The 65,414-nt window shown below is 35.3% G+C and overlaps 23 protein-coding genes and 2 pseudogenes across 23 annotated transcripts in view; all 25 read right to left on the bottom strand.

Annotated features, from left to right (window-relative positions):
* LOC110944200 (lipase 1) overlaps positions 1–2,229 on the bottom strand; it is a gene marked incomplete at its 5' end in the record, with an annotated part of 2,366 nt that extends 137 nt beyond the window's left edge. The window contains 3 exons of the mRNA XM_035990085.1: positions 1–104; positions 520–607; positions 1,806–2,229. The exon at positions 1–104 is cut by the window's left edge and continues 137 nt beyond it. Coding sequence (XP_035845978.1) covers positions 1–104; positions 520–607; positions 1,806–2,229 — 616 coding nt within the window. The remainder of the gene's footprint in view (positions 105–519; positions 608–1,805) is intronic.
* An 861-nt stretch (positions 2,230–3,090) lies between these two features.
* LOC110944201 lies at positions 3,091–3,587 on the bottom strand (the record flags this gene model as incomplete). The annotated part of the gene is made up of 1 exon (XM_022185911.2): positions 3,091–3,587. A coding segment is annotated over one exon (435 nt), but the record flags the coding sequence as incomplete, so codon positions are not given.
* Positions 3,588–4,470: 883 nt separating this feature from the next.
* LOC110944202 lies at positions 4,471–4,967 on the bottom strand (the record flags this gene model as incomplete). The annotated part of the gene is made up of 1 exon (XM_022185913.2): positions 4,471–4,967. A coding segment is annotated over one exon (435 nt), but the record flags the coding sequence as incomplete, so codon positions are not given.
* Positions 4,968–6,286: 1,319 nt separating this feature from the next.
* LOC110944203 lies at positions 6,287–6,783 on the bottom strand (the record flags this gene model as incomplete). The annotated part of the gene is made up of 1 exon (XM_022185914.2): positions 6,287–6,783. A coding segment is annotated over one exon (435 nt), but the record flags the coding sequence as incomplete, so codon positions are not given.
* Positions 6,784–8,102: 1,319 nt separating this feature from the next.
* On the bottom strand, positions 8,103–8,599 carry LOC110944204 (the record flags this gene model as incomplete). The annotated part of the gene is made up of 1 exon (XM_022185915.2): positions 8,103–8,599. A coding segment is annotated over one exon (435 nt), but the record flags the coding sequence as incomplete, so codon positions are not given.
* Positions 8,600–9,918: 1,319 nt separating this feature from the next.
* On the bottom strand, positions 9,919–10,415 carry LOC118492222 (the record flags this gene model as incomplete). Its single annotated transcript, XM_035990084.1, has 1 exon — positions 9,919–10,415. A coding segment is annotated over one exon (435 nt), but the record flags the coding sequence as incomplete, so codon positions are not given.
* A 1,315-nt stretch (positions 10,416–11,730) lies between these two features.
* On the bottom strand, positions 11,731–13,922 carry LOC118492221. The gene is made up of 2 exons (XM_035990083.1): positions 13,625–13,922; positions 11,731–12,232 (listed from the first exon to the last, which is right to left on the bottom strand). Exons 1-2 carry the CDS (start codon positions 13,920–13,922, stop codon positions 11,793–11,795), a joined length of 738 nt encoding a protein of 245 aa, XP_035845976.1. The 3' UTR covers positions 11,731–11,792.
* Positions 13,923–14,910: 988 nt separating this feature from the next.
* Positions 14,911–15,646, bottom strand: LOC118492220. Its single transcript, XM_035990082.1, has 2 exons — positions 15,440–15,646; positions 14,911–15,096 (listed from the first exon to the last, which is right to left on the bottom strand). Exons 1-2 carry the CDS (start codon positions 15,644–15,646, stop codon positions 14,911–14,913), a joined length of 393 nt encoding a protein of 130 aa, XP_035845975.1.
* A 1,529-nt stretch (positions 15,647–17,175) lies between these two features.
* Positions 17,176–19,371, bottom strand: LOC118492219. The gene is made up of 2 exons (XM_035990081.1): positions 19,077–19,371; positions 17,176–17,677 (listed from the first exon to the last, which is right to left on the bottom strand). Exons 1-2 carry the CDS (start codon positions 19,369–19,371, stop codon positions 17,238–17,240), a joined length of 735 nt encoding a protein of 244 aa, XP_035845974.1. The 3' UTR covers positions 17,176–17,237.
* A 988-nt stretch (positions 19,372–20,359) lies between these two features.
* LOC118492218 lies at positions 20,360–21,186 on the bottom strand. Its single transcript, XM_035990080.1, has 2 exons — positions 20,890–21,186; positions 20,360–20,530 (listed from the first exon to the last, which is right to left on the bottom strand). Exons 1-2 carry the CDS (start codon positions 21,184–21,186, stop codon positions 20,360–20,362), a joined length of 468 nt encoding a protein of 155 aa, XP_035845973.1.
* A 5,078-nt stretch (positions 21,187–26,264) lies between these two features.
* On the bottom strand, positions 26,265–26,761 carry LOC118492217 (the record flags this gene model as incomplete). The annotated part of the gene is made up of 1 exon (XM_035990079.1): positions 26,265–26,761. A coding segment is annotated over one exon (435 nt), but the record flags the coding sequence as incomplete, so codon positions are not given.
* A 3,110-nt stretch (positions 26,762–29,871) lies between these two features.
* Positions 29,872–31,626, bottom strand: LOC118492216 (annotated as a pseudogene).
* A 124-nt stretch (positions 31,627–31,750) lies between these two features.
* LOC118492215 lies at positions 31,751–32,189 on the bottom strand (the record flags this gene model as incomplete). Its single annotated transcript, XM_035990078.1, has 1 exon — positions 31,751–32,189. A coding segment is annotated over one exon (435 nt), but the record flags the coding sequence as incomplete, so codon positions are not given.
* Positions 32,190–33,508: 1,319 nt separating this feature from the next.
* Positions 33,509–34,005, bottom strand: LOC110944205 (the record flags this gene model as incomplete). Its single annotated transcript, XM_022185916.2, has 1 exon — positions 33,509–34,005. A coding segment is annotated over one exon (435 nt), but the record flags the coding sequence as incomplete, so codon positions are not given.
* A 1,317-nt stretch (positions 34,006–35,322) lies between these two features.
* Positions 35,323–35,819, bottom strand: LOC118492214 (the record flags this gene model as incomplete). Its single annotated transcript, XM_035990077.1, has 1 exon — positions 35,323–35,819. A coding segment is annotated over one exon (435 nt), but the record flags the coding sequence as incomplete, so codon positions are not given.
* Positions 35,820–37,139: 1,320 nt separating this feature from the next.
* On the bottom strand, positions 37,140–37,636 carry LOC110944206 (the record flags this gene model as incomplete). Its single annotated transcript, XM_022185918.2, has 1 exon — positions 37,140–37,636. A coding segment is annotated over one exon (435 nt), but the record flags the coding sequence as incomplete, so codon positions are not given.
* Positions 37,637–38,950: 1,314 nt separating this feature from the next.
* LOC110944207 lies at positions 38,951–39,451 on the bottom strand (the record flags this gene model as incomplete). The annotated part of the gene is given in 2 exon segments (XM_022185919.2): positions 38,951–39,283; positions 39,286–39,451. Coding segments are annotated over 2 exon segments (432 nt in total), but the record flags the coding sequence as incomplete, so codon positions are not given.
* A 1,314-nt stretch (positions 39,452–40,765) lies between these two features.
* LOC110944208 lies at positions 40,766–41,266 on the bottom strand (the record flags this gene model as incomplete). The annotated part of the gene is given in 2 exon segments (XM_022185920.2): positions 40,766–41,044; positions 41,047–41,266. Coding segments are annotated over 2 exon segments (432 nt in total), but the record flags the coding sequence as incomplete, so codon positions are not given.
* Positions 41,267–42,580: 1,314 nt separating this feature from the next.
* On the bottom strand, positions 42,581–44,331 carry LOC110944209 (annotated as a pseudogene).
* Positions 44,332–44,398: 67 nt separating this feature from the next.
* LOC110944210 lies at positions 44,399–44,895 on the bottom strand (the record flags this gene model as incomplete). The annotated part of the gene is made up of 1 exon (XM_022185921.2): positions 44,399–44,895. A coding segment is annotated over one exon (435 nt), but the record flags the coding sequence as incomplete, so codon positions are not given.
* Positions 44,896–46,214: 1,319 nt separating this feature from the next.
* LOC110944211 lies at positions 46,215–46,711 on the bottom strand (the record flags this gene model as incomplete). The annotated part of the gene is made up of 1 exon (XM_022185922.2): positions 46,215–46,711. A coding segment is annotated over one exon (435 nt), but the record flags the coding sequence as incomplete, so codon positions are not given.
* A 1,320-nt stretch (positions 46,712–48,031) lies between these two features.
* On the bottom strand, positions 48,032–48,528 carry LOC110944212 (the record flags this gene model as incomplete). The annotated part of the gene is made up of 1 exon (XM_022185924.2): positions 48,032–48,528. A coding segment is annotated over one exon (435 nt), but the record flags the coding sequence as incomplete, so codon positions are not given.
* Positions 48,529–49,847: 1,319 nt separating this feature from the next.
* Positions 49,848–50,344, bottom strand: LOC110944213 (the record flags this gene model as incomplete). Its single annotated transcript, XM_022185925.2, has 1 exon — positions 49,848–50,344. A coding segment is annotated over one exon (435 nt), but the record flags the coding sequence as incomplete, so codon positions are not given.
* Positions 50,345–51,662: 1,318 nt separating this feature from the next.
* LOC110944214 lies at positions 51,663–52,159 on the bottom strand (the record flags this gene model as incomplete). Its single annotated transcript, XM_022185926.2, has 1 exon — positions 51,663–52,159. A coding segment is annotated over one exon (435 nt), but the record flags the coding sequence as incomplete, so codon positions are not given.
* A 1,334-nt stretch (positions 52,160–53,493) lies between these two features.
* Positions 53,494–54,256, bottom strand: LOC110942363 (pimeloyl-[acyl-carrier protein] methyl ester esterase). Its single transcript, XM_022184119.2, has one exon. The coding sequence runs from the start codon at positions 54,183–54,185 to the stop codon at positions 53,541–53,543; it is 645 nt and encodes a 214-aa protein (XP_022039811.1). The 5' UTR covers positions 54,186–54,256; the 3' UTR covers positions 53,494–53,540.
* Positions 54,257–65,414: the final 11,158 nt, after the last annotated feature.

Raw genomic sequence — 65,414 nt, 5'->3', positions numbered from 1 at the left:
GTAAAAAGGACTTAAGGTGTTTGTAGAATTCCTTTGGTTTTTCTGCAATATAAGCATGCCCCATATCTTTAAGCACCACCATGTCTGCATTGTCACCCAAATGCCTGCATATTTAATAATTTAAATTCGAGTAAATTACTTTTTGAGTCCTTGTGTTTTAGTGGTTTTAATCATTTGAGTCCAAAATCAAAGTGTTTAACGTCCTGAGTCCCTAGACGATTTTTTATAACCTTTTGAGTCCTTTTGGGTCCATTTTATAACGTTTTGAGTAAACTGGACTCAAAGGTTAAAAAAATGAACAAAATTGGACTCAAAACGGTTATAAAATGAGCAGTCAGGGACTCAGGGTGTTAAACTTTTTGATTTTGAACTCAAGTGGTTAAAACCACTAAAACACATAGACTCAAAAAGTAATTTACTCTTTAAATTCACATTCTTCAATCATTGACTCATTTTTATCTCGTTGACTTCAAAAGTCAACACACACTATAAAAGTCTTATTGTTAACTAAAGTCAAACCTTTTTAATCTGTAACCCAATTCAAGTGGGAAAACTTGATCTTTATCACCCCATATTATCTTTGTTGGCTGCAATTTAAAATGATGAACTGAAACGAGTCAATATTTAAAGTAGAGTACACAGATGGTTCCTGTGGTTAATCATAATTTTGGATTTATTCCATAGTTTTTCAAAAGTACATGGATGGTCCCTGTGGTTTGCACTTTGTAACATATTTAGTCCCTAACTTTTGCCAAAAGTACATGGATGGTCCCTATGGTATGGTTTGCACTTTATAACGTATTTAGTCTCTAACTTTTGCCAAAAGTACATGGATGGTCCCTATGGTATGCACTTTGTAGCGCATTTTTTTTTTCGATTAAATTGCTGTACTAAAAACGCATCAGAAAAATTAATTTTCCATAAATTGGCTCATTTCGAAGACAGTAATTCGTAGACAATTCAGACAGTTCATAGTGACACATTTTTTAGGTGTTTTCAGTCCATTGCGTTTTAGAATGAGTCATTTTTAAGTGTTTTCTGGCCATTGCGTTTTACATATAAGACATTTCTTTGTGTTTTTGGTGCATTGCGTTTTAGGTAAAACACATTTTTATGTGTTTTCTGGCCATTGCGTTTTACAAATAAGACATTTCTGTGTGTTTTCTGGCCATTGCGTTTTACAAATAAGTCATTTCTTTGTGTTTTTGGTGCATTGCGTTTTAGGTAGAACACATTTTTATGTGTTTTCTGGCCATTGCGTTTTACAAATAAGACATTTCTGTGTGTTTTCTGGCCATTGCGTTTTACAAATAAGTCATTTCTTTGTGTTTTTGGTGCATTGCGTTTTAGAAAAATGTCATTTTTTAGGTTTTTTTTTTCATTGCGTTTTACGTAACTGGTGGTTTTTCTATTGCGTTTTACGCAACTGGGTTTTAATTTTTTTTTTTAAAATATAGCAATAGTATACTCGTTTTAAAGAAGTATAACATCAAATTCCATGTAATATTAATAACTCTACATAAAAAAACTCTAGTGACTTTATACGTTCACAAAGATCAAATTCTTTTAATATGAAGTATAACATCAAATTCCATGTAATAAATCAAAAGAAATTACCAATTAACCATACTTCTTCATAAAAGATAGGTAAATTGGATACATACAATGATCCATCGGTCGATAATAATTTATGTAATTTTACTCTAACGAAAAATTAACTTGTATCTAACTAGCATTTTGAAACGGAACAAACGACGTTAGTTCTCCGTTACATTGGGATTCTCTTAATTTACGTGTCATTGGTCAAATTACCAGTATTACCTGTATGAAGTCTACAAGTATACAATTCGGAGTCTTCACGGGCGGCTTGACAAACGTAAACCGCATCAATTCCTTCATCTTCTCCGGCGTTTGCGGGAGCAATATCTCCGCCGCCTCCTCCAAACTCTTCACCGGAAACAACCCATCCTCCAAATCCTTCTCCTCCAAACACACCCCGGCGCAACATATCACCACCCTCTCCACCATTTCCTTAAACTGCGCCGCTAAACTATACGCCACAAACCCCCCATAACTCAACCCCACCACCCTCATTCTCTTCACTGAGTTCACCTCCATGACTCGGTACACACACTGAGCCTGGAACGAGTCTGACCGATCCGACCGAGTCGTGAACGAGTCACCAAAAAACACCAAATCCGGCACGTAGACATTGAAGTGGTGAACTAGTTTAGTACAACAATTTAATCGAAAAAAAAAAAATTTCATGTACTTTTGGCTCATTTCGAAGACAGTAATTCGTAGACAATTCAGACAGTTCATAGTGACACATTTTTTAGGTGTTTTCAGTCCATTGCGTTTTAGAATGAGTCATTTTTAAGTGTTTTCTGGCCATTGCGTTTTACATATAAGACATTTCTTTGTGTTTTTGGTGCATTGCGTTTTAGGTAAAACACATTTTTATGTGTTTTCTGGCCATTGCGTTTTACAAATAAGACATTTCTGTGTGTTTTCTGGCCATTGCGTTTTACAAATAAGTCATTTCTTTGTGTTTTTGGTGCATTGCGTTTTAGGTAGAACACATTTTTATGTGTTTTCTGGCCATTGCGTTTTACAAATAAGACATTTCTGTGTGTTTTCTGGCCATTGCGTTTTACAAATAAGTCATTTCTTTGTGTTTTTGGTGCATTGCGTTTTAGAAAAATGTCATTTTTTAGGTTTTTTTTTTCATTGCGTTTTACGTAACTGGTGGTTTTTATATTGCGTTTTACGCAACTGGGTTTTAATTTTTTTTTTTAAAATATAGCAATAGTATACTCGTTTTAAAGAAGTATAACATCAAATTCCATGTAATATTAATAACTCTACATAAAAAAACTCTAGTGACTTTATACGTTCACAAAGATCAAATTCTTTTAATATGAAGTATAACATCAAATTCCATGTAATAAATCAAAAGAAATTACCAATTAACCATACTTCTTCATAAAAGATAGGTAAATTGGATACATACAATGATCCATCGGTCGATAATAATTTATGTAATTTTACTCTAACGAAAAATTAACTTGTATCTAACTAGCATTTTGAAACGGAACAAACGACGTTAGTTCTCCGTTACATTGGGATTCTCTTAATTTACGTGTCATTGGTCAAATTACCAGTATTACCTGTATGAAGTCTACAAGTATACAATTCGGAGTCTTCACGGGCGGCTTGACAAACGTAAACCGCATCAATTCCTTCATCTTCTCCGGCGTTTGCGGGAGCAATATCTCCGCCGCCTCCTCCAAACTCTTCACCGGAAACAACCCATCCTCCAAATCCTTCTCCTCCAAACACACCCCGGCGCAACATATCACCACCCTCTCCACCATTTCCTTAAACTGCGCCGCTAAACTATACGCCACAAACCCCCCATAACTCAACCCCACCACCCTCATTCTCTTCACTGAGTTCACCTCCATGACTCGGTACACACACTGAGCCTGGAACGAGTCTGACCGATCCGACCGAGTCGTGAACGAGTCACCAAAAAACACCAAATCCGGCACGTAGACATTGAAGTGGTGAACTAGTTTAGGGAGGAAATTTTTTTTTTTTCGATTAAATTGCTGTACTAAAAACGCATCAGAAAAATTAATTTTCCATAAATTGGCTCATTTCGAAGACAGTAATTCGTAGACAATTCAGACAGTTCATAGTGACACATTTTTTAGGTGTTTTCAGTCCATTGCGTTTTAGAATGAGTCATTTTTAAGTGTTTTCTGGCCATTGCGTTTTACATATAAGACATTTCTTTGTGTTTTTGGTGCATTGCGTTTTAGGTAAAACACATTTTTATGTGTTTTCTGGCCATTGCGTTTTACAAATAAGACATTTCTGTGTGTTTTCTGGCCATTGCGTTTTACAAATAAGTCATTTCTTTGTGTTTTTGGTGCATTGCGTTTTAGGTAGAACACATTTTTATGTGTTTTCTGGCCATTGCGTTTTACAAATAAGACATTTCTGTGTGTTTTCTGGCCATTGCGTTTTACAAATAAGTCATTTCTTTGTGTTTTTGGTGCATTGCGTTTTAGAAAAATGTCATTTTTTAGGTTTTTTTTTTCATTGCGTTTTACGTAACTGGTGGTTTTTCTATTGCGTTTTACGCAACTGGGTTTTAATTTTTTTTTTTAAAATATAGCAATAGTATACTCGTTTTAAAGAAGTATAACATCAAATTCCATGTAATATTAATAACTCTACATAAAAAAACTCTAGTGACTTTATACGTTCACAAAGATCAAATTCTTTTAATATGAAGTATAACATCAAATTCCATGTAATAAATCAAAAGAAATTACCAATTAACCATACTTCTTCATAAAAGATAGGTAAATTGGATACATACAATGATCCATCGGTCGATAATAATTTATGTAATTTTACTCTAACGAAAAATTAACTTGTATCTAACTAGCATTTTGAAACGGAACAAACGACGTTAGTTCTCCGTTACATTGGGATTCTCTTAATTTACGTGTCATTGGTCAAATTACCAGTATTACCTGTATGAAGTCTACAAGTATACAATTCGGAGTCTTCACGGGCGGCTTGACAAACGTAAACCGCATCAATTCCTTCATCTTCTCCGGCGTTTGCGGGAGCAATATCTCCGCCGCCTCCTCCAAACTCTTCACCGGAAACAACCCATCCTCCAAATCCTTCTCCTCCAAACACACCCCGGCGCAACATATCACCACCCTCTCCACCATTTCCTTAAACTGCGCCGCTAAACTATACGCCACAAACCCCCCATAACTCAACCCCACCACCCTCATTCTCTTCACTGAGTTCACCTCCATGACTCGGTACACACACTGAGCCTGGAACGAGTCTGACCGATCCGACCGAGTCGTGAACGAGTCACCAAAAAACACCAAATCCGGCACGTAGACATTGAAGTGGTGAACTAGTTTAGGGAGGAAATTTTTTTTTTTCGATTAAATTGCTGTACTAAAAACGCATCAGAAAAATTAATTTTCCATAAATTGGCTCATTTCGAAGACAGTAATTCGTAGACAATTCAGACAGTTCACAGTGACACATTTTTTAGGTGTTTTCAGTCCATTGCGTTTTAGAATGAGTCATTTTTAAGTGTTTTCTGGCCATTGCGTTTTACATATAAGACATTTCTTTGTGTTTTTGGTGCATTGCGTTTTAGGTAAAACACATTTTTATGTGTTTTCTGGCCATTGCGTTTTACAAATAAGACATTTCTGTGTGTTTTCTGGCCATTGCGTTTTACAAATAAGTCATTTCTTTGTGTTTTTGGTGCATTGCGTTTTAGGTAGAACACATTTTTATGTGTTTTCTGGCCATTGCGTTTTACAAATAAGACATTTCTGTGTGTTTTCTGGCCATTGCGTTTTACAAATAAGTCATTTCTTTGTGTTTTTGGTGCATTGCGTTTTAGAAAAATGTCATTTTTTAGGTTTTTTTTTTCATTGCGTTTTACGTAACTGGTGGTTTTTCTATTGCGTTTTACGCAACTGGGTTTTAATTTTTTTTTTTTAAAATATAGCAATAGTATACTCGTTTTAAAGAAAAAAAACGCTCATTTTTTTGGTGCAATTTTTATAAAAAAATAATGTCGTATGAAAGAGTTATTAACGTTTAAAAAATGGGGGGGAATTGGAGGAGAGAGAAACTATTGGCTTGGATTGACTAGAATGCCCTTGAACAAACTCACGCGCCTCTTTTATTCTTTTCAATTTCCCTGATTTAATCTTAGCCCTTGATTAACTTAATGAATGGTCAAGATCACTTCCTATCCTTCCTAGCCAAATAAACTTCCTATTGTATCTCCACCCTTGGAATTATATGTCTCTTATTAAAATGAGTAAATGTTATCACCTTTGGATAAAATGTAAGCCTAAATACGTCATCCTTATTGTCATAAATGAAGCATTCAGAAACCGGTAAGATTTTTCCCCATTTGTCAATACGTGGAATTTCGTCCTTTTCTATTTTTATATTATACTTTATATTATCATGTACAATTTAATTATTAATAACTCTACATAAAAAACTCTAGTGACTTTATACGTTCACAAAGATCAAATTCTTTTAATATGAAGTATAACATCAAATTCCATGTAATAAATCAAAAGAAATTACCAATTAACCATACTTCTTCATAAAAGATAGGTAAATTGGATACATACAATGATCCATCGGTCGATAATAATTTATGTAATTTTACTCTAACGAAAAATTAACTTGTATCTAACTAGCATTTTGAAACGGAACAAACGACGTTAGTTCTCCGTTACATTGGGATTCTCTTAATTTACGTGTCATTGGTCAAATTACCAGTATTACCTGTATGAAGTCTACAAGTATACAATTCGGAGTCTTCACGGGCGGCTTGACAAACGTAAACCGCATCAATTCCTTCATCTTCTCCGGCGTTTGCGGGAGCAATATCTCCGCCGCCTCCTCCAAACTCTTCACCGGAAACAACCCATCCTCCAAATCCTTCTCCTCCAAACACACCCCGGCGCAACATATCACCACCCTCTCCACCATTTCCTTAAACTGCGCCGCTAAACTATACGCCACAAACCCCCCATAACTCAACCCCACCACCCTCATTCTCTTCACTGAGTTCACCTCCATGACTCGGTACACACACTGAGCCTGGAACGAGTCTGACCGATCCGACCGAGTCGTGAACGAGTCACCAAAAAACACCAAATCCGGCACGTAGACATTGAAGTGGTGAACTAGTTTAGGGAGGAAATTTTTTTTTTTCGATTAAATTGCTGTACTAAAAACGCATCAGAAAAATTAATTTTCCATAAATTGGCTCATTTCGAAGACAGTAATTCGTAGACAATTCAGACAGTTCACAGTGACACATTTTTTAGGTGTTTTCAGTCCATTGCGTTTTAGAATGAGTCATTTTTAAGTGTTTTCTGGCCATTGCGTTTTACATATAAGACATTTCTTTGTGTTTTTGGTGCATTGCGTTTTAGGTAAAACACATTTTTATGTGTTTTCTGGCCATTGCGTTTTACAAATAAGACATTTCTGTGTGTTTTCTGGCCATTGCGTTTTACAAATAAGTCATTTCTTTGTGTTTTTGGTGCATTGCGTTTTAGGTAGAACACATTTTTATGTGTTTTCTGGCCATTGCGTTTTACAAATAAGACATTTCTGTGTGTTTTCTGGCCATTGCGTTTTACAAATAAGTCATTTCTTTGTGTTTTTGGTGCATTGCGTTTTAGAAAAATGTCATTTTTTAGGTTTTTTTTTTCATTGCGTTTTACGTAACTGGTGGTTTTTCTATTGCGTTTTACGCAACTGGGTTTTAATTTTTTTTTTTAAAATATAGCAATAGTATACTCGTTTTAAAGAAAAAAAACGCTCATTTTTTTGGTGCAATTTTTATAAAAAAATAATGTCGTATGAAAGAGTTATTAACGTTTAAAAAATGGGGGGGAATTGGAGGAGAGAGAAACTATTGGCTTGGATTGACTAGAATGCCCTTGAACAAACTCACGCGCCTCTTTTATTCTTTTCAATTTCCCTGATTTAATCTTAGCCCTTGATTAACTTAATGAATGGTCAAGATCACTTCCTATCCTTCCTAGCCAAATAAACTTCCTATTGTATCTCCACCCTTGGAATTATATGTCTCTTATTAAAATGAGTAAATGTTATCACCTTTGGATAAAATGTAAGCCTAAATACGTCATCCTTATTGTCATAAATGAAGCATTCAGAAACCGGTAAGATTTTTCCCCATTTGTCAATACGTGGAATTTCGTCCTTTTCTATTTTTATATTATACTTTATATTATCATGTACAATTTAATTATTAATAACTCTACATAAAAAAACTCTAGTGACTTTATACGTTCACAAAGATCAAATTCTTTTAATATGAAGTATAACATCAAATTCCATGTAATAAATCAAAAGAAATTACCAATTAACCATACTTCTTCATAAAAGATAGGTAAATTGGATACATACAATGATCCATCGGTCGATAATAATTTATGTAATTTTACTCTAACGAAAAATTAACTTGTATCTAACTAGCATTTTGAAACGGAACAAACGACGTTAGTTCTCCGTTACATTGGGATTCTCTTAATTTACGTGTCATTGGTCAAATTACCAGTATTACCTGTATGAAGTCTACAAGTATACAATTCGGAGTCTTCACGGGCGGCTTGACAAACGTAAACCGCATCAATTCCTTCATCTTCTCCGGCGTTTGCGGGAGCAATATCTCCGCCGCCTCCTCCAAACTCTTCACCGGAAACAACCCATCCTCCAAATCCTTCTCCTCCAAACACACCCCGGCGCAACATATCACCACCCTCTCCACCATTTCCTTAAACTGCGCCGCTAAACTATACGCCACAAACCCCCCATAACTCAACCCCACCACCCTCATTCTCTTCACTGAGTTCACCTCCATGACTCGGTACACACACTGAGCCTGGAACGAGTCTGACCGATCCGACCGAGTCGTGAACGAGTCACCAAAAAACACCAAATCCGGCACGTAGACATTGAAGTGGTGAACTAGTTTAGGGAGGAAATTTTTTTTTTTCGATTAAATTGCTGTACTAAAAACGCATCAGAAAAATTAATTTTCCATAAATTGGCTCATTTCGAAGACAGTAATTCGTAGACAATTCAGACAGTTCACAGTGACACATTTTTTAGGTGTTTTCAGTCCATTGCGTTTTAGAATGAGTCATTTTTAAGTGTTTTCTGGCCATTGCGTTTTACATATAAGACATTTCTTTGTGTTTTTGGTGCATTGCGTTTTAGGTAAAACACATTTTTATGTGTTTTCTGGCCATTGCGTTTTACAAATAAGACATTTCTGTGTGTTTTCTGGCCATTGCGTTTTACAAATAAGTCATTTCTTTGTGTTTTTGGTGCATTGCGTTTTAGGTAGAACACATTTTTATGTGTTTTCTGGCCATTGCGTTTTACAAATAAGACATTTCTGTGTGTTTTCTGGCCATTGCGTTTTACAAATAAGTCATTTCTTTGTGTTTTTGGTGCATTGCGTTTTAGAAAAATGTCATTTTTTAGGTTTTTTTTTTCATTGCGTTTTACGTAACTGGTGGTTTTTCTATTGCGTTTTACGCAACTGGGTTTTAATTTTTTTTTTTAAAATATAGCAATAGTATACTCGTTTTAAAGAAAAAAAACGCTCATTTTTTTGGTGCAATTTTTATAAAAAAATAATGTCGTATGAAAGAGTTATTAACGTTTAAAAAATGGGGGGGAATTGGAGGAGAGAGAAACTATTGGCTTGGATTGACTAGAATGCCCTTGAACAAACTCACGCGCCTCTTTTATTCTTTTCAATTTCCCTGATTTAATCTTAGCCCTTGATTAACTTAATGAATGGTCAAGATCACTTCCTATCCTTCCTAGCCAAATAAACTTCCTATTGTATCTCCACCCTTGGAATTATATGTCTCTTATTAAAATGAGTAAATGTTATCACCTTTGGATAAAATGTAAGCCTAAATACGTCATCCTTATTGTCATAAATGAAGCATTCAGAAACCGGTAAGATTTTTCCCCATTTGTCAATACGTGGAATTTCGTCCTTTTCTATTTTTATATTATACTTTATATTATCATGTACAATTTAATTATTAATAACTCTACATAAAAAAACTCTAGTGACTTTATACGTTCACAAAGATCAAATTCTTTTAATATGAAGTATAACATCAAATTCCATGTAATAAATCAAAAGAAATTACCAATTAACCATACTTCTTCATAAAAGATAGGTAAATTGGATACATACAATGATCCATCGGTCGATAATAATTTATGTAATTTTACTCTAACGAAAAATTAACTTGTATCTAACTAGCATTTTGAAACGGAACAAACGACGTTAGTTCTCCGTTACATTGGGATTCTCTTAATTTACGTGTCATTGGTCAAATTACCAGTATTACCTGTATGAAGTCTACAAGTATACAATTCGGAGTCTTCACGGGCGGCTTGACAAACGTAAACCGCATCAATTCCTTCATCTTCTCCGGCGTTTGCGGGAGCAATATCTCCGCCGCCTCCTCCAAACTCTTCACCGGAAACAACCCATCCTCCAAATCCTTCTCCTCCAAACACACCCCGGCGCAACATATCACCACCCTCTCCACCATTTCCTTAAACTGCGCCGCTAAACTATACGCCACAAACCCCCCATAACTCAACCCCACCACCCTCATTCTCTTCACTGAGTTCACCTCCATGACTCGGTACACACACTGAGCCTGGAACGAGTCTGACCGATCCGACCGAGTCGTGAACGAGTCACCAAAAAACACCAAATCCGGCACGTAGACATTGAAGTGGTGAACTAGTTTAGGGAGGAAATTTTTTTTTTTCGATTAAATTGCTGTACTAAAAACGCATCAGAAAAATTAATTTTCCATAAATTGGCTCATTTCGAAGACAGTAATTCGTAGACAATTCAGACAGTTCACAGTGACACATTTTTTAGGTGTTTTCAGTCCATTGCGTTTTAGAATGAGTCATTTTTAAGTGTTTTCTGGCCATTGCGTTTTACATATAAGACATTTCTTTGTGTTTTTGGTGCATTGCGTTTTAGGTAAAACACATTTTTATGTGTTTTCTGGCCATTGCGTTTTACAAATAAGACATTTCTGTGTGTTTTCTGGCCATTGCGTTTTACAAATAAGTCATTTCTTTGTGTTTTTGGTGCATTGCGTTTTAGGTAGAACACATTTTTATGTGTTTTCTGGCCATTGCGTTTTACAAATAAGACATTTCTGTGTGTTTTCTGGCCATTGCGTTTTACAAATAAGTCATTTCTTTGTGTTTTTGGTGCATTGCGTTTTAGAAAAATGTCATTTTTTAGGTTTTTTTTTTCATTGCGTTTTACGTAACTGGTGGTTTTTCTATTGCGTTTTACGCAACTGGGTTTTAATTTTTTTTTTAAAATATAGCAATAGTATACTCGTTTTAAAGAAAAAAAACGCTCATTTTTTTGGTGCAATTTTTATAAAAAATAATGTCGTATGAAAGAGTTATTAACGTTTAAAAAATGGGGGGGAATTGGAGGAGAGAGAAACTATTGGCTTGGATTGACTAGAATGCCCTTGAACAAACTCACGCGCCTCTTTTATTCTTTTCAATTTCCCTGATTTAATCTTAGCCCTTGATTAACTTAATGAATGGTCAAGATCACTTCCTATCCTTCCTAGCCAAATAAACTTCCTATTGTATCTCCACCCTTGGAATTATATGTCTCTTATTAAAATGAGTAAATGTTATCACCTTTGGATAAAATGTAAGCCTAAATACGTCATCCTTATTGTCATAAATGAAGCATTCAGAAACCGGTAAGATTTTTCCCCATTTGTCAATACGTGGAATTTCGTCCTTTTCTATTTTATATTATACTTTATATTATCATGTACAATTTAATTATTAATAACTCTACATAAAAAACTCTAGTGACTTTATACGTTCACAAAGATCAAATTCTTTTAATATGAAGTATAACATCAAATTCCATGTAATAAATCAAAAGAAATTACCAATTAACCATACTTCTTCATAAAAGATAGGTAAATTGGATACATACAATGATCCATCGGTCGATAATAATTTATGTAATTTTACTCTAACGAAAAATTAACTTGTATCTAACTAGCATTTTGAAACGGAACAAACGACGTTAGTTCTCCGTTACATTGGGATTCTCTTAATTTACGTGTCATTGGTCAAATTACCAGTATTACCTGTATGAAGTCTACAAGTATACAATTCGGAGTCTTCACGGGCGGCTTGACAAACGTAAACCGCATCAATTCCTTCATCTTCTCCGGCGTTTGCGGGAGCAATATCTCCGCCGCCTCCTCCAAACTCTTCACCGGAAACAACCCATCCTCCAAATCCTTCTCCTCCAAACACACCCCGGCGCAACATATCACCACCCTCTCCACCATTTCCTTAAACTGCGCCGCTAAACTATACGCCACAAACCCCCCATAACTCAACCCCACCACCCTCATTCTCTTCACTGAGTTCACCTCCATGACTCGGTACACACACTGAGCCTGGAACGAGTCTGACCGATCCGACCGAGTCGTGAACGAGTCACCAAAAAACACCAAATCCGGCACGTAGACATTGAAGTGGTGAACTAGTTTAGGGAGGAAATTTTTTTTTTTTCGATTAAATTGCTGTACTAAAAACGCATCAGAAAAATTAATTTTCCATAAATTGGCTCATTTCGAAGACAGTAATTCGTAGACAATTCAGACAGTTCACAGTGACACATTTTTTAGGTGTTTTCAGTCCATTGCGTTTTAGAATGAGTCATTTTTAAGTGTTTTCTGGCCATTGCGTTTTACATATAAGACATTTCTTTGTGTTTTTGGTGCATTGCGTTTTAGGTAAAACACATTTTTATGTGTTTTCTGGCCATTGCGTTTTACAAATAAGACATTTCTGTGTGTTTTCTGGCCATTGCGTTTTACAAATAAGTCATTTCTTTGTGTTTTTGGTGCATTGCGTTTTAGGTAGAACACATTTTTATGTGTTTTCTGGCCATTGCGTTTTACAAATAAGACATTTCTGTGTGTTTTCTGGCCATTGCGTTTTACAAATAAGTCATTTCTTTGTGTTTTTGGTGCATTGCGTTTTAGAAAAATGTCATTTTTTAGGTTTTTTTTTTCATTGCGTTTTACGTAACTGGTGGTTTTTCTATTGCGTTTTACGCAACTGGGTTTTAATTTTTTTTTTAAAATATAGCAATAGTATACTCGTTTTAAAGAAAAAAACGCTCATTTTTTTGGTGCAATTTTTATAAAAAAATAATGTCGTATGAAAGAGTTATTAACGTTTAAAAAATGGGGGGGAATTGGAGGAGAGAGAAACTATTGGCTTGGATTGACTAGAATGCCCTTGAACAAACTCACGCGCCTCTTTTATTCTTTTCAATTTCCCTGATTTAATCTTAGCCCTTGATTAACTTAATGAATGGTCAAGATCACTTCCTATCCTTCCTAGCCAAATAAACTTCCTATTGTATCTCCACCCTTGGAATTATATGTCTCTTATTAAAATGAGTAAATGTTATCACCTTTGGATAAAATGTAAGCCTAAATACGTCATCCTTATTGTCATAAATGAAGCATTCAGAAACCGGTAAGATTTTCCCCATTTGTCAATACGTGGAATTTCGTCCTTTTCTATTTTTATATTATACTTTATATTATCATGTACAATTTAATTATTAATAACTCTACATAAAAAAACTCTAGTGACTTTATACGTTCACAAAGATCAAATTCTTTTAATATGAAGTATAACATCAAATTCCATGTAATAAATCAAAAGAAATTACCAATTAACCATACTTCTTCATAAAAGATAGGTAAATTGGATACATACAATGATCCATCGGTCGATAATAATTTATGTAATTTTACTCTAACGAAAAATTAACTTGTATCTAACTAGCATTTTGAAACGGAACAAACGACGTTAGTTCTCCGTTACATTGGGATTCTCTTAATTTACGTGTCATTGGTCAAATTACCAGTATTACCTGTATGAAGTCTACAAGTATACAATTCGGAGTCTTCACGGGCGGCTTGACAAACGTAAACCGCATCAATTCCTTCATCTTCTCCGGCGTTTGCGGGAGCAATATCTCCGCCGTCTCCTCCAAACTCTTCACCGGGAAACAACCCATCCTCCAAATCCTTCTCCTCCAAACACACCCCGGCGCAACATATCACCACCCTCTCCACCATTTCCTTAAACTGCGCCGCTAAACTATACGCCACAAACCCCCCATAACTCAACCCCACCACCCTCATTCTCTTCACTGAGTTCACCTCCATGACTCGGTACACACACTGAGCCTGGAACGAGTCTGACCGATCCGACCGAGTCGTGAACGAGTCACCAAAAAACACCAAATCCGGCACGTAGACATTGAAGTGGTGAACTAGTTTAGGGAGGAAATTTTTTTTTTTCGATTAAATTGCTGTACTAAAAACGCATCAGAAAAATTAATTTTCCATAAATTGGCTCATTTCGAAGACAGTAATTCGTAGACAATTCAGACAGTTCACAGTGACACATTTTTTAGGTGTTTTCAGTCCATTGCGTTTTAGAATGAGTCATTTTTAAGTGTTTTCTGGCCATTGCGTTTTACATATAAGACATTTCTTTGTGTTTTTGGTGCATTGCGTTTTAGGTAAAACACATTTTTATGTGTTTTCTGGCCATTGCGTTTTACAAATAAGACATTTCTGTGTGTTTCTGGCCATTGCGTTTTACAAATAAGTCATTTCTTTGTGTTTTTGGTGCATTGCGTTTTAGGTAGAACACATTTTTATGTGTTTTCTGGCCATTGCGTTTTACAAATAAGACATTTCTGTGTGTTTTCTGGCCATTGCGTTTTACAAATAAGTCATTTCTTTGTGTTTTTGGTGCATTGCGTTTTAGAAAAATGTCATTTTTTAGGTTTTTTTTTTCATTGCGTTTTACGTAACTGGTGGTTTTTCTATTGCGTTTTACGCAACTGGGTTTTAATTTTTTTTTTTAAAATATAGCAATAGTATACTCGTTTTAAAGAAAAAAAACGCTCATTTTTTGGTGCAATTTTTATAAAAAAATAATGTCGTATGAAAGAGTTATTAACGTTTAAAAAATGGGGGGGAATTGGAGGAGAGAGAAACTATTGGCTTGGATTGACTAGAATGCCCTTGAACAAACTCACGCGCCTCTTTTATTCTTTTCAATTTCCCTGATTTAATCTTAGCCCTTGATTAACTTAATGAATGGTCAAGATCACTTCCTATCCTTCCTAGCCAAATAAACTTCCTATTGTATCTCCACCCTTGGAATTATATGTCTCTTATTAAAATGAGTAAATGTTATCACCTTTGGATAAAATGTAAGCCTAAATACGTCATCCTTATTGTCATAAATGAAGCATTCAGAAACCGGTAAGATTTTTCCCCATTTGTCAATACGTGGAATTTCGTCCTTTTCTATTTTTATATTATACTTTATATTATCATGTACAATTTAATTATTAATAACTCTACATAAAAAAACTCTAGTGACTTTATACGTTCACAAAGATCAAATTCTTTTAATATGAAGTATAACATCAAATTCCATGTAATAAATCAAAAGAAATTACCAATTAACCATACTTCTTCATAAAAGATAGGTAAATTGGATACATACAATGATCCATCGGTCGATAATAATTTATGTAATTTTACTCTAACGAAAAATTAACTTGTATCTAACTAGCATTTTGAAACGGAACAAACGACGTTAGTTCTCCGTTACATTGGGATTCTCTTAATTTACGTGTCATTGGTCAAATTACCAGTATTACCTGTATGAAGTCTACAAGTATACAATTCGGAGTCTTCACGGGCGGCTTGACAAACGTAAACCGCATCAATTCCTTCATCTTCTCCGGCGTTTGCGGGAGCAATATCTCCGCCGCCTCCTCCAAACTCTTCACCGGAAACAACCCATCCTCCAAATCCTTCTCCTCCAAACACACCCCGGCGCAACATATCACCACCCTCTCCACCATTTCCTTAAACTGCGCCGCTAAACTATACGCCACAAACCCCCATAACTCAACCCCACCACCCTCATTCTCTTCACTGAGTTCACCTCCATGACTCGGTACACACACTGAGCCTGGAACGAGTCTGACCGATCCGACCGAGTCGTGAACGAGTCACCAAAAAACACCAAATCCGGCACGTAGACATTGAAGTGGTGAACTAGTTTAGGGAGGAAATTTTTTTTTTTCGATTAAATTGCTGTACTAAAAACGCATCAGAAAATTAATTTTCCATAAATTGGCTCATTTCGAAGACAGTAATTCGTAGACAATTCAGACAGTTCACAGTGACACATTTTTTAGGTGTTTTCAGTCCATTGCGTTTTAGAATGAGTCATTTTTAAGTGTTTTCTGGCCATTGCGTTTTACATATAAGACATTTCTTTGTGTTTTTGGTGCATTGCGTTTTAGGTAAAACACATTTTTATGTGTTTTCTGGCCATTGCGTTTTACAAATAAGACATTTCTGTGTGTTTTCTGGCCATTGCGTTTTACAAATAAGTCATTTCTTTGTGTTTTTGGTGCATTGCGTTTTAGGTAGAACACATTTTTATGTGTTTTCTGGCCATTGCGTTTTACAAATAAGACATTTCTGTGTGTTTTCTGGCCATTGCGTTTTACAAATAAGTCATTTCTTTGTGTTTTTGGTGCATTGCGTTTTAGAAAAATTGTCATTTTTTAGGTTTTTTTTTTCATTGCGTTTTACGTAAACTGGTGGTTTTTCTATTGCGTTTTACGCAACTGGGTTTTAATTTTTTTTTTTAAAATATAGCAATAGTATACTCGTTTTAAAGAAAAAAAACGCTCATTTTTTTGGTGCAATTTTTATAAAAAAATAATGTCGTATGAAAGAGTTATTAACGTTTAAAAAATGGGGGGGAATTGGAGGAGAGAGAAACTATTGGCTTGGATTGACTAGAATGCCCTTGAACAAACTCACGCGCCTCTTTTATTCTTTTCAATTTCCCTGATTTAATCTTAGCCCTTGATTAACTTAATGAATGGTCAAGATCACTTCCTATCCTTCCTAGCCAAATAAACTTCCTATTGTATCTCCACCCTTGGAATTATATGTCTCTATTAAAATGAGTAAATGTTATCACCTTTGGATAAAATGTAAGCCTAAATACGTCATCCTTATTGTCATAAATGAAGCATTCAGAAACCGGTAAGATTTTTCCCCATTTGTCAATACGTGGAATTTCGTCCTTTTCTATTTTTATATTATACTTTATATTATCATGTACAATTTAATTATTAATAACTCTACATAAAAAAAACTCTAGTGACTTTATACGTTCACAAAGATCAAATTCTTTTAATATGAAGTATAACATCAAATTCCATGTAATAAATCAAAAGAAATTACCAATTAACCATACTTCTTCATAAAAGATAGGTAAATTGGATACATACAATGATCCATCGGTCGATAATAATTTATGTAATTTTACTCTAACGAAAAATTAACTTGTATCTAACTAGCATTTTGAAACGGAACAAACGACGTTAGTTCTCCGTTACATTGGGATTCTCTTAATTTACGTGTCATTGGTCAAATTACCAGTATTACCTGTATGAAGTCTACAAGTATACAATTCGGAGTCTTCACGGGCGGCTTGACAAACGTAAACCGCATCAATTCCTTCATCTTCTCCGGCGTTTGCGGGAGCAATATCTCCGCCGCCTCCTCCAAACTCTTCACCGGAAACAACCCATCCTCCAAATCCTTCTCCTCCAAACACACCCCGGCGCAACATATCACCACCCTCTCCACCATTTCCTTAAACTGCGCCGCTAAACTATACGCCACAAACCCCCCATAACTCAACCCCACCACCCTCATTCTCTTCACTGAGTTCACCTCCATGACTCGGTACACACACTGAGCCTGGAACGAGTCTGACCGATCCGACCGAGTCGTGAACGAGTCACCAAAAAACACCAAATCCGGCACGTAGACATTGAAGTGGTGAACTAGTTTAGGGAGGAAATTTTTTTTTTTCGATTAAATTGCTTGTACTAAAAACGCATCAGAAAAATTAATTTTCCATAAATTGGCTCATTTCGAAGACAGTAATTCGTAGACAATTCAGACAGTTCACAGTGACACATTTTTTAGGTGTTTTCAGTCCATTGCGTTTTAGAATGAGTCATTTTTAAGTGTTTTCTGGCCATTGCGTTTTACATATAAGACATTTCTTTGTGTTTTGGTGCATTGCGTTTTAGGTAAAACACATTTTTATGTGTTTTCTGGCCATTGCCGTTTTACAAATAAGACATTTCTGTGTGTTTTCTGGCCATTGCGTTTTACAAATAAGTCATTTCTTTGTGTTTTTGGTGCATTGCGTTTTAGGTAGAACACATTTTTATGTGTTTTCTGGCCATTGCGTTTTACAAATAAGACATTTCTGTGTGTTTTCTGGCCATTGCGTTTTACAAATAAGTCATTTCTTTGTGTTTTTGGTGCATTGCGTTTTAGAAAAATGTCATTTTTTAGGTTTTTTTTTTCATTGCGTTTTACGTAACTGGTGGTTTTTCTATTGCGTTTTTACGCAACTGGGTTTTAATTTTTTTTTTTAAAATATAGCAATAGTATACTCGTTTTAAAGAAAAAAAACGCTCATTTTTTTGGTTGCAATTTTTATAAAAAAATAATGTCGTATGAAAGAGTTATTAACGTTTAAAAAATGGGGGGGGAATTGGAGGAGAGAGAAACTATTGGCTTGGATTGACTAGAATGCCCTTGAACAAACTCACGCGCCTCTTTTATTCTTTTCAATTTCCCTGATTTAATCTTAGCCCTTGATTAACTTAATGAATGGTCAAGATCACTTCCTATCCTTCCTAGCCAAATAAACTTCCTATTGTATCTCCACCCTTGGAATTATATGTCTCTTATTAAAATGAGTAAATGTTATCACCTTTGGATAAAATGTAAGCCTAAATACGTCATCCTTATTGTCATAAATGAAGCATTCAGAAACCGGTAAGATTTTTCCCCATTGTCAATACGTGGAATTTCGTCCTTTTCTATTTTTATATTATACTTTATATTATCATGTACAATTTAATTATTAATAACTCTACATAAAAAAAACTCTAGTGACTTTATACGTTCACAAAGATCAAATTCTTTTAATATGAAGTATAACATCAAATTCCATGTAATAAATCAAAAGAAATTACCAATTAACCATACTTCTTCATAAAAGATAGGTAAATTGGATACATACAATGATCACTCGGTCGATAATAATTTATGTAATTTTACTCTAACGAAAAATTTAACTTGTATCTAACTAGCATTTTTGAAACGGAACAAACGACGTTAGTTCTCGTTACATTGGGATTCTCTTAATTTACGTGTCATTGGTCAAATTACCAGTATTACCTGTATGAAGTCTACAAGTATACAATTCGGAGTCTTCACGGGCGGCTTGACAAACGTAAACCGCATCATTCTTCATCTTCTCCGGCGTTTGCGGGAGCATATCTCCGCCGTCTCCTCCAAACTCTTCACCGGAAACAAACCCATCCTCCAAATCCTTCTCCTCCAAACACACCCCGGCGCAACATATCACCACCCTCTCCACCATTTCCTTAAACTGCGCCGCTAAACTATACGCCACAAACCCCCCATAACTCAACCCCACCACCCTCATTCTCTTCACTGAGTTCACCTCCATGACTCGGTACACACACTGAGCCTGGAACGAGTCTGACCGATCCGACCGAGTCGTGAACGAGTCACCAAAAAACACCAAATCCGGCACGTAGACATTGAAGTGGTGAACTAGTTTAGGGAGGAAATTTTTTTTTTTTTCGATTAAATTGCTGTACTAAAAACGCATCAGAAAAAATTAATTTTCCATAAATTGGCTCATTTCGAAGACAGTAATTCGTAGACAATTCAGACAGTTCACAGTGACACATTTTTTAGGTGTTTTCAGTCCATTGCGTTTTAGAATGAGTCATTTTTAAGTGTTTTCTGGCCATTGCGTTTTACATATAAGACATTTCTTTGTGTTTTTGGTGCATTGCGTTTTAGGTAAAACACATTTTTATGTGTTTTCTGGCCATTGCGTTTTACAAATAAACATTTCTGTGTGTTTTCTGGCCATTGCGTTTTACAAATAAGTCATTTCTTTGTGTTTTTGGTGCATTGCGTTTTAGGTAGAACACATTTTATGTGTTTTCTGGCCATTGCGTTTTACAAATAAGACATTTCTGTGTGTTTTCTGGCCATTGCGTTTTACAAATAAGTCATTTCTTTGTGTTTTTGGTGCATTGCGTTTTTAGAAAAATGTCATTTTTTAGGTTTTTTTTTTCATTGCGTTTTACGTAACTGTGGTTTTTCTATTGCGTTTTACGCAACTGGGTTTTAATTTTTTTTTTAAAATATAGCAATAGTATACTCGTTTTAAAGAAAAAAAACGCTCATTTTTTGGTGCAATTTTTATAAAAAAATAATGTCGTATGAAAGAGTTATTAACGTTTAAAAAATGGGGGGGAATTGGAGGAGAGAGAAACTATTGGCTTGGATTGACTAGAATGCCCTTGAACAAACTCACGCGCCTCTTTTATTCTTTTCAATTTCCCTGATTTAATCTTAGCCCTTGATTAACTTAATGAATGGTCAAGATCACTTCCTATCCTTCCTAGCCAATAAACTTCCTATTGTATCTCCACCCTTGGAATTATATGTCTCTTATTAAAATGAGTAAATGTTATCACCTTTGGATAAAATGTAAGCCTAAATACGTCATCCTTATTGTCATAAATGAAGCATTCAGAAACCGGTAAGATTTTTCCCCATTTGTCAATACGTGGAATTTCGTTCCTTTTCTATTTTTATATTATACTTTATATTATCATGTACAATTTAATTATTAATAACTCTACATAAAAAAACTCTAGTGACTTTATACGTTCACAAAGATCAAATTCTTTTAATATGAAGTATAACATCAAATTCCATGTAATAAATCAAAAGAAATTACCAATTAACCATACTTCTTCATAAAAGATAGGTAAATTGGATACATACAATGATCCATCGGTCGATAATAATTTATGTAATTTTACTCTAACGAAAAATTAACTTTGTATCTAACTAGCATTTTGAACGGAACAAACGACGTTAGTTCTCCGTTACATTGGGATTCTCTTAATTTACGTGTCATTGGTCAAATTACCAGTATTACCTGTATGAAGTCTACAAGTATACAATTCGGAGTCTTCACGGGCGGCTTGACAAACGTAAACCGCATCAATTCCTTCATCTTCTCCGGCGTTTGCGGGAGCAATATCTCCGCCGCCTCCTCCAAACTCTTCACCGGAAACAACCCATCCTCCAAATCCTTCTCCTCCAAACACACCCCGGCGCAACATATCACCACCCTCTCCACCATTTCCTTAAACTGCGCCGCTAAACTATACGCCACAAACCCCCCATAACTCAACCCCACCACCCTCATTCTCTTCACTGAGTTCACCTCCATGACTCGGTACACACACTGAGCCTGGAACGAGTCTGACCGATCCGACCGAGTCTGTGAACGAGTCACCAAAAAACACCAAATCCGGCACGTAGACATTGAAGTGGTGAACTAGTTTAGGGAGGAAATTTTTTTTTTTTCGATTAAATTGCCTGTACTAAAAACGCATCAGAAAAATTAATTTTCCATAAATTGGCTTCATTTCGAAGACAGTAATTCGTAGACAATTCAGACAGTTCACAGTGACACATTTTTTAGGTGTTTTCAGTCCATTGCGTTTTAGAATGAGTCATTTTTAAGTGTTTTCTGGCCATTGCGTTTTACATATAAGACATTTCTTTGTGTTTTTGGTGCATTGCGTTTTAGGTAAAACACATTTTTATGTGTTTTCTGGCCATTGCGTTTTACAAATAAGACATTTCTGTGTGTTTTTCTGGCCATTGCGTTTTACAAATAAGTCATTTCTTTGTGTTTTTGGTGCATTGCGTTTTAGGTAGAACACATTTTTATGTGTTTCTGGCCATTGCGTTTTACAAATAAGACATTTCTGTGTGTTTTCTGGCCATTGCGTTTTACAAATAAGTCATTTCTTTGTGTTTTTGGTGCATTGCGTTTTAGAAAAATGTCATTTTTTAGGTTTTTTTTTTTCATTGCGTTTTACGTAAACTGGTGGTTTTTCTATTGCGTTTTACGCAACTGGGTTTTTAATTTTTTTTTTAAAATATAGCAATAGTATACTCGTTTTTAAAGAAAAAAAAACGCTCATTTTTTTGGTGCAATTTTTATAAAAAATAATGTCGTATGAAAGAGTTATTAACGTTTAAAAAATGGGGGGGAATTGGAGGAGAGAGAAACTATTGGCTTGGATTGACTAGAATGCCCTTGAACAAACTCACGCGCCTCTTTTATTCTTTTTCAATTTCCCTGATTTAATCTTAGCCCTTGATTAACTTAATGAATGGTCAAGATCACTTCCTATCCTTCCTAGCCAAATAAACTTCCTATTGTATCTCCACCCTTGGAATTATATGTCTCTTATTAAAATGAGTAAATGTTATCACCTTTGGATAAAATGTAAGCCTAAATACGTCATCCTTATTGTCATAAATGAAGCATTCAGAAACCGGTAAGATTTTTCCCCATTTGTCAATACGTGGAATTTCGTCCTTTTCTATTTTTATATTATACTTTATATTATCATGTACAATTTAATTATTAATAACTCTACATAAAAAAACTCTAGTGACTTTATACGTTCACAAAGATCAAATTCTTTTAATATGAAGTATAACATCAATTCCATGTAATAAATCAAAAGAAATTACCAATTAACCATACTTCTTCATAAAAGATAGGTAAATTGGATACATACAATGATCCATCGGTCGATTAATAATTTATGTAATTTTACCTCTAACGAAAAATTAACTTGTATCTAACTAGCATTTTGAAACGGAACAAACGACTTAGTTCTCCGTTACATTGGGATTCTCTTAATTTACGTGTCATTGGTCAAATTACCAGTATTACCTGTATGAAGTCTACAAGTATACAATTCGGAGTCTTCACGGGGCGGCTTGACAAACGTAAACCGCATTCAATTCCTTCATCTTCTCCGGCGTTTGCGGAGCAATATCTCCGCCGCCTCCTCCAAACTCTTCACCGGAAACAACCCATCCTCCAAATCCTTCTCCTCCAAACACACCCCGGCGCAACATATCACCACCCTCTCCACCATTTCCTTAAACTGCGCCGCTAAACTATACGCCACAAACCCCCATAACTCAACCCCACCACCCTCATTCTCTTCACTGAGTTCACCTCCATGACTCGGTACACACACTGAGCCTGGAACGAGTCTGACCGATCCCGACCGAGTCGTGAACGAGTCACCAAAAACACCAAATCCGGCACGTAGACATTGAAGTGGTGAACTAGTTTAGGGAGGAAATTTTTTTTTTTTCGATTAAATTGCTGTACTAAACGCATCAGAAAAATTAATTTTCCATAAATTGGCTCATTTCGAAGACAGTAATTCGTAGACAATTCAGACAGTTCACAGTGACACATTTTTTAGGTGTTTTCAGTCCATTGCGTTTTAGAATGAGTCATTTTTAAGTGTTTTCTGGCCATTGCGTTTTACATATAAGACATTTCTTTGTGTTTTTGGTGCATTGCGTTTTAGGTAAAACACATTTTTATGTGTTTTCTGGCCATTGCGTTTTACAAATAAGACATTTCTGTGTGTTTTCTGGCCATTGCGTTTTACAAATAAGTCATTTCTTTGTGTTTTGGTGCATTGCGTTTAGGGTAGAACACATTTTTATGTGTTTTCTGGCCATTGCGTTTTACAAATAAGACATTCTGTGTGTTTTCTGGCCATTGCGTTTTACAAATAAGTCATTTCTTTGTGTTTTTGGTGCATTGCGTTTTAGAAAAATGTCATTTTTTAGGTTTTTTTTTTCATTGCGTTTTACGTAACTGGTGGTTTTTCTATTGCGTTTTACGCAACTGGGTTTTAATTTTTTTTTTTTAAAATATAGCAATAGTATACTCTTTTAAAGAAAAAAACGCTCATTTTTTTGGTGCAATTTTTATAAAAAAATAATGTCGTATGAAAGAGTTATTAACGTTTAAAAAATGGGGGGGGAATTGGAGGAGAGAGAAACTATTGGCTTGGATTGACTAGAATGCCCTTGAACAAACTCACGCGCCTCTTTTATTCTTTTCAATTTCCCTGATTTAATCTTAGCCCTTGATTAACTTAATGAATGGTCAAGATCACTTCCTATCCTTCCTAGCCAAATAAACTTCCTATTGTATCTCCACCCTTGGAATTATATGTCTCTTATTAAAATGAGTAAATGTTATCACCTTTGGATAAAATGTAAGCCTAAATACGTCATTCCTTATTGTCAATAAATGAAGCATTCAGAAACCGGTAAGATTTTCCCCCATTTGTCAATACGTGGAATTTCGTCCTTTTCTATTTTTTATATTATACTTTATATTATCATGTACAATTTAATATTAATAACTCTACATAAAAAAACTCTAGTGACTTTATACGTTCACAAAGATCAAATTCTTTTAATATGAAGTATAACATCAAATTCCATGTAATAAATCAAAAGAAATTACCAATTAACCATACTTCTTCATAAAAGATAGTAAATTGGATACATACAATGATCCATCGGTCGATAATAATTTATGGTAATTTTACTCTAAGAAAAATTAACTTGTATCTAACTAGCATTTTGAAACGGAACAAACGACGTTTAGTTCTCCGTTACATTGGGATTCTCTTAATTTACGTGTCATTGGTCAAATTACCAGTATTACCTGTATGAAGTCTACAAGTATACAATTCGGAGTCTTCACGGGCGGCTTGACAACGTAAACCGCATCAATTCCTCATCTTCTCGGCGTTTGCGGGAGCAATACTCTCCGCCGCCTCCTCCAAACCTTCACCGGAAACAACCCATCCTCCAAATCCTTCTCCTCCAAACACACCCCGGCGCAACATATCACCACCCTCTCCACCATTTCCTTAAACTGCGCCGCTAAACTATACGCCACAAACCCCCATAACTCAACCCCACCACCCTCATTCTCTTCACTGAGTCACCTCCATGACTCGGTACACACACTGAGCCTGGAACGAGTCTGACCGATCCGACCGAGTCGTGAACGAGTCACCAAAAAACACCAAATCCGGCACGTAGACATTGAAGTGGTGAACTAGTTTAGGGAGGAAATTTTTTTTTTTTCGATTAAATTGCTGTACTAAAAAACGCATCCAGAAAAATTAATTTTCCATAAATTGGCTCATTTCGAAGACAGTAATTCGTAGACAATTCAGACAGTTTCACAGTGACACATTTTTTAGGTGTTTTCAGTCCATTGCGTTTTAGAATGAGTCATTTTTAAGTGTTTTTCTGGCCATTGCGTTTTACATATAAGACATTTCTTGTGTTTTTGGGTGCATTGCGTTTTAGGTAAAACACATTTTTATGTGTTTTCTGGCCATTGCGTTTTACAAATAAGACATTTCTGTGTGTTTTCTGGCCATTGCGTTTTACAAATAAGTCATTTCTTTGTGTTTTTGGTGCATTGCGTTTTAGGTAGAACACATTTTTATGTGTTTTCTGGCCATTGCGTTTTACAAATAAGACATTTCTGTGTGTTTTCTGGCCATTGCGTTTTACAAATAAGTCATTTCTTTGTGTTTTTGGTGCATTGCGTTTTAGAAAAATGTCATTTTTTAGGTTTTTTTTTTCATTGCGTTTTACGTAACTGGTGGTTTTTCTATTGCGTTTTACGCAACTGGGTTTTAATTTTTTTTTTTAAAATATAGCAATAGTATACTCGTTTTAAAGAAAAAAAACGCTCATTTTTTTGGTGCAATTTTTATAAAAAAATAATGTCGTATGAAAGAGTTATTAACGTTTAAAAAATGGGGGGGAATTGGAGGAGAGAGAAACTATTGGCTTGGATTGACTAGAATGCCCTTGAACAAACTCACGCGCCTCTTTTATTCTTTTCAATTTCCCTGATTTAATCTTAGCCCTTGATTAACTTAATGAATGGTCAAGATCACTTCCTATCCTTCCTAGCCAAATAAACTTCCTATTGTATCTCCACCCTTGGAATTATATGTCTCTTATTAAAATGAGTAAATGTTATCACCTTTGGATAAAATGTAAGCCTAAATACGTCATCCTTATTGTCATAAATGAAGCATTCAGAAACCGGTAAGATTTTTCCCCATTTGTCAATACGTGGAATTTCGTCCTTTTCTATTTTTATATTATACTTTATATTATCATGTACAATTTAATTATTAATAACTCTACATAAAAAAACTCTAGTGACTTTATACGTTCACAAAGATCAAATTCTTTTAATATGAAGTATAACATCAAATTCCATGTAATAAATCAAAAGAAATTACCAATTAACCATACTTCTTCATAAAAGATAGGTAAATTGGATACATACAATGATCCATCGGTCGATAATAATTTATGTAATTTTACTCTAACGAAAAATTAACTTGTATCTAACTAGCATTTTGAAACGGAACAAACGACGTTAGTTCTCCGTTACATTGGGATTCTCTTAATTTACGTGTCATTGGTCAAATTACCAGTATTACCTGTATGAAGTCTACAAGTATACAATTCGGAGTCTTCACGGGCGGCTTGACAAACGTAAACCGCATCAATTCCTTCATCTTCTCCGGCGTTTGCGGGAGCAATATCTCCGCCGCCTCCTCCAAACTCTTCACCGGAAACAACCCATCCTCCAAATCCTTCTCCTCCAAACACACCCCGGCGCAACATATCACCACCCTCTCCACCATTTCCTTAAACTGCGCCGCTAAACTATACGCCACAAACCCCCCATAACTCAACCCCACCACCCTCATTCTCTTCACTGAGTTCACCTCCATGACTCGGTACACACACTGAGCCTGGAACGAGTCTGACCGATCCGACCGAGTCGTGAACGAGTCACCAAAAAACACCAAATCCGGCACGTAGACATTGAAGTGGTGAACTAGTTTAGGGAGGAAATTTTTTTTTTTTCGATTAAATTGCTGTACTAAAAACGCATCAGAAAAATTAATTTTCCATAAATTGGCTCATTTCGAAGACAGTAATTCGTAGACAATTCAGACAGTTCACAGTGACACATTTTTTAGGTGTTTTCAGTCCATTGCGTTTTAGAATGAGTCATTTTTAAGTGTTTTCTGGCCATTGCGTTTTACATATAAGACATTTCTTTGTGTTTTTGGTGCATTGCGTTTTAGGTAAAACACATTTTTATGTGTTTTCTGGCCATTGCGTTTTACAAATAAGACATTTCTGTGTGTTTTCTGGCCATTGCGTTTTACAAATAAGTCATTTCTTTGTGTTTTTGGTGCATTGCGTTTTAGGTAGAACACATTTTTATGTGTTTTCTGGCCATTGCGTTTTACAAATAAGACATTTCTGTGTGTTTTCTGGCCATTGCGTTTTACAAATAAGTCATTTCTTTGTGTTTTTGGTGCATTGCGTTTTGAAAAATGTGCATTTTTTTTTTTCATTGCGTTTTACGTAACTGGTGGTTTTTCTATTGCGTTTTACGCAACTGGGTTTTAATTTTTTTTTTAAAATATAGCAATAGTATACTCGTTTTAAAGAAAAAAAACGCTCATTTTTTTGGTGCAATTTTTATAAAAAAATAATGTCGTATGAAAGAGTTATTAACGTTTAAAAAATGGGGGGGAATTGGAGGAGAGAGAAACTATTGGCTTGGATTGACTAGAATGCCCTTGAACAAACTCACGCGCCTCTTTTATTCTTTTCAATTTCCCTGATTTAATCTTAGCCCTTGATTAACTTAATGAATGGTCAAGATCACTTCCTATCCTTCCTAGCCAAATAAACTTCCTATTGTATCTCCACCCTTGGAATTATATGTCTCTTATTAAAATGAGTAAATGTTATCACCTTTGGATAAAATGTAAGCCTAAATACGTCATCCTTATTGTCATAAATGAAGCATTCAGAAACCGGTAAGATTTTTCCCCATTTGTCAATACGTGGAATTTCGTCCTTTTCTATTTTTATATTATACTTTATATTATCATGTACAATTTAATTATTAATAACTCTACATAAAAAAACTCTAGTGACTTTATACGTTCACAAAGATCAAATTCTTTTAATATGAAGTATAACATCAAATTCCATGTAATAAATCAAAAGAAATTACCAATTAACCATACTTCTTCATAAAAGATAGGTAAATTGGATACATACAATGATCCATCGGTCGATAATAATTTATGTAATTTTACTCTAACGAAAAATTAACTTGTATCTAACTAGCATTTTGAAACGGAACAAACGACGTTAGTTCTCCGTTACATTGGGATTCTCTTAATTTACGTGTCATTGGTCAAATTACCAGTATTACCTGTATGAAGTCTACAAGTATACAATTCGGAGTCTTCACGGGCGGCTTGACAAACGTAAACCGCATCAATTCCTTCATCTTCTCCGGCGTTTGCGGAGCAATATCTCCGCCGCCTCCTCCAAACTCTTCACCGGAAACAACCCATCCTCCAATCCTTCTCCTCCAAACACACCCCGGCGCAACATATCACCACCCTCTCCACCATTTCCTTAAACTGCGCCGCTAAACTATACGCCACAAACCCCCCATAACTCAACCCCACCACCCTCATTCTCTTCACTGAGTTCACTCCATGACTCGGTACACACACTGAGCCTGGAACGAGTCTGACCGATCCGCACGAGTCGTGAACGAGTCACCAAAAAACACCAAATCCGGCACGTAGACATTGAAGTGGTGAACTAGTTTAGGGAGGAAATTTTTTTTTTTCGATTAAATTGCTGTACTAAAAACGCATCAGAAAAATTAATTTTCCATAAATTGGCTCATTTCGAAGACAGTAATTCGTAGACAATTCAGACAGTTCACAGTGACACATTTTTTAGGTGTTTTCAGTCCATTGCGTTTTAGAATGAGTCATTTTTAGTGTTTCTGGCCATTGCGTTTACATATAAGACATTTCTTTGTGTTTTGGTGCATTGCGTTTTAGGTAAAACACATTTTTATGTGTTTTTCTGGCCATTGCGTTTTACAAATAAGACATTTCTGTGTGTTTCTGGCCATTGCGTTTTACAAATAAGTCATTTCTTTGTGTTTTGGTGCATTGCGTTTTAGGTAGAACACATTTTATGTGTTTTCTGGCCATTGCGTTTTACAAATAAGACATTTCTGTGTGTTTTCTGGCCATTGCGTTTTACAAATAAGTCATTTCTTTGTGTTTTTGGTGGCATTGCGTTTTAGAAAAATGTCATTTTTTAGGTTTTTTTTTCATTGCGTTTTACGTAACTGGTGGTTTTTCTATTGCGTTTTACGCAACTGGGTTTTAATTTTTTTTTTTAAAATATAGCAATAGTATACTCGTTTTAAAGAAAAAAAACGCTCATTTTTTGGTGCAATTTGTTATAAAAAAATAATGTCGTATGAAAGAGTTATTAACGTTTAAAAAATGGGGGGAATTGGAGGAGAGAGAAACTATTGGCTTGGATTGACTAGAATGCCCTTGAACAAACTCACGCGCCTCTTTTATTCTTTTCAATTTCCCTGATTTAATCTTAGCCCTTGATTAACTTAAATGAATGGTCAAGATCACTTCCTATCCTTCCTAGCCAAATAAACTTCCTATTGTATCTCCACCTTGGAATTATATGTCTCTTATTAAAATGAGTAAATGTTATCACCTTTGGATAAAATGTAAGCCTAAATACGTCATCCTTATTGTCATAAATGAAGCATCAGAAACCGGTAAGATTTTTCCCCATTTGTCAATACGTGGAATTTCGTCCTTTTCTATTTTTATATTATACTTTATATTATCATGTACAATTTAATTATTAATAACTCTACATAAAAAACTCTAGTGACTTTATACGTTCACAAAGATCAAATTCTTTTAATATGAAGTTATAACATCAAATTCCATGTAATAAATCAAAAGAAATTACCAATTAACCATACTTCTTCATAAAAGATAGGTAAATTGGATACATACAATGATCCATCGGTCGATAATAATTTATGTAATTTTACTCTAACGAAAATTAACTTGTATCTAACTAGCATTTTGAAACGGAACAAACGACGTTAGTTCTCCGTTACATTGGGATTCTCTTAATTTACGTGTCATTGGTCAAATTACCAGTATTACCTGTATGAAGTCTACAAGTATACAATTCGGAGTCTTCACGGGCGGCTTGACAAACGTAAACCGCATCAATTCCTTCATCTTCTCCGGCGTTTGCGGGAGCAATATCTCCGCCGCCTCCTCCAAACTCTTCACCGGAAACAACCCATCCTCCAAATCCTTCTCCTCCAAACACACCCCGGCGCAACATATCACCACCCTCTCCACCATTTCCTTAAACTGCGCCGCTAAACTATACGCCACAAAACCCCCATAACTCAACCCCACCACCCTCATTCTCTTCACTGAGTTCACCTCCATGACTCGGTACACACACTGAGCCTGGAACGAGTCTGACCGGATCCGACCGAGTCGTGAACGAGTCACCAAAAAACACCAAATCCGGCACGTAGACATTGAAGTGGTGAACTAGTTTAGGGAGGAAATTTTTTTTTTTCGATTAAATTGCTGTACTAAAAACGCATCAGAAAAATTAATTTTCCATAAATTGGCTCATTTCGAAGACAGTAATTCGTAGACAATTCAGACAGTTCACAGTGACACATTTTTTAGGTGTTTTCAGTCCATTGCGTTTTAGAATGAGTCATTTTTAAGTGTTTTCTGGCCATTGCGTTTTACATATAAGACATTTCTTTGTGTTTTTGGTGCATTGCGTTTTAGGTAAAACACATTTTTATGTGTTTTCTGGCCATTGCGTTTTACAAATAAGACATTTCTGTGTGTTTTCTGGCCATTGCGTTTTACAAATAAGTCATTTCTTTGTGTTTTTGGTGCATTGCGTTTTAGGTAGAACACATTTTTATGTGTTTTCTGGCCATTGCGTTTTACAAATAAGACATTTCTGTGTGTTTTCTGGCCATTGCGTTTTACAAATAAGTCATTTCTTGTGTTTTTGGTGCATTGCGTTTTAGAAAAATGTTCATTTTTTAGGTTTTTTTTTTCATTGCGTTTTACGTAACTGGTGGTTTTTCTATTGCGTTTTACGCAACTGGGTTTTAATTTTTTTTTTAAAATATAGCAATAGTATACTCGTTTTAAAGAAAAAAAAACGCTCATTTTTTTGGTGGCAATTTTTATAAAAAAATAATGTCGTATGAAAGAGTTATTAACGTTTAAAAAAATGGGGGGGAATTGGAGGAGAGAGAAACTATTGGCTTGGATTGACTAGAATGCCCTTGAACAAACTCACGCGCCTCTTTATTCTTTTCAATTTCCCTGATTTAATCTTAGCCCTTGATTAACTAATGAATGGTCAAGATCACTTCCTATCCTTCCTAGCCAAATAAACTTCCTATTGTATCTCCACCCTTGGAATTATATGTCTCTTATTAAAATGAGTAAATGTTATCACCTTTGGATAAAATGTAAGCCTAAATACGTCATCCTTATTGTCATAAATGAAGCATTCAGAAACCGGTAAGATTTTTCCCCATTTGTCAATACGTGGAATTTCGTCCTTTTCTATTTTTATATTATACTTTATATTATCATGTACAATTTAATTATTAATAACTCTACATAAAAAAACTCTAGTGACTTTATACGTTCACAAAGATCAAATTCTTTTAATATGAAGTATAACATCAAATTCCATGTAATAAATCAAAAGAAATTACCAATTAACCATACTTCTTCATAAAAGATAGGTAAATTGGATACATACAATGATCCATCGGTCGATAATAATTTATGTAATTTTACTCTAACGAAAAATTAACTTGTATCTAACTAGCATTTTGAAACGGAACAAACGACGTTAGTTCTCCGTTACATTGGGATTCTCTTAATTACGTGTCATTGGTCAAATTACCAGTATTACCTGTATGAAGTCTACAAGTATACAATTCGGAGTCTTCACGGGCGGCTTGACAAACGTAAACCGCATCAATTCCTTCATCTTCTCCGGCGTTTGCGGGAGCAATATCTCCGCCGCCTCCTCCAAACTCTTCACCGGAAACAACCCATCCTCCAAATCCTTCTCCTCCAAACACACCCCGGCGCAACATATCACCACCCTCTCCACCATTTCCTTAAACTGCGCCGCTAAACTATACGCCACAAACCCCCCATAACTCAACCCCACCACCCTCATTCTCTTCACTGAGTTCACCTCCATGACTCGGTACACACACTGAGCCTGGAACGAGTCTGACCGATCCGACCGAGTCGTGAACGAGTCACCAAAAAACACCAAATCCGGCACGTAGACATTGAAGTGGTGAACTAGTTTAGGGAGGAAATTTTTTTTTTTTCGATTAAATTGCTGTACTAAAAACGCATCAGAAAAATTAATTTTCCATAAATTGGCTCATTTCGAAGACAGTAATTCGTAGACAATTCAGACAGTTCACAGTGACACATTTTTTAGGTGTTTTCAGTCCATTGCGTTTTAGAATGAGTCATTTTTAAGTGTTTTCTGGCCATTGCGTTTTACATATAAGACATTTCTTTGTGTTTTTGGTGCATTGCGTTTTAGGTAAAACACATTTTTATGTGTTTTCTGGCCATTGCGTTTTACAAATAAGACATTTCTGTGTGTTTTCTGGCCATTGCGTTTTACAAATAAGTCATTTCTTTGTGTTTTTGGTGCATTGCGTTTTAGGTAGAACACATTTTTATGTGTTTTCTGGCCATTGCGTTTTACAAATAAGACATTTCTGTGTGTTTTCTGGCCATTGCGTTTTACAAATAAGTCATTTCTTTGTGTTTTTGGTGCATTGCGTTTTAGAAAAATGTCATTTTTTAGGTTTTTTTTTTCATTGCGTTTTACGTAACTGGTGGTTTTTCTATTGCGTTTTACGCAACTGGGTTTTAATTTTTTTTTTTAAAATATAGCAATAGTATACTCGTTTTAAAGAAAAAAAACGCTCATTTTTTTGGTGCAATTTTTATAAAAAAATAATGTCGTATGAAAGAGTTATTAACGTTTAAAAAATGGGGGGAATTGGAGGAGAGAGAAACTATTGGCTTGGATTGACTAGAATGCCCTTGAACAAACTCACGCGCCTCTTTTATTCTTTTCATTTCCCTGATTTAATCTTAGCCCTTGATTAACTTAATGAATGGTCAAGATCACTTCCTATCCTTCCTAGCCAAAATAAACTTCCTATTGTATCTCCACCCTTGGAATTATATGTCTCTTATTAAAATGAGTAAATGTTATCACCTTTGGATAAAATGTAAGCCTAAATACGTCATCCTTATTGTCATAAATGAAGCATTCAGAAACCGGTAAGATTTTTCCCCATTTGTCAATACGTGGAATTTCGTCCTTTTCTATTTTTATATTATACTTTATATTATCATGTACAATTTAATTATTAATAACTCTACATAAAAAAACTCTAGTGACTTTATACGTTCACAAAGATCAAATTCTTTTAATATGAAGTATAACATCAAATTCCATGTAATAAATCAAAAGAAATTACCAATTAACCATACTTCTTCATAAAAGATAGGTAAATTGGATACATACAATGATCCATCGGTCGATAATAATTTATGTAATTTTACTCTAACGAAAAATTAACTTGTATCTAACTAGCATTTTGAAACGGAACAAACGACGTTAGTTCTCCGTTACATTGGGATTCTCTTAATTTACGTGTCATTGGTCAAATTACCAGTATTACCTGTATGAAGTCTACAAGTATACAATTCGGAGTCTTCACGGGCGGCTTGACAAACGTAAACCGCATCAATTCCTTCATCTTCTCCGGCGTTTGCGGGAGCAATATCTCCGCCGCCTCCTCCAAACTCTTCACCGGAAACAACCCATCCTCCAAATCCTTCTCCTCCAAACACACCCCGGCGCAACATATCACCACCCTCTCCACCATTTCCTTAAACTGCGCCGCTAAACTATACGCCACAAACCCCCCATAACTCAACCCCACCACCCTCATTCTCTTCACTGAGTTCACCTCCATGACTCGGTACACACACTGAGCCTGGAACGAGTCTGACCGATCCGACCGAGTCGTGAACGAGTCACCAAAAAACACCAAATCCGGCACGTAGACATTGAAGTGGTGAACTAGTTTAGGGAGGAAATTTTTTTTTTTTCGATTAAATTGCTGTACTAAAAACGCATCAGAAAAATTAATTTTCCATAAATTGGCTCATTTCGAAGACAGTAATTCGTAGACAATTCAGACAGTTCACAGTGACACATTTTTTAGGTGTTTTCAGTCCATTGCGTTTTAGAATGAGTCATTTTTAAGTGTTTTCTGGCCATTGCGTTTTACATATAAGACATTTCTTTGTGTTTTTGGTGCATTGCGTTTTAGGTAAAACACATTTTTATGTGTTTTCTGGCCATTGCGTTTTACAAATAAGACATTTCTGTGTGTTTTCTGGCCATTGCGTTTTACAAATAAGTCATTTCTTTGTGTTTTTGGTGCATTGCGTTTTAGGTAGAACACATTTTTATGTGTTTTCTGGCCATTGCGTTTTACAAATAAGACATTTCTGTGTGTTTTCTGGCCATTGCGTTTTACAAATAAGTCATTTCTTTGTGTTTTTGGTGCATTGCGTTTTAGAAAAATGTCATTTTTTAGGTTTTTTTTTTCATTGCGTTTTACGTAACTGGTGGTTTTTCTATTGCGTTTTACGCAACTGGGTTTTAATTTTTTTTTTAAAATATAGCAATAGTATACTCGTTTTAAAGAAAAAAAACGCTCATTTTTTGGTGCAATTTTTATAAAAAAATAATGTCGTATGAAAGAGTTATTAACGTTTAAAAAATGGGGGGGAATTGGAGGAGAGAGAAACTATTGGCTTGGATTGACTAGAATGCCCTTGAACAAACTCACGCGCCTCTTTTATTCTTTTCAATTTCCCTGATTTAATCTTAGCCCTTGATTAACTTAATGAATGGTCAAGATCACTTCCTATCCTTCCTAGCCAAATAAACTTCCTATTGTATCTCCACCCTTGGAATTATATGTCTCTTATTAAATGAGTAAATGTTATCACCTTTGGATAAAATGTAAGCCTAAATACGTCATCCTTATTGTCATAAATGAAGCATTCAGAAACCGGTAAGATTTTTCCCCATTTGTCAATACGTGGAATTTCGTCCTTTTCTATTTTTATATTATACTTTATATTATCATGTACAATTTAATTATTAATAACTCTACATAAAAAAACTCTAGTGACTTTATACGTTCACAAAGATCAAATTCTTTTAATATGAAGTATAACATCAAATTCCATGTAATAAATCAAAAGAAATTACCAATTAACCATACTTCTTCATAAAAGATAGGTAAATTGGATACATACAATGATCCATCGGTCGATAATAATTTATGTAATTTTACTCTAACGAAAAATTAACTTGTATCTAACTAGCATTTTGAAACGGAACAAACGACGTTAGTTCTCCGTTACATTGGGATTCTCTTAATTTACGTGTCATTGGTCAAATTACCAGTATTACCTGTATGAAGTCTACAAGTATACAATTCGGAGTCTTCACGGGCGGCTTGACAAACGTAAACCGCATCAATTCCTTCATCTTCTCCGGCGTTTGCGGGAGCAATATCTCCGCCGCCTCCTCCAAACTCTTCACCGGAAACAACCCATCCTCCAAATCCTTCTCCTCCAAACACACCCCGGCGCAACATATCACCACCCTCTCCACCATTTCCTTAAACTGCGCCGCTAAACTATACGCCACAAACCCCCCATAACTCAACCCCACCACCCTCATTCTCTTCACTGAGTTCACCTCCATGACTCGGTACACACACTGAGCCTGGAACGAGTCTGACCGATCCGACCGAGTCGTGAACGAGTCACCAAAAAACACCAAATCCGGCACGTAGACATTGAAGTGGTGAACTAGTTTAGGGAGGAAATTTTTTTTTTTTCGATTAAATTGCTGTACTAAAAACGCATCAGAAAAATTAATTTTCCATAAATTGGCTCATTTCGAAGACAGTAATTCGTAGACAATTCAGACAGTTCACAGTGACACATTTTTTAGGTGTTTTCAGTCCATTGCGTTTTAGAATGAGTCATTTTTAAGTGTTTTCTGGCCATTGCGTTTTACATATAAGACATTTCTTTGTGTTTTTGGTGCATTGCGTTTTAGGTAAAACACATTTTTATGTGTTTTCTGGCCATTGCGTTTTACAAATAAGACATTTCTGTGTGTTTTCTGGCCATTGCGTTTTACAAATAAGTCATTTCTTTGTGTTTTTGGTGCATTGCGTTTTAGGTAGAACACATTTTTATGTGTTTTCTGGCCATTGCGTTTTACAAATAAGACATTTCTGTGTGTTTTCTGGCCATTGCGTTTTACAAATAAGTCATTTCTTTGTGTTTTTGGTGCATTGCGTTTTAGAAAAATGTCATTTTTTAGGTTTTTTTTTTCATTGCGTTTTACGTAACTGGTGGTTTTTCTATTGCGTTTTACGCAACTGGGTTTTAATTTTTTTTTTAAAATATAGCAATAGTATACTCGTTTTAAAAGAAAAAAAACGCTCATTTTTTTGGTGCAATTTTTATAAAAAAATAATGTCGTATGAAAGAGTTATTAACGTTTAAAAAATGGGGGGGAATTGGAGGAGAGAGAAACTATTGGCTTGGATTGACTAGAATGCCCTTGAACAAACTCACGCGCCTCTTTTATTCTTTTCAATTTCCCTGATTTAATCTTAGCCCTTGATTAACTTAATGAATGGTCAAGATCACTTCCTATCCTTCCTAGCCAAATAAACTTCCTATTGTATCTCCACCCTTGGAATTATATGTCTCTTATTAAAATGAGTAAATGTTATCACCTTTGGATAAAATGTAAGCCTAAATACGTCATCCTTATTGTCATAAATGAAGCATTCAGAAACCGGTAAGATTTTTCCCCATTTGTCAATACGTGGAATTTCGTCCTTTTCTATTTTTATATTATACTTTATATTATCATGTACAATTTAATTATTAATAACTCTACATAAAAAAACTCTAGTGACTTTATACGTTCACAAAGATCAAATTCTTTTAATATGAAGTATAACATCAAATTCCATGTAATAAATCAAAAGAAATTACCAATTAACCATACTTCTTCATAAAAGATAGGTAAATTGGATACATACAATGATCCATCGGTCGATAATAATTTATGTAATTTTACTCTAACGAAAAATTAACTTGTATCTAACTAGCATTTTGAAACGGAACAAACGACGTTAGTTCTCCGTTACATTGGGATTCTCTTAATTTACGTGTCATTGGTCAAATTACCAGTATTACCTGTATGAAGTCTACAAGTATACAATTCGGAGTCTTCACGGGCGGCTTGACAAACGTAAACCGCATCAATTCCTTCATCTTCTCCGGCGTTTGCGGGAGCAATATCTCCGCCGCCTCCTCCAAACTCTTCACCGGAAACAACCCATCCTCCAAATCCTTCTCCTCCAAACACACCCCGGCGCAACATATCACCACCCTCTCCACCATTTCCTTAAACTGCGCCGCTAAACTATACGCCACAAACCCCCCATAACTCAACCCCACCACCCTCATTCTCTTCACTGAGTTCACCTCCATGACTCGGTACACACACTGAGCCTGGAACGAGTCTGACCGATCCGACCGAGTCGTGAACGAGTCACCAAAAAACACCAAATCCGGCACGTAGACATTGAAGTGGTGAACTAGTTTAGGGAGGAAATTTTTTTTTTTTCGATTAAATTGCTGTACTAAAAACGCATCAGAAAAATTAATTTTCCATAAATTGGCTCATTTCGAAGACAGTAATTCGTAGACAATTCAGACAGTTCACAGTGACACATTTTTTAGGTGTTTTCAGTCCATTGCGTTTTAGAATGAGTCATTTTTAAGTGTTTTCTGGCCATTGCGTTTTACATATAAGACATTTCTTTGTGTTTTTGGTGCATTGCGTTTTAGGTAAAACACATTTTTATGTGTTTTCTGGCCATTGCGTTTTACAAATAAGACATTTCTGTGTGTTTTCTGGCCATTGCGTTTTACAAATAAGTCATTTCTTTGTGTTTTTGGTGCATTGCGTTTTAGGTAGAACACATTTTTATGTGTTTTCTGGCCATTGCGTTTTACAAATAAGACATTTCTGTGTGTTTTCTGGCCATTGCGTTTTACAAATAAGTCATTTCTTTGTGTTTTTGGTGCATTGCGTTTTAGAAAAATGTCATTTTTTAGGTTTTTTTTTTCATTGCGTTTTACGTAACTGGTGGTTTTTCTATTGCGTTTTACGCAACTGGGTTTAATTTTTTTTTTAAAATATAGCAATAGTATACTCGTTTTTAAAGAAAAAAAACGCTCATTTTTTTGGTGCAATTTTTATAAAAAAATAATGTCGTATGAAAGAGTTATTAACGTTTAAAAAATGGGGGGGAATTGGAGGAGAGAGAAACTATTGGCTTGGATTGACTAGAATGCCCTTGAACAAACTCACGCGCCTCTTTTATTCTTTTCAATTTCCCTGATTTAATCTTAGCCCTTGATTAACTTAATGAATGGTCAAGATCACTTCCTATCCTTCCTAGCCAAATAAACTTCCTATTGTATCTCCACCCTTGGAATTATATGTCTCTTATTAAAATGAGTAAATGTTATCACCTTTGGATAAAATGTAAGCCTAAATACGTCATCCTTATTGTCATAAATGAAGCATTCAGAAACCGGTAAGATTTTTCCCCATTTGTCAATACGTGGAATTTCGTCCTTTTCTATTTTTATATTATACTTTATATTATCATGTACAATTTAATTATTAATAACTCTACATAAAAAAACTCTAGTGACTTTATACGTTCACAAAGATCAAATTCTTTTAATATGAAGTATAACATCAAATTCCATGTAATAAATCAAAAGAAATTACCAATTAACCATACTTCTTCATAAAAGATAGGTAAATTGGATACATACAATGATCCATCGGTCGATAATAATTTATGTAATTTTACTCTAACGAAAAATTAACTTGTATCTAACTAGCATTTTGAAACGGAACAAACGACGTTAGTTCTCCGTTACATTGGGATTCTCTTAATTTACGTGTCATTGGTCAAATTACCAGTATTACCTGTATGAAGTCTACAAGTATACAATTCGGAGTCTTCACGGGCGGCTTGACAAACGTAAACCGCATCAATTCCTTCATCTTCTCCGGCGTTTGCGGGAGCAATATCTCCGCCGCCTCCTCCAAACTCTTCACCGGAAACAACCCATCCTCCAAATCCTTCTCCTCCAAACACACCCCGGCGCAACATATCACCACCCTCTCCACCATTTCCTTAAACTGCGCCGCTAAACTATACGCCACAAACCCCCATAACTCAACCCCACCACCCTCATTCTCTTCACTGAGTTCACCTCCATGACTCGGTACACACACTGAGCCTGGAACGAGTCTGACCGATCCGACCGAGTCGTGAACGAGTCACCAAAAAACACCAAATCCGGCACGTAGACATTGAAGTGGTGAACTAGTTTAGGGAGGAAATTTTTTTTTTTTCGATTAAATTGCTGTACTAAAAACGCATCAGAAAAATTAATTTTCCATAAATTGGCTCATTTCGAAGACAGTAATTCGTAGACAATTCAGACAGTTCACAGTGACACATTTTTTAGGTGTTTTCAGTCCATTGCGTTTTAGAATGAGTCATTTTTAAGTGTTTTCTGGCCATTGCGTTTTACATATAAGACATTTCTTTGTGTTTTTGGTGCATTGCGTTTTAGGTAAAACACATTTTTATGTGTTTTCTGGCCATTGCGTTTTACAAATAAGACATTTCTGTGTGTTTTCTGGCCATTGCGTTTTACAAATAAGTCATTTCTTTGTGTTTTTGGTGCATTGCGTTTTAGGTAGAACACATTTTTATGTGTTTTCTGGCCATTGCGTTTTACAAATAAGACATTTCTGTGTGTTTTCTGGCCATTGCGTTTTACAAATAAGTCATTTCTTTGTGTTTTTGGTGCATTGCGTTTTAGAAAAATGTCATTTTTTAGGTTTTTTTTTTCATTGCGTTTTACGTAACTGGTGGTTTTTCTATTGCGTTTTACGCAACTGGGTTTTAATTTTTTTTTTAAAATATAGCAATAGTATACTCGTTTTAAAGAAAAAAAACGCTCATTTTTTTGGTGCAATTTTTATAAAAAAATAATGTCGTATGAAAGAGTTATTAACGTTTAAAAAATGGGGGGGAATTGGAGGAGAGAGAAACTATTGGCTTGGATTGACTAGAATGCCCTTGAACAAACTCACGCGCCTCTTTTATTCTTTTCAATTTCCCTGATTTAATCTTAGCCCTTGATTAACTTAATGAATGGTCAAGATCACTTCCTATCCTTCCTAGCCAAATAAACTTCCTATTGTATCTCCACCCTTGGAATTATATGTCTCTTATTAAAATGAGTAAATGTTATCACCTTTGGATAAAATGTAAGCCTAAATACGTCATCCTTATTGTCATAAATGAAGCATTCAGAAACCGGTAAGATTTTTCCCCATTTGTCAATACGTGGAATTTCGTCCTTTTCTATTTTTATATTATACTTTATATTATCATGTACAATTTAATTATTAATAACTCTACATAAAAAAACTCTAGTGACTTTATACGTTCACAAAGATCAAATTCTTTTAATATGAAGTATAACATCAAATTCCATGTAATAAATCAAAAGAAATTACCAATTAACCATACTTCTTCATAAAAGATAGGTAAATTGGATACATACAATGATCCATCGGTCGATAATAATTTATGTAATTTTACTCTAACGAAAAATTAACTTGTATCTAACTAGCATTTTGAAACGGAACAAACGACGTTAGTTCTCCGTTACATTGGGATTCTCTTAATTTACGTGTCATTGGTCAAATTACCAGTATTACCTGTATGAAGTCTACAAGTATACAATTCGGAGTCTTCACGGGCGGCTTGACAAACGTAAACCGCATCAATTCCTTCATCTTCTCCGGCGTTTGCGGGAGCAATATCTCCGCCGCCTCCTCCAAACTCTTCACCGGAAACAACCCATCCTCCAAATCCTTCTCCTCCAAACACACCCCGGCGCAACATATCACCACCTCTCCACCATTTCCTTAAACTGCGCCGCTAAACTATACGCCACAAACCCCCCATAACTCAACCCCACCACCCTCATTCTCTTCACTGAGTTCACCTCCATGACTCGGTACACACACTGAGCCTGGAACGAGTCTGACCGATCCGACCGAGTCGTGAACGAGTCACCAAAAAACACCAAATCCGGCACGTAGACATTGAAGTGGTGAACTAGTTTAGGGAGGAAATTTTTTTTTTTTCGATTAAATTGCTGTACTAAAAACGCATCAGAAAAATTAATTTTCCATAAATTGGCTCATTTCGAAGACAGTAATTCGTAGACAATTCAGACAGTTCACAGTGACACATTTTTTAGGTGTTTTCAGTCCATTGCGTTTTAGAATGAGTCATTTTTAAGTGTTTTCTGGCCATTGCGTTTACATATAAGACATTTCTTTGTGTTTTTGGTGCATTGCGTTTTAGGTAAAACACATTTTATGTGTTTTCTGGCCATTGCGTTTTACAAATAAGACATTTCTGTGTGTTTTCTGGCCATTGCGTTTTACAAATAAGTCATTTCTTGTGTTTTTGGTGCATTGCGTTTTAGGTAGAACACATTTTTATGTGTTTTCTGGCCATTGCGTTTTACAAATAAGACATTTCTGTGTGTTTTCTGGCCATTGCGTTTTACAAATAAGTCATTTCTTTGTGTTTTTGGTGCATTGCGTTTTAGAAAAATGTCATTTTTTAGGTTTTTTTTTTCATTGCGTTTTACGTAACTGGTGGTTTTTCTATTGCGTTTTACGCAACTGGGTTTTAATTTTTTTTTTTAAAATATAGCAATAGTATACTCGTTTTAAAGAAAAAAAACGCTCATTTTTTTGGTGCAATTTTTATAAAAAAATAATGTCGTATGAAAGAGTTATTAACGTTTAAAAAATGGGGGGGAATTGGAGGAGAGAGAAACTATTGGCTTGGATTGACTAGAATGCCCTTGAACAAACTCACGCGCCTCTTTTATTCTTTTCAATTTCCCTGATTTAATCTTAGCCCTTGATTAACTTAATGAATGGTCAAGATCACTTCCTATCCTTCCTAGCCAAATAAACTTCCTATTGTATCTCCACCCTTGGAATTATATGTCTCTTATTAAAATGAGTAAATGTTATCACCTTTGGATAAAATGTAAGCCTAAATACGTCATCCTTATTGTCATAAATGAAGCATTCAGAAACCGGTAAGATTTTTCCCCATTTGTCAATACGTGGAATTTCGTCCTTTTCTATTTTTATATTATACTTTATATTATCATGTACAATTTAATTATTAATAACTCTACATAAAAAAACTCTAGTGACTTTATACGTTCACAAAGATCAAATTCTTTTAATATGAAGTATAACATCAAATTCCATGTAATAAATCAAAAGAAATTACCAATTAACCATACTTCTTCATAAAAGATAGGTAAATTGGATACATACAATGATCCATCGGTCGATAATAATTTATGTAATTTTACTCTAACGAAAAATTAACTTGTATCTAACTAGCATTTTGAAACGGAACAAACGACGTTAGTTCTCCGTTACATTGGGATTCTCTTAATTTACGTGTCATTGGTCAAATTACCAGTATTACCTGTATGAAGTCTACAAGTATACAATTCGGAGTCTTCACGGGCGGCTTGACAAACGTAAACCGCATCAATTCCTTCATCTTCTCCGGCGTTTGCGGGAGCAATATCTCCGCCGCCTCCTCCAAACTCTTCACCGGAAACAACCCATCCTCCAAATCCTTCTCCTCCAAACACACCCCGGCGCAACATATCACCACCCTCTCCACCATTTCCTTAAACTGCGCCGCTAAACTATACGCCACAAACCCCCCATAACTCAACCCCACCACCCTCATTCTCTTCACTGAGTTCACCTCCATGACTCGGTACACACACTGAGCCTGGAACGAGTCTGACCGATCCGACCGAGTCCGTGAACGAGTCACCAAAAAACACCAAATCCGGCACGTAGACATTGAAGTGGTGAACTAGTTTAGGGAGGAAATTTTTTTTTTTCGATTAAATTGCTGTACTAAAAACGCATCAGAAAAATTAATTTTCCATAAATTGGCTCATTTCGAAGACAGTAATTCGTAGACAATTCAGACAGTTCACAGTGACACATTTTTTAGGTGTTTTCAGTCCATTGCGTTTTAGAATGAGTCATTTTTAAGTGTTTTCTGGCCATTGCGTTTTACATATAAGACATTTCTTTGTGTTTTTGGTGCATTGCGTTTTAGGTAAAACACATTTTATGTGTTTTCTGGCCATTGCGTTTTACAAATAAGACATTTCTGTGTGTTTTCTGGCCATTGCGTTTTACAAATAAGTCATTTCTTTGTGTTTTTGGTGCATTGCGTTTTAGGTAGAACACATTTTTATGTGTTTTCTGGCCATTGCGTTTTACAAATAAGACATTTCTGTGTGTTTTCTGGCCATTGCGTTTTACAAATAAGTCATTTCTTTGTGTTTTTGGTGCATTGCGTTTTAGAAAAATGTCATTTTTTAGGTTTTTTTTTTCATTGCGTTTTACGTAACTGGTGGTTTTTCTATTGCGTTTTACGCAACTGGGTTTTAATTTTTTTTTTTAAAATATAGCAATAGTATACTCGTTTTAAAGAAAAAAAACGCTCATTTTTTTGGTGCAATTTTTATAAAAAAATAATGTCGTATGAAAGAGTTATTAACGTTTAAAAAATGGGGGGGAATTGGAGGAGAGAGAAACTATTGGCTTGGATTGACTAGAATGCCCTTGAACAAACTCACGCGCCTCTTTTATTCTTTTCAATTTCCCTGATTTAATCTTAGCCCTTGATTAACTTAATGAATGGTCAAGATCACTTCCTATCCTTCCTAGCCAAATAAACTTCCTATTGTATCTCCACCCTTGGAATTATATGTCTCTTATTAAAATGAGTAAATGTTATCACCTTTGGATAAAATGTAAGCCTAAATACGTCATCCTTATTGTCATAAATGAAGCATTCAGAAACCGGTAAGATTTTTCCCCATTTGTCAATACGTGGAATTTCGTCCTTTTCTATTTTTATATTATACTTTATATTATCATGTACAATTTAATTATTAATAACTCTACATAAAAAACTCTAGTGACTTTATACGTTCACAAAGATCAAATTCTTTTAATATGAAGTATAACATCAAATTCCATGTAATAAATCAAAAGAAATTACCAATTAACCATACTTCTTCATAAAAGATAGGTAAATTGGATACATACAATGATCCATCGGTCGATAATAATTTATGTAATTTTACTCTAACGAAAAATTAACTTGTATCTAACTAGCATTTTGAAACGGAACAAACGACGTTAGTTCTCCGTTACATTGGGATTCTCTTAATTTACGTGTCATTGGTCAAATTACCAGTATTACCTGTATGAAGTCTACAAGTATACAATTCGGAGTCTTCACGGGCGGCTTGACAAACGTAAACCGCATCAATTCCTTCATCTTCTCCGGCGTTTGCGGGAGCAATATCTCCGCCGCCTCCTCCAAACTCTTCACCGGAAACAACCCATCCTCCAAATCCTTCTCCTCCAAACACACCCCGGCGCAACATATCACCACCCTCTCCACCATTTCCTTAAACTGCGCCGCTAAACTATACGCCACAAACCCCCCATAACTCAACCCCACCACCCTCATTCTCTTCACTGAGTTCACCTCCATGACTCGGTACACACACTGAGCCTGGAACGAGTCTGACCGATCCGACCGAGTCGTGAACGAGTCACCAAAAAACACCAAATCCGGCACGTAGACATTGAAGTGGTGAACTAGTTTAGGGAGGAAATTTTTTTTTTTTCGATTAAATTGCTGTACTAAAAACGCATCAGAAAAATTAATTTTCCATAAATTGGCTCATTTCGAAGACAGTAATTCGTAGACAATTCAGACAGTTCACAGTGACACATTTTTTAGGTGTTTTCAGTCCATTGCGTTTTAGAATGAGTCATTTTTAAGTGTTTTCTGGCCATTGCGTTTTACATATAAGACATTTCTTTGTGTTTTTGGTGCATTGCGTTTTAGGTAAAACACATTTTTATGTGTTTTCTGGCCATTGCGTTTTACAAATAAGACATTTCTGTGTGTTTTCTGGCCATTGCGTTTTACAAATAAGTCATTTCTTTGTGTTTTTGGTGCATTGCGTTTTAGGTAGAACACATTTTTATGTGTTTTCTGGCCATTGCGTTTTACAAATAAGACATTTCTGTGTGTTTTCTGGCCATTGCGTTTTACAAATAAGTCATTTCTTTGTGTTTTTGGTGCATTGCGTTTTAGAAAAATGTCATTTTTTAGGTTTTTTTTTTCATTGCGTTTTACGTAACTGGTGGTTTTTCTATTGCGTTTTACGCAACTGGGTTTTAATTTTTTTTTTAAAATATAGCAATAGTATACTCGTTTTAAAGAAAAAAAACGCTCATTTTTTTGGTGCAATTTTTATAAAAAAATAATGTCGTATGAAAGAGTTATTAACGTTTAAAAAATGGGGGGGAATTGGAGGAGAGAGAAACTATTGGCTTGGATTGACTAGAATGCCCTTGAACAAACTCACGCGCCTCTTTTATTCTTTTCAATTTCCCTGATTTAATCTTAGCCCTTGATTAACTTAATGAATGGTCAAGATCACTTCCTATCCTTCCTAGCCAAATAAACTTCCTATTGTATCTCCACCCTTGGAATTATATGTCTCTTATTAAAATGAGTAAATGTTATCACCTTTGGATAAAATGTAAGCCTAAATACGTCATCCTTATTGTCATAAATGAAGCATTCAGAAACCGGTAAGATTTTTCCCCATTTGTCAATACGTGGAATTTCGTCCTTTTCTATTTTTATATTATACTTTATATTATCATGTACAATTTAATTATTAATAACTCTACATAAAAAAACTCTAGTGACTTTATACGTTCACAAAGATCAAATTCTTTTAATATGAAGTATAACATCAAATTCCATGTAATAAATCAAAAGAAATTACCAATTAACCATACTTCTTCATAAAAGATAGGTAAATTGGATACATACAATGATCCATCGGTCGATAATAATTTATGTAATTTTACTCTAACGAAAAATTAACTTGTATCTAACTAGCATTTTGAAACGGAACAAACGACGTTAGTTCTCCGTTACATTGGGATTCTCTTAATTTACGTGTCATTGGTCAAATTACCAGTATTACCTGTATGAAGTCTACAAGTATACAATTCGGAGTCTTCACGGGCGGCTTGACAAACGTAAACCGCATCAATTCCTTCATCTTCTCCGGCGTTTGCGGGAGCAATATCTCCGCCGCCTCCTCCAAACTCTTCACCGGAAACAACCCATCCTCCAAATCCTTCTCCTCCAAACACACCCCGGCGCAACATATCACCACCCTCTCCACCATTTCCTTAAACTGCGCCGCTAAACTATACGCCACAAACCCCCCATAACTCAACCCCACCACCCTCATTCTCTTCACTGAGTTCACCTCCATGACTCGGTACACACACTGAGCCTGGAACGAGTCTGACCGATCCGACCGAGTCGTGAACGAGTCACCAAAAAACACCAAATCCGGCACGTAGACATTGAAGTGGTGAACTAGTTTAGGGAGGAAATTTTTTTTTTTTCGATTAAATTGCTGTACTAAAAACGCATCAGAAAAATTAATTTTCCATAAATTGGCTCATTTCGAAGACAGTAATTCGTAGACAATTCAGACAGTTCACAGTGACACATTTTTTAGGTGTTTTCAGTCCATTGCGTTTTAGAATGAGTCATTTTTAAGTGTTTTCTGGCCATTGCGTTTTACATATAAGACATTTCTTTGTGTTTTTGGTGCATTGCGTTTTAGGTAAAACACATTTTTATGTGTTTTCTGGCCATTGCGTTTTACAAATAAGACATTTCTGTGTGTTTTCTGGCCATTGCGTTTTACAAATAAGTCATTTCTTTGTGTTTTTGGTGCATTGCGTTTTAGGTAGAACACATTTTTATGTGTTTTCTGGCCATTGCGTTTTACAAATAAGACATTTCTGTGTGTTTTCTGGCCATTGCGTTTTACAAATAAGTCATTTCTTTGTGTTTTTGGTGCATTGCGTTTTAGAAAAATGTCATTTTTTAGGTTTTTTTTTTCATTGCGTTTTACGTAACTGGTGGTTTTTCTATTGCGTTTTACGCAACTGGGTTTTAATTTTTTTTTTTAAAATATAGCAATAGTATACTCGTTTTAAAGAAAAAAAACGCTCATTTTTTTGGTGCAATTTTTATAAAAAAATAATGTCGTATGAAAGAGTTATTAACGTTTAAAAAATGGGGGGGAATTGGAGGAGAGAGAAACTATTGGCTTGGATTGACTAGAATGCCCTTGAACAAACTCACGCGCCTCTTTTATTCTTTTCAATTTCCCTGATTTAATCTTAGCCCTTGATTAACTTAATGAATGGTCAAGATCACTTCCTATCCTTCCTAGCCAAATAAACTTCCTATTGTATCTCCACCCTTGGAATTATATGTCTCTTATTAAAATGAGTAAATGTTATCACCTTTGGATAAAATGTAAGCCTAAATACGTCATCCTTATTGTCATAAATGAAGCATTCAGAAACCGGTAAGATTTTTCCCCATTTGTCAATACGTGGAATTTCGTCCTTTTCTATTTTTATATTATACTTTATATTATCATGTACAATTTAATTATTAATAACTCTACATAAAAAAACTCTAGTGACTTTATACGTTCACAAAGATCAAATTCTTTTAATATGAAGTATAACATCAAATTCCATGTAATAAATCAAAAGAAATTACCAATTAACCATACTTCTTCATAAAAGATAGGTAAATTGGATACATACAATGATCCATCGGTCGATAATAATTTATGTAATTTTACTCTAACGAAAAATTAACTTGTATCTAACTAGCATTTTGAAACGGAACAAACGACGTTAGTTCTCCGTTACATTGGGATTCTCTTAATTTACGTGTCATTGGTCAAATTACCAGTATTACCTGTATGAAGTCTACAAGTATACAATTCGGAGTCTTCACGGGCGGCTTGACAAACGTAAACCGCATCAATTCCTTCATCTTCTCCGGCGTTTGCGGGAGCAATATCTCCGCCGCCTCCTCCAAACTCTTCACCGGAAACAACCCATCCTCCAAATCCTTCTCCTCCAAACACACCCCGGCGCAACATATCACCACCCTCTCCACCATTTCCTTAAACTGCGCCGCTAAACTATACGCCACAAACCCCCCATAACTCAACCCCACCACCCTCATTCTCTTCACTGAGTTCACCTCCATGACTCGGTACACACACTGAGCCTGGAACGAGTCTGACCGATCCGACCGAGTCGTGAACGAGTCACCAAAAAACACCAAATCCGGCACGTAGACATTGAAGTGGTGAACTAGTTTAGGGAGGAATTTTTTTTTTTTTCGATTAAATTGCTGTACTAAAAACGCATCAGAAAAATTAATTTTCCATAAATTGGCTCATTTCGAAGACAGTAATTCGTAGACAATTCAGACAGTTCACAGTGACACATTTTTTAGGTGTTTTCAGTCCATTGCGTTTTAGAATGAGTCATTTTTAAGTGTTTTCTGGCCATTGCGTTTTACATATAAGACATTTCTTTGTGTTTTTGGTGCATTGCGTTTTAGGTAAAACACATTTTTATGTGTTTTCTGGCCATTGCGTTTTACAAATAAGACATTTCTGTGTGTTTTCTGGCCATTGCGTTTTACAAATAAGTCATTTCTTTGTGTTTTTGGTGCATTGCGTTTTAGGTAGAACACATTTTTATGTGTTTTCTGGCCATTGCGTTTTACAAATAAGACATTTCTGTGTGTTTTCTGGCCATTGCGTTTTACAAATAAGTCATTTCTTTGTGTTTTTGGTGCATTGCGTTTTAGAAAAATGTCATTTTTTAGGTTTTTTTTTCATTGCGTTTTACGTAACTGGTGGTTTTTCTATTGCGTTTTACGCAACTGGGTTTTAATTTTTTTTTTTAAAATATAGCAATAGTATACTCGTTTTAAAGAAAAAAAACGCTCATTTTTTTGGTGCAATTTTTATAAAAAAATAATGTCGTATGAAAGAGTTATTAACGTTTAAAAAATGGGGGGGAATTGGAGGAGAGAGAAACTATTGGCTTGGATTGACTAGAATGCCCTTGAACAAACTCACGCGCCTCTTTTATTCTTTTCAATTTCCCTGATTTAATCTTAGCCCTTGATTAACTTAATGAATGGTCAAGATCACTTCCTATCCTTCCTAGCCAAATAAACTTCCTATTGTATCTCCACCCTTGGAATTATATGTCTCTTATTAAAATGAGTAAATGTTATCACCTTTGGATAAAATGTAAGCCTAAATACGTCATCCTTATTGTCATAAATGAAGCATTCAGAAACCGGTAAGATTTTTCCCCATTTGTCAATACGTGGAATTTCGTCCTTTTCTATTTTTATATTATACTTTATATTATCATGTACAATTTAATTATTAATAACTCTACATAAAAAAACTCTAGTGACTTTATACGTTCACAAAGATCAAATTCTTTTAATATGAAGTATAACATCAAATTCCATGTAATAAATCAAAAGAAATTACCAATTAACCATACTTCTTCATAAAAGATAGGTAAATTGGATACATACAATGATCCATCGGTCGATAATAATTTATGTAATTTTACTCTAACGAAAAATTAACTTGTATCTAACTAGCATTTTGAAACGGAACAAACGACGTTAGTTCTCCGTTACATTGGGATTCTCTTAATTTACGTGTCATTGGTCAAATTACCAGTATTACCTGTATGAAGTCTACAAGTATACAATTCGGAGTCTTCACGGGCGGCTTGACAAACGTAAACCGCATCAATTCCTTCATCTTCTCCGGCGTTTGCGGGAGCAATATCTCCGCCGCCTCCTCCAAACTCTTCACCGGAAACAACCCATCCTCCAAATCCTTCTCCTCCAAACACACCCCGGCGCAACATATCACCACCCTCTCCACCATTTCCTTAAACTGCGCCGCTAAACTATACGCCACAAACCCCCCATAACTCAACCCCACCACCCTCATTCTCTTCACTGAGTTCACCTCCATGACTCGGTACACACACTGAGCCTGGAACGAGTCTGACCGATCCGACCGAGTCGTGAACGAGTCACCAAAAAACACCAAATCCGGCACGTAGACATTGAAGTGGTGAACTAGTTTAGGGAGGAAATTTTTTTTTTTCGATTAAATTGCTGTACTAAAAACGCATCAGAAAAATTAATTTTCCATAAATTGGCTCATTTCGAAGACAGTAATTCGTAGACAATTCAGACAGTTCACAGTGACACATTTTTTAGGTGTTTTCAGTCCATTGCGTTTTAGAATGAGTCATTTTTAAGTGTTTTCTGGCCATTGCGTTTTACATATAAGACATTTCTTTGTGTTTTTGGTGCATTGCGTTTTAGGTAAAACACATTTTTATGTGTTTTCTGGCCATTGCGTTTTACAAATAAGACATTTCTGTGTGTTTTCTGGCCATTGCGTTTTACAAATAAGTCATTTCTTTGTGTTTTTGGTGCATTGCGTTTTAGGTAGAACACATTTTTATGTGTTTTCTGGCCATTGCGTTTTACAAATAAGACATTTCTGTGTGTTTTCTGGCCATTGCGTTTTACAAATAAGTCATTTCTTTGTGTTTTTGGTGCATTGCGTTTTAGAAAAATGTCATTTTTTAGGTTTTTTTTTTCATTGCGTTTTACGTAACTGGTGGTTTTTCTATTGCGTTTTACGCAACTGGGTTTTAATTTTTTTTTTTAAAATATAGCAATAGTATACTCGTTTTAAAGAAAAAAAACGCTCATTTTTTTGGTGCAATTTTTATAAAAAAATAATGTCGTATGAAAGAGTTATTAACGTTTAAAAAATGGGGGGGAATTGGAGGAGAGAGAAACTATTGGCTTGGATTGACTAGAATGCCCTTGAACAAACTCACGCGCCTCTTTTATTCTTTTCAATTTCCCTGATTTAATCTTAGCCCTTGATTAACTTAATGAATGGTCAAGATCACTTCCTATCCTTCCTAGCCAAATAAACTTCCTATTGTATCTCCACCCTTGGAATTATATGTCTCTTATTAAAATGAGTAAATGTTATCACCTTTGGATAAAATGTAAGCCTAAATACGTCATCCTTATTGTCATAAATGAAGCATTCAGAAACCGGTAAGATTTTTCCCCATTTGTCAATACGTGGAATTTCGTCCTTTTCTATTTTTATATTATACTTTATATTATCATGTACAATTTAATTATTAATAACTCTACATAAAAAACTCTAGTGACTTTATACGTTCACAAAGATCAAATTCTTTTAATATGAAGTATAACATCAAATTCCATGTAATAAATCAAAAGAAATTACCAATTAACCATACTTCTTCATAAAAGATAGGTAAATTGGATACATACAATGATCCATCGGTCGATAATAATTTATGTAATTTTACTCTAACGAAAAATTAACTTGTATCTAACTAGCATTTTGAAACGGAACAAACGACGTTAGTTCTCCGTTACATTGGGATTCTCTTAATTTACGTGTCATTGGTCAAATTACCAGTATTACCTGTATGAAGTCTACAAGTATACAATTCGGAGTCTTCACGGGCGGCTTGACAAACGTAAACCGCATCAATTCCTTCATCTTCTCCGGCGTTTGCGGGAGCAATATCTCCGCCGCCTCCTCCAAACTCTTCACCGGAAACAACCCATCCTCCAAATCCTTCTCCTCCAAACACACCCCGGCGCAACATATCACCACCCTCTCCACCATTTCCTTAAACTGCGCCGCTAAACTATACGCCACAAACCCCCCATAACTCAACCCCACCACCCTCATTCTCTTCACTGAGTTCACCTCCATGACTCGGTACACACACTGAGCCTGGAACGAGTCTGACCGATCCGACCGAGTCGTGAACGAGTCACCAAAAAACACCAAATCCGGCACGTAGACATTGAAGTGGTGAACTAGTTTAGGGAGGAAATTTTTTTTTTTCGATTAAATTGCTGTACTAAAAACGCATCAGAAAAATTAATTTTCCATAAATTGGCTCATTTCGAAGACAGTAATTCGTAGACAATTCAGACAGTTCACAGTGACACATTTTTTAGGTGTTTTCAGTCCATTGCGTTTTAGAATGAGTCATTTTTAAGTGTTTTCTGGCCATTGCGTTTTACATATAAGACATTTCTTTGTGTTTTTGGTGCATTGCGTTTTAGGTAAAACACATTTTTATGTGTTTTCTGGCCATTGCGTTTTACAAATAAGACATTTCTGTGTGTTTTCTGGCCATTGCGTTTTACAAATAAGTCATTTCTTTGTGTTTTTGGTGCATTGCGTTTTAGGTAGAACACATTTTTATGTGTTTTCTGGCCATTGCGTTTTACAAATAAGACATTTCTGTGTGTTTTCTGGCCATTGCGTTTTACAAATAAGTCATTTCTTTGTGTTTTTGGTGCATTGCGTTTTAGAAAAATGTCATTTTTTAGGTTTTTTTTTTCATTGCGTTTTACGTAACTGGTGGTTTTTCTATTGCGTTTTACGCAACTGGGTTTTAATTTTTTTTTTTAAAATATAGCAATAGTATACTCGTTTTAAAGAAAAAAAACGCTCATTTTTTTGGTGCAATTTTTATAAAAAAATAATGTCGTATGAAAGAGTTATTAACGTTTAAAAAATGGGGGGGAATTGGAGGAGAGAGAAACTATTGGCTTGGATTGACTAGAATGCCCTTGAACAAACTCACGCGCCTCTTTTATTCTTTTCAATTTCCCTGATTTAATCTTAGCCCTTGATTAACTTAATGAATGGTCAAGATCACTTCCTATCCTTCCTAGCCAAATAAACTTCCTATTGTATCTCCACCCTTGGAATTATATGTCTCTTATTAAAATGAGTAAATGTTATCACCTTTGGATAAAATGTAAGCCTAAATACGTCATCCTTATTGTCATAAATGAAGCATTCAGAAACCGGTAAGATTTTTCCCCATTTGTCAATACGTGGAATTTCGTCCTTTTCTATTTTTATATTATACTTTATATTATCATGTACAATTTAATTATTAATAACTCTACATAAAAAAACTCTAGTGACTTTATACGTTCACAAAGATCAAATTCTTTTAATATGAAGTATAACATCAAATTCCATGTAATAAATCAAAAGAAATTACCAATTAACCATACTTCTTCATAAAAGATAGGTAAATTGGATACATACAATGATCCATCGGTCGATAATAATTTATGTAATTTTACTCTAACGAAAAATTAACTTGTATCTAACTAGCATTTTGAAACGGAACAAACGACGTTAGTTCTCCGTTACATTGGGATTCTCTTAATTTACGTGTCATTGGTCAAATTACCAGTATTACCTGTATGAAGTCTACAAGTATACAATTCGGAGTCTTCACGGGCGGCTTGACAAACGTAAACCGCATCAATTCCTTCATCTTCTCCGGCGTTTGCGGGAGCAATATCTCCGCCGCCTCCTCCAAACTCTTCACCGGAAACAACCCATCCTCCAAATCCTTCTCCTCCAAACACACCCCGGCGCAACATATCACCACCCTCTCCACCATTTCCTTAAACTGCGCCGCTAAACTATACGCCACAAACCCCCCATAACTCAACCCCACCACCCTCATTCTCTTCACTGAGTTCACCTCCATGACTCGGTACACACACTGAGCCTGGAACGAGTCTGACCGATCCGACCGAGTCGTGAACGAGTCACCAAAAAACACCAAATCCGGCACGTAGACATTGAAGTGGTGAACTAGTTTAGGGAGGATATGTGGGCCCCACTGCCACATGGCGTTAGCTCCGAGCCCATGGAGCAGGAGGAGATCGGGTCGGGTTGGTTTACAGGCTTTGGGTACCCAGCAGTGGATGATGGTGCCGTCACCGAGGTCGGTGGTGGTTGACCGGAGACCGGAGGTGGAGAAAGTTGACCGGAGACACCAGTTTCGGGAGGCCACTAGACTGAAACACTTTGGCATGTGTGACTGGTTAAGAGCTTACACACAGTTGAGGTGTTTTCAGTGTGTGTGTGTGGTGAGAATAAGTGGATCATAAGACTATCTCCAATGGGAGATCCTTAACCTCATCCAAGATGACTTGGCAAAAATCCTTACTTTTGGACCCAATGGAGAACATTTGCTTTTGATTCATCCAAAAGATAAATCCTTCTGCAAGGGCTTCACTTATTTTGGTTAATGTGCCAATTTCTTTATATTATACTGTTTCTTTCAACATTTATTAAAGAAGAATTAAACTAATTTATTAACATTTCATTTAAAGTCATACATTTATTTACCATTAAGAGTTTACCAACCTATAACTTTAACTTTTTAAAACAGTGAATTTTTTTGAACAGGTTCTTATTCAGTGACCTTTAATTCATTTGCATTTTATGTTTTTATTTACTTTTTATGTTTTATATTACTTGGCTACTTATATTAATTATCCAATCATGTAATAATTTAAATACATTTTAATAATTTAAGTAACTAAACTTAAAGAAAAAGTGGGTGATGATGTGGAAAATATAAGGATATGTAAGGATATTTGTATGGTTGGAGGTGAATTGGAGGTTTTTAAGGATTTGTAAGGATTTTTAAGGATTTGTAAGGATATGATGTGGCAGCTGATTAGGCAGCCAAGGGCGTCCAAGGGCGCCGTTTGCATTGGAGATAGTCTAAGTAATGTGCTTGGTATTTGTTTTTATTGAATCATGTTTACATGATGCTTGTTATTAGGGCTGTAAACGAACCGAACGTTCAGCGAACAGTTCGTGAACCGTTCGGCGGGAAGTTCGTTTATGTTCGTTCGTTTAATAAACGAACGAACATGAACAAGAAATTTCGTTCGATTAGTTAAATGAACGAACATGAACAAAGGTCTCGTTCGTTCGATTGTGTTCGTGAACGTTCGGTAAGGTGTTCGTGAACATTCGTTGATTTGCGTTCGTATGTTCTTGTTTTAATTGAAGATCTTTGTACTTTCTTATATTTTATTTGTACTTTATATACTATTAAACTTTTATTTATTTTATTACCCTAACAATTAAATTAGAAAACCCACTTTCACCTTGTTTATGCATCATTTCCCTTTCATTTCTCATTATTTACATCGGTGAATACGATCGACCTCTGTTCCACAATAAGGGATTCAAGTTCGAGTGCTACTCTCTAGGCCATCTATCTTTATCCTTCGTCGCGTTCGCCAAATTTATTTGTGTTCGTGAACCGTTCGCGAACACGCTCATTTCCTTAATGAACGAACACGAACATAAAATCTCGTTCGGTAAGTGTTCATGAACCGTTCGTGAACACATTTATTTCCTTAACGAACGAACACGAACAAGGCCTTGTTCGTGTTCGTTCGGTTCGTTTACAGCCCTACTTGTTATTAACTTTAACTCGATAATTGAATTAATTTACCTTTATAATTGATATATAAATTAAGGGTGCGTCTTAACGTATCCCGATATGTCTTGCAGGGGCGGACCCACCCTTTGGACAAGGTGGGCGGCCGCACCCCTTGAAAAAAAAAAATTTAGTGTATATTTTAGGCAAAAAAACTCGACCGTATCCTTTGAAAATATGGTTGAACGCCTCATCCACACCCCAGCAAATAATTCTTGGGTCCACCACTGATGTCTTGAACACATGTATTAAACGTACCCGTTTATGTAAGAGGGAAATAATTTTGAATGGTAACTAGTAAGTTTTTCTTGTGTTTTATAAGAGGAGAGGGGTACGTTTAGCAAGGGGACTTGGTGTTTAGGATTAACGGATTAGGTACTATGGTTATTTCGCACACTTTAACTTTACTCTTAATTAAAACCTAAATTGTATAAATTTTAAAGTAGGAAATTACATAATAGCAGTAGGTAAACATGCGATAAGCTACACTGCAACCTCCTTTGAATTACAAAACTGATCCTATTGAAAATAAAGTTATGGTTCTTAATTCTAAAAAGAAAATAAAAAATACAACCCCGATTATGGATTTTATAAAAAACATGAATTATCAAAATATATATATTTGAAAAATTTCGGGAAAATAATTATTATTTATGTTTTCTAAAGATAAACTATAATTTTGAGTATGCAAGTTAAGACGTCTAAAATATATTTTACAAACCTATAATTTGGTATGAACATGGGTCATGGTTTGGTTACAGGTCAATAATAAGATATAATCGATGTTTAGTTTGTTAATTTTTTTTTATAGAGATACAAGATGCCCCGTTGTTTAGTTATACAATCTGAGTAATCAAAATTGATTCAAAGTGTAGTTTAACTAAACTCAAATGAATTCATAAAAATGTAGGTTTTTTTTAAGTTTTTTTAGCTATTTTAGGTTGTGTTCACGTTGGTTCTCGCGGTTCTCGCAATAAAGGTGGTTCTCGCATGAACCTTACCCTATATTTATATTTATATTTATATTTATATTTATATGAATGTGTCATAATTAAGGAGTTTAACAGTAATGATAAATTTAGATATATTTATTGTTGAACATGTTCCTGTTTCGTTCAAAAGGGTGTGAATTTAGGGCGATCGGGGTGCACACCGAAAACCCCATCGGGGAGGTGTTTTGCCGAGCGGGGATACACCGCCATCCATGCGGTGAGGTAGAGAGAGGAGAGAGAACCGGTGGCGGCTCACCGAAGAGAGAGGGAGGAGAGAGAGAGGGGGTGACCAATCAATGCTTTTTTTTTTTTTTAAAAAAAAAAAAACCAATTCACCTAAGAGGGGAGTGCCGCCATCAATTTAGGGTGTTAGGGGAGTTTAAGAGGGGAGTTGACGTGGCACACGAGGATTGGTTGGGCGTAAGAGAGGGGACTCACCTCTTAGGTGAGCACCCCTTACACCCTTATGTGGGTGGTGGAGGTATATGAAAATTTATCATGTAGATCAAGGTAGTTGAAAAATTTATTGTTGAATAAACATTCGTTTTGCTCCCTGTGGTTTGGTTATTTTAACGGTTTTGTTCAAAATCTTTGAAAATAGCCATTTTTTTCTAATAGTTTGCTATGGTTTTTCCATTTTGCTCCTTGCGGGGAGCAAAATGTAAAAACAGACAATTTGGATGGAGTTACAGGCGGGGAGCAAATTGGAAAAACCATAGCAAACTATTGGAGGAAAATGGTTATTTTTAAAGATTTGGGGCAAAACCGTTAAAGTGACCAAACCACAGGAAGCAAAACGAAAGTTTACTCTTTGTTGTTTTTAGATATAAGTTTATTTCTTGAATGATTTATGAAAGTTAGGTTTATTGAAACTTATACATACATCTACCGATTACTATTGTTATTGTTATTAAAACAAAAGTAAAGAGTAAAATAAAAATAAATAAATAAATAAATAAAAACTAAGATTAAGTGTAGTGGTCATGAGCCCACTATCCATTTGAAGGTTTTTCATTTGCTAAAAAAAAGTGACACAATATAACTTATATTGAAGTTGTAGCTTTAGGTTGGGGGTGTGGCTTAGCGTCCCCGCCACATCATCATCTTTAGCGTCTCGGGGCGTCATTAATCATCTCGTGCTTGTTAAAAGGGGGCGTTATGAGTTCTCTGCCATGGTGATAACGAGCGTTAAAGGTGTGTGCAGGTGAAGCCCACCTCTTTTCAACTAATAAAATCTTTTTTTTTTTTAGTTTTGTTTAATAGAAGGCTTTAAACCATTGCATACAAGTTAAAACGATGAGCTTTAAAGCCCCCATATAATGTGGCGCCTAGGTGGATCTGACGTGCCGTGATAAAACCCCTAAGGGCTTTATACCACACCCTCCAGCCTTATGCCTGTTACCTGTCTCGCGTTCAAGATTTTGGCGTCTCTTTGACACGGTGTTTGATCAGTGACGGATGCAAGATTTTATTCTAATGGGTTTCCTTTTGATAAATTCTCTTTAATTCTCACTAATTTTTTCTAAATTCTACAAAGTTCTCATTAACTTTTTTCCGTTTTTTCAAAACGCACTGGGTTCCATAAAATTTCTAGGTTCGGTTGGGTTTGCCTGACCAATCCGCGAACACGAATCATTTAGCACACCTAATATAGAGCAATTGTTCCAAAGTAGTTGACAAGTTTAATATTTGTGGTTTTTTTTAACAACTAACTCCTAGATGTATATATTCATCTACCATAAGACTTCAACTTAATACAAAATGACATGTTTTCCTTACACTTTAATACTACTACTAATAATAACTAGTAACTAAATAAATCATCTTTATCTAAACTAGTTTATTAATTAATCATCTCTAGCTTCCCTGTAAGCTATTGAGTCTAGACCCAATATTAAAGATTAAAGCTACTTCTATTCCTTTTAAAATGTCAATTGTAAGAGTCAATAATGCAACATTATCAAGTTGAATGGGTCAAGATTGTGGGCAATATCATCATGATAGAAAAATGCATTGGTTGTTTTAAAAGAAAGAGGAAAGAGAAATGTATGAAGCTTTTTAATAGGCTTACTTAATCAGCTTTTATTCATACTCTCTATACATTTGTACACTAGGGGGCATGAACCCTCAATCTTACGTGAAAGGACACATTTATGTACACCTTACTACCGGTAAAAGAAGTCCAGTAAAAAGGATATTAACTTGTTACCAATAACGAGAAAATAGCAAGTGTATAAGACGCTTGAGGTAGTTTATATTATGGTCTGCTTAACATAAAAACCGAAAAGGTTAAAAACAAAACTTTAGCGACTTTAACAATAAGGTATAGTAGGAAGTCATAAGTCGGCGATATGATATTGATATAGTACCTTTGTAATATGCCAAACGTATAACAAGTATAGGCGTATATCTAAATGTTAAAATGTATTTTCACACATCATATAACTTGATTTATATACACGATAGTGTTATCTAACATGTTTAATAGATTAGTTTTGGTTCTTTTTATTTTTAAAATCAATCACGTCAACTTGTTTAACTCATCTTAGATAAACACGGCAAAAGTTAATACAAATACAAAGTTTATGTTCGAGTTAAACAATTCAACCAAAAATATACACCCCGGTTTAAAACCATTTGAATTGTGCAAAATAATCTTGAGAGATTGGCTCATACAATAGGAGTTATCAACTCAACAACAGTATAGTTTTAAAGTTGATTGCTGGTTCTACTATTTCTTAATACCATGTTGTTATGGTACAAATAGTAGAAGGACCAAGGTTGTAATATTGTAATAATGTAAGGGTCAATTGTAAACACAGGTTAGTTAGTTTGGTATGTCGACCTTGTACTGATAGGAGCTGAACAGTTAGTTTGGTATGTCTCTTTGACACGGTGTTTGACGCCTCCATTGAGATAATGTGGTAGGTGACGCAAGCCAGGACACAAGGCTCAAAAGGGAAAGAATAATGACAAACATAGTTGATAAGACCAAATAACTTCAAGATCAATCTTTATTGGAACATTTGTTGAAAACCGAATGAATTTCGTTTAAAAGAGTGTGAATTTATGAGGGTGGTGAAGGTATGTGAGAAGTTATCATGTAGAGTAGGGGTGTGAATTTGTGAAAAGATGCGAAAAAAGATACAAACCTAACATGGAATTTGTAAGTTTGGGTTTTAGTCTAACTGAGTTCAGGGCAGTTTCAGGTTGAACTAACGAACCCGATTGGCTAAACATGTCGGGTTCATGTCAACCAGGTGGGTTGACAGATTGACCCATATAACCCATTTATATTTTTTTTTTTCAAAATGTGTTTTATGTTATAAACAAAATGGTTGGGTAATTTTTTCCATAATTATCACTCAAAGAGAAATTGATATAAGATTTATAATTAAAATGTAATTGTTTATATATACATTTGTATTTTTTTTCTTGTAAAACTTTAACACACTTATAAACTAATAAAGACAATTAACATAATTGTAAAAAAGTATGTCAAAAAATCAAAGTCCATAATTAGTTACTATATAAATTTAATTACTTACAAAACTATATAATATGTTATTTTGGTCAAATACTTAACCGTGTCAACCTACTAACCTCTTTAACATGATAAGATAAACGTATTACAAATGGATTAAGCATGTTGAACTTATTTATATACAACTTTAATCATGTCATTAACGTGTCAACCCATTTATGACCCAAATCTGTGCAGGCGTTTACCCCCAAACATCAACCCATTTAGTTGCGTGCAGGGTCATGTCATGTTAACGGATAACGTGATAAATTGCCAGCCCTACATACAGTCGCGGATCTTGACCTAAAACTCAGCATAGGCCGATGTTTTTTGGAGATAAAATCAGCCTGGGCCGAACCAATACACATTTGAAAAAATTCTCGAAAACCTGAAATTTAACACTATTGGGCGAAAAAACCGCACGGGTCGAGGCCCGATCCGGCCTCCTCTAAGCTCCTCCCCTGCCTACATATAACACGTAGATTAATATGAAAATTATTACATATAACACATAGATTAATATGGTTGCATCAAATTTTGATCAAAATACATATTTATTTATTAAATTTTCTTCATTTTATGTATGCAAGTTCACTCAAGTTGGAGAAAGACTTATGTTTGGAGATTATTTATATTTTGTGCGATTAGACTTGTTGACTATTTATAGTTTCTATGATCTATGTTTGAAGTTTTAACTTTGTGGTAGTTTGTGCCACTATTTGATGGATGTGTTTGTTTTATTTTACTATATCTTTTATTTATATATTGTTAGGATTAAAGTAGTTGTTGACTTGATGTTTGAAAGTTAGAACACAAACATAAATATAAATTAGGAAAAAAGTACTTAGGTACAATTTGGTTGAATTTTGTTTATATGGTTTCTAACCAAAACCAAACCGAATTGAATTTGGTTTGATTTGGTTCGGTTTGCATATTCCTAATTTGGTTTGGTTTGGTTTTTGGTTTGGGGTACAAAATTTTGAAAACCAAATAAACCATAAACCAAACCGATGAACACCCTTAGTTTATGATACCAAAAATACTTTACAACTCTGTGTTAAATAACATTTATACCAAAATGTTTAATGAACCTATTCAATACTACTACCACGAATACCGGAACCTTTTACACAAACCGAATGTTGTACTGATTATTGCACTACCACGAATACCGGAACCTTTTACACAAACCGAATGTTGTACTGATTATTGTGATGCGTGTTGTGTGTTATATATTTTAGGTGTATATTTTAAGCCTTTTTTTTACACTTTTTAGCCAAGTTTTAAAGTTATAAAACATGATATTCACTAACACTAAACACACATATGAGCAAGTGCACCCATCGTGGACGTAGTATAGTGTTGGTAAGATACCGAGGTCGTCCAAGGACACAAGAGCTTTTAGTACCGGTTTATCCTCAACGTCTAATCAAATCAAAAAGTTAGAAAAAAAGTTTTTAAACTAGAAAAATAAAACTAACTAAAATGCTGAAAAATAAAATAAAAATAAAAACAGATAGACAAGATGAATCACTTGGATCCGACTCGTGTGTAGTGTAACCTTTGATTATTTCCGCACTTTTGCACATTTTAAGAGATTATCTTAGTTATTGTAGTAGGCCCCTCTTTTGAAGGTGACGTTACCCTCAACCCAGTAGTTTGAGTCAGCAAGGATACAATCCTAAAGGGTCGGATTATTGAAAGATAATTAATTAAGTTATTAATGCATAATGTGGTAGGCCCCTCTTTTGAAGGTGATGTTACCCTCGGCTAAGTAGTCTGAGTCAGCAGGGATACAGTCCTAAGTAGCCGGGTTAAAGTTTTAATAGTAGTTTAACTTATGAGGGGATCAAAGAGTTTGGACCCCCGCCATCCAATACCGGTGGGTATTGAAGGAGGTCCTACTAAATTTGACCCAGATCCTTTGCAGGATCTATACACTGAACAATGGCAAGACTCTTACCAAACCGTTCCCTTAACCCCTGACCAGGTAGCCAACATATCTCCATATAGACCGTGGAGATATGAATGGTGAAAATCTTTTATTTTATATAGACAGTAAAATAATGCCAAGACACCACGGACAAACGATAAGGAAGAATCACCTTCAACATAAGAAACTAGTTATTAAAGTCATTAATACATAACCAAATAAAAAGTGCAAAAAGATTAAAAATAAAAAGTATTACACTAAACACTTGTCTTCACCAAGTGATGTAAGAGACTTAGACAAACATGGCCTTTGATTGTCAAGAACTCTTACGATCAATCTTGGATCCCGAGACGACCACACACTCTATGATGGACAATGGATGATGGTGGTGGATGATGGTGTTGTGATGGGGGTGGGTGGTGGGTGAAGGGTGAGAGAGGTGGTGTGCCAAGGGATGAGTTGCAAGTGATCCAAGCACTCCTATTTATAGGCTGAACAGAAGCTCGGGCACGGCCCCGTGTCCATCCTTCTCTCTTTCTTCATTAATTGCAGTTTGTCTGCATTAGTTGACCAAGCCCCGTGTCCCCTGAGCACGACCCCGTGTGCAGAAGCGTATCTATACTATCAAGATTTGCCTGGATTCTGCGAATCTTATAGTTGACCACGGCCCCGTGTCCGCTGAGCACGGCCCCGTGGTGGGCGATAGAAGCTTCTACAACTTTGTCTTTTCTGCTGACACTTGGGCACGCCCCCATGCTCACTGAGCACGGGGCGTGTTCAGCCTTCTGTTCTCTTGTTTTGCTTGGGAAGATGCTGTCGGGGGGTCGGGCATGCTACGTTTGTTCCCTTTCTTGTATTTATGTTAGATTTAGCTGCCTTTTTGCTTCTTTTGTTCATTTGAGCTCATTTAATCCTGAAAATACAAAAGGAAGACAAAAACACACTTTTTCCAACATTAGTACTAAAAAGGTTAGTTTTATGCCACAATTGATGTAATTTATATGTTGCATTTTGTGCACATCAGATTGCAAATACTAGAATCGTAAATAAGTGATAACATTTATACCAAAAATCTTGTACTAACATTGTACCATAATAAATTTCGAAACATAACTAGTGCAAAAAATACCAAAATTTTGTAATAACATTTTACCATAATAAATTTGAGGTAAATGTTTGTGACTATTGACGACCATCGACGGCAGAAGGGGAAGTAAGAGAGGGAGGGGGTAGTTGCGCGTCTGAAAGATATGTATGATTTTTTAATCACTAACTTTTTTTTCTTGATGATGATAGTGACTTCCGCTCTTCGAAAAAGAAAAGACCAGTTATCTAGTTATTGCATGGGGAGCAACTTTGTTGAGCATGGCTTACATGCATGCTCATCCAAAGGACTACGGCACAATAATGGATAATATAGCCCTCTTGGTCGCAACCTCTTTCCTTCTATGGTTGTTACTGGCGTTTGTGTATGAGATGAGTGCAACTAACCCTATGAAGCATATGTTCTTCATGCTAGTCCTCTCGAGCTGTTCACAAAAATAATTGCACTTTTGGCTGTTTTGGTTGTAATTGTTGTGGAATGTTGGAACAACAGTGAATGTGCAAAGTGTTTTAAGGATCTAACAACGACAGGAGTGGCACCTCAGTGATTTTTTGTCCGATCTAAAAATATAGAATGTAAATATACTTTTTTATTTTGACAAACACACAAGAAATATGATGTCAATCATATTTTACTTACAGGGTTGAGAGGCACCCTCGAGTTATTATTCTGACTGATGTCATGTATGTTTCTTTAGCATTGGGGGCCATTTCAGTTCTCTATATGATATGGTATTACTTGCGTGCGTCAGTGTCACACCCTAACCGATAGCGGAAACATTGGGATGAGACGAAAATGAAATTGCAAGAGACTTAATAACACTATTTGTGACAATATTTAAATCAACCGTTTTTTATTTCATAAATCAATTGTCAAACACTACAAGGAAATTCAAATAACAACATGTTCATAACATAACAATAACAAAATTTGACACAGCATTTTAAACCTAACTCGTTTAAATGTGTATCTATGCATCATCACTACTTCATTTCGTAGCAATCGTCATCCTCAACCTGTAACATTTTTAAAATAAAGTTCAATGCAAAAGCAAAGGCGAGTATACAAGTTTGATACATACATAGCATAAAAAGATAAGTTTAAACGATTCCTCATGGCAAGCAAATGATACAAGATAAACATTAAAATCGGCATGTGGCTAACATATCAAACCAATGATGAAATGCAATAAGCTCATGACATAACCTCAAGTCTACGGGTGGTGCGTTAATCCTATAGCGCTATATATGTCAAGGATAGGCTCGATCGAAGCTAATGATAAGTTTAACACAAGATGAAATAAACCCAAGTTCAATGTATCAAGAAATCACGTATACAAGCATGTTATAGGAATGTTTGTGCATTTATGTATAAAGTTCATGTGTAAGTTTTGTAAGTAAACATGTTACACCCCAAAAAGTGGTAAACGTAAAGAGGGGATTCGAGTATACTCACGGTTTTGCAAATTGTTCCTACTTGAATCCGCGAGAAAGTTGCTTGTTTAGAGTGGAGCAACTTGTCCTTCTACACGAAGAAACATAGGTGTGTGAGTATTGGATGTTAACGGAAGATTATAGCTTCGGAATTTAATATCATAAACATAGACATATGAAAATAATCATCTATCACATATAATGCTTAGATGATATACTTACTAACTTGACAATGTCCATTCATTCATCATCAAGATTTCGGTTTGTAGAATATATTATATAAGTTATATGAATGTTAATTTGTTATATTGGTCAAGCATGAGGTAGAGGGATGAATCCCCCATTTAGGAACCTCTTAGTACCATAGAAATCATGCATGAGGTAGGAAGAACAAAGCTCCCATTTAGGTACCTCCATTGTTCACCACTACACTTGTTGTCATAAACAATCAAGGAGGGTCATGAACATACAAATAAGAATAAGTTAAGTACAACTAATCTAAGAAATCATCAAGTAATGTGTGGATTTTTCAAGTAGGATAGCCCAAGCTAGTCCTATAATCACACAAACAACAAGCTTGAAGCTTGTTCATCACTTGTGGGTTAAACCCTAACCAAAACAGAAAGTTTATGAGGTTGTAACCTCTTTTAAGTGTCACAGCCTTGTTTTTAAGCCCAACTAACCATAGAAGTGATTATGAGCATAAGGACATAGGAATTTGTATGAGAAACCTCAAGTTAAGTGAGTTTAGTAAATGTTTAAGCAAAACAGAAAGTTTGGAGCCTTATTTGGTGATGTTCCGGACTTGGTTTTCC

This window comes from Helianthus annuus, chromosome 5 (genome assembly GCF_002127325.2).
Source record: "Helianthus annuus cultivar XRQ/B chromosome 5, HanXRQr2.0-SUNRISE, whole genome shotgun sequence".
In the NCBI taxonomy this organism is placed as follows: Eukaryota; Viridiplantae; Streptophyta; class Magnoliopsida; order Asterales; family Asteraceae; genus Helianthus; species Helianthus annuus.
This window is presented reverse-complemented; position numbering and strand designations above follow the sequence as displayed.

Excerpts from the sequence above, each read along its gene's own strand:
- LOC118492221 (XM_035990083.1), bottom strand. The coding sequence starts at position 13,922 with ATGGAGGTGAACTCAGTGAAGAGAATGAGGGTGGTGGGGTTGAGTTAT. Across the intron at positions 12,233-13,624 it reads TACTTGTAGACTTCATACAG|ATTTCCTCCCTAAACTAGTT; the intron begins GTAATACTGGTA and ends GAAAAAAAAAAA.
- LOC118492220 (XM_035990082.1), bottom strand. The coding sequence starts at position 15,646 with ATGGTGGAGAGGGTGGTGATATGTTGCGCCGGGGTGTGTTTGGAGGAG. Across the intron at positions 15,097-15,439 it reads TACTTGTAGACTTCATACAG|TATAATATAAAAATAGAAAA; the intron begins GTAATACTGGTA and ends GATAATATAAAG.
- LOC118492219 (XM_035990081.1), bottom strand. The coding sequence starts at position 19,371 with ATGGAGGTGAACTCAGTGAAGAGAATGAGGGTGGTGGGGTTGAGTTAT. Across the intron at positions 17,678-19,076 it reads TACTTGTAGACTTCATACAG|ATTTCCTCCCTAAACTAGTT; the intron begins GTAATACTGGTA and ends CGAAAAAAAAAA.
- LOC118492218 (XM_035990080.1), bottom strand. The coding sequence starts at position 21,186 with ATGGAGGTGAACTCAGTGAAGAGAATGAGGGTGGTGGGGTTGAGTTAT. Across the intron at positions 20,531-20,889 it reads TACTTGTAGACTTCATACAG|AAAAGGAACGAAATTCCACG; the intron begins GTAATACTGGTA and ends ATATAAAAATAG.
- LOC110942363 (XM_022184119.2), bottom strand. The coding sequence starts at position 54,185 with ATGCCAAAGTGTTTCAGTCTAGTGGCCTCCCGAAACTGGTGTCTCCGG.